This window comes from Lagopus leucura, unplaced genomic scaffold (genome assembly GCF_019238085.1).
Source record: "Lagopus leucura isolate 7727_CA_CO unplaced genomic scaffold, USGS_WTPT01 Super-Scaffold_100159, whole genome shotgun sequence".
NCBI classification, from domain to species: Eukaryota; Metazoa; Chordata; class Aves; order Galliformes; family Phasianidae; genus Lagopus; species Lagopus leucura.
The window spans coordinates 15,884,725-15,956,813 of NW_024962335.1; the positions used below are offsets into that span (position 1 = coordinate 15,884,725).

The 72,089-nt window shown below is 43.2% G+C and overlaps 1 protein-coding gene across 1 annotated transcript; it reads left to right on the forward strand.

Moving 5' to 3' along the window:
* The first annotated feature begins 445 nt into the window (after positions 1 to 445).
* NUAK1 (NUAK family kinase 1) lies at positions 446 to 47,678 on the forward strand. The gene is made up of 7 exons (XM_042889954.1): positions 446 to 757; positions 24,264 to 24,384; positions 34,888 to 35,039; positions 36,295 to 36,360; positions 42,108 to 42,227; positions 42,514 to 42,646; positions 43,687 to 47,678. Exons 1-7 carry the CDS (start codon positions 446 to 448, stop codon positions 44,838 to 44,840), a joined length of 2,058 nt encoding a protein of 685 aa, XP_042745888.1. The 3' UTR covers positions 44,841 to 47,678.
* Positions 47,679 to 72,089: the final 24,411 nt, after the last annotated feature.

Sequence of the window (72,089 nt, forward strand, 5' to 3'; positions counted from 1 at the left end):
TCTGTGCGTTCCAATTACATGGAAACCCTACAGGAAACCGTCGCCCGTTCGGCTACGGGGGAAAATTAAAGTGTTTTCTGGAAAAAAAAACCACACTTTCCAGACCCAGATTTGGCACGGCTTCGCCTCTCCACACAGCCCGTGGCCGCACACCCGCTCCACAGGTGCCCACGCCCCACCGCGGAGTTCCCGCGCACCCTCGGCCCCGCCAACGCAGCTTCTACCCCCAGCGCGGGGGGACACGGCTCTCTCCCCGCCTTCTCTCCGCCGAGGGGGCGGTGCGGCCGGCACGGGCGGGGCGGAGGGGCCGGCGGAGAAGGGGAGGGGATGTCGGGGCGCCGCCGCCCCGCCCCGCCGCGCCCCATGGTGCCGGCGCGGGCGCGGGGCTGAGGCAGAGGCTGCGAGGCCGGCGGGGCGATCACACCAGCGCCCGCCGCCGCCGGGCATGGAGGGCGCCGAGGCGGCCGCCCGCGGCAGCTGCAGCAGCAGCCCCGCGCAGCCCCGCTGCTCCTCCTGCGGTTCCGCGCCGGCCGGCGGCGGAGAGGCGGCGGCAGCGGCCATGGAGGAGCCGCTCGGGGAGGCTGCGTCCCCGGGGGTAGCGGCGGCGGCGGCGGCGGCGGGGCCGAGGAAGCAGCAGGGGGTGAAGCGGCATCACCACAAGCACAACCTGAAGCATCGCTACGAGCTGCAGGAGACCTTGGGCAAAGGCACCTACGGCAAAGTCAAGCGGGCCATCGAGCGGTTCTCCGGCAGAGTGGTGAGTGAGGCGGGCGGAGGGGCTGCCCCGGGGTTCCGCCGCTTGGCGTTCCTCGCAGCGCCGGTCGGGTCCGAGGGGCTCCGCGCAGCGAGGTTTTACGCAGGAGCTCCCCTTTTTGGGGGGTGGGGTGGCTGGGTGGCTGGCAGCTCATCGGTGCGTTTAGAAATGATGTTACTGGAAAAAGAGGGTGGCTTGCTGTGCTTGTTTGACTCTGACACACGGGTCTCCCGTGGATAGTTATTCTTTCCCAACTGGAAACCTGTCACGTTCCCCAGCCAGCCGACACCGCTTACAAAGCGCTGTCAGAATGGCAGGCATCGCTTCTGCAGCTCTAAACGCCGTCATTCGGTCATACTTTTGTGACCTGAACGTTGCTGACACCTAAAAAAAAACCGCAGCGCCATTGGCTTCCCCGATCCGTGTCACTGCTCGGCAGCGCCGGTGCTCGAGCCCCGAGTCCTGCCCGAACTCGGCGTGTCCCCGCCGGTACCGGAGCACAGAAGTGCGGCTGGAGAAGTGCACGCATTAGCCAGAGTTCGTGTCATTCTCGGTTTCAAAGGACCGGCGAGCGAGAAGCAGGCATTGGCTGCCCGGAGATGGTTTTTCAAAGAGGTCTTAGCCCAGCTCTTTTTGTGAAGCAGACTAATCGAGTTTTCACCAGGCTTCATCTAAAAGCAAGGCATCTCCCCAGTCACACTACAGGTTTTGTTTCATTTATTTTCCCGTTTCACTTGTCTGGGAGCTCAGCATGCACCCAGAGGCAACTGTAAAACAGCAAAAGAAATTGTAGATGCGCTGGCTTTAATAAGAGACATTTACTTTGCAACCAAATATCTTTGTGCCGACAGTGAAACTGAGGTTTCAGCCAAGCCGTGGAGTCAGATCATGTATGCTTTCAGTTTATTAGCTCATTTGGAGGCTGGCTGAAGAGAAACCAGAGATGGACATCTCTGCACATGCTCACTCCAAATGTAGGGTTTTTAAAGTTTGCTGTTTTGGCCGTCTCACAATTTCAGGCTAACAAAAGCTCCGGGGCTATATTATTTAGGCTGTACTATTTACTATTATTTTGTAAGAAGATTATTTTGGAGTTGCATACATGATGCAGTAAATAAGAGAATATATTGAAGACTTTTTAAAACTCTTGGATAATCAGCAAGAGAAAAATTGGACTGTGCTGTAACTGAGATTTGTATTTGGGAAGGACTCTCTGTGGAAAGGATGTAGCAAAGATGCACATCCGCATTAACAACACACCTGGTCCTTTTGCTGCTTGCATCTGTCGTACACTTCTGCTCTACCAGCAGCTCAGGATATGCAGTAATATGGCCTGAGCTGAATTTGTATGAATTTTTATATATATATAAATATATATAAATATAAATATATATTTCGTTGATCCCATCTTGAGATGGAGAGTGAAAATCAAAATACCTGTGTGATCTTAAGTGCAGTAAAATTGTTACACGGGCTCTAGCAGCTGGTATGTAGAAGCTAAACAAATCCTCACAGGGGTGTTAGTTTTATACTGCGGTAACATAAACCTCGGCGTGTGGCACTTCATAATTATTAACTAGTCTAGAGGCAAGTTGTGGTGCAGCGTGAGTGTTTGAACTTAACATCTGTGAGCATATGTAAAATACCCACGTTTTGTCTGTGCACAGAATAAAAGCAAGCTGCCAGGAGTCCAGTCCAAATAAACAGAAAGCTCACTTCTTGCTTTCTGAGGGTCTCCCCAACTGGCCGGTTGCTCTTAATGCAGGAATGGTTGCTCAGAGAGGCACAGTGCTTCCCTCCAGTTCCCCTCTTCCCATCTCTTTCTCACATCCTTGTCATATCTAGCATGTGCAGCAGGCCCAACAGTTGGCCTGGCTGTGGCCAAATGTCCAGCAGGGGATGCAGGAGAGAGGCGGCTCTGTTCCTGGCTCTGCTTCCCATGCAAATTGTCTGACAGCCAGCAGCCAGGTAGCCGAGTCCCAAGGTCGCTCCGGTCTGCTCTGTTTGCTTCCTATTCTGCTGCTGGTTTAGCTAATCGCCTTTTCTTTACTCAGTGGTTAGCAGGTATTTGAGTCTGTATGGTAACAGATTGCAAGGCTGGACCTTGGAAGTCACACTGCGTCCCCAGCCAGCTGTCCTCACTGGGCTCTTCTCCTGTTTGGCCTTTCTGCTTTTCCCATCCTTTAGCAATCTCTTTCACTCTGTGGCATTTCATGAAGATATCTTCCATGCTTTTAATGTGAAACACGAACATTGGATTTCTTGTCATCCATATGGCAACAATAAACAGCTCATGATTGAAGCAGAAATTGGCAAGTTTGAGTTAATGAAGTAAAAACAAGGTGTAAAGACGCTCAGCCTGAGGTGTGTACATCCTTGGTCTCTTGCCCTAGCAGGGTTTTTGTTGACTAAATGAAAGTAGTATTTGGCAGTTGCTAACAGGCTACAGGTTTATTCAGGTTGCTGTAGTTTCCTTGTCTTTCCTCTTAGCTCAGTGAAACGTGATCATAAGGTTTCCTGCCATAAAGCTCCAGGGTAGCTTGTGTGATGCATGTAGTTTGTTATTGGAAACAACTTAGGTGAATTTGTGTATGGGTTACCACAGTGACTGCAGGCCGTTAAATAACGCCCGCTGCGTGATGTATAGGCTGCCCAATTTTCCCAGCAAGATCTCCTTCATTAGTACTCTCTCAGCATACTCAGTGTAAGTTAAGATATTTTAAATTAATGCACCTGTTAGTGAGTGTAAGGATGAAGAGATGATATTGCGGGCCTGTGAAGTAACGCTCATGTTGACGTTTCTGTGGGTGTTTTCTCCACTTGTCATCTTGCACATGTTAGAGCAAAGAACTGAGCTTTTGTTTGTGTTATATAGTCAGTATGTGTTAGCCAAGAAATCTCCAGCTACACTTATGTCAGCAGTAGATAAGCTGTGTGCTGACCACCTCCAGCCCAGCCTGTGTGCAGTGCCTGGGGAAGGCCAAGGCGCTCGGTCCTCAGCGACTGGATGGTTCCTTACAGTGTGGGCAGGCATTTGTTCCTCTGGCTGGTTCTGCAGCTCTCATGCATTGCTCATTGTTCCTTACACTCTCGTGTGAAGGCTTCTCTGCCCTTCCTGCTGGGTGCCTCCTGTCCATAAGCCTGATTTTCCCCTTTGCAAGAGCCAGGAGCTTTTCTCCCTCGCTTCTCTTGGGGAGCAGCTGCAGAAGCCTCGTCTCTCCTTTCTGCTCAGTCAGGACCTCTGTTTTTCCTCCTCGCCAGCAGGTGGAGGAAGCAGTATTCTTCTCCAGCCTTCCTCCAGCACGCCAGTTATGTGGGGAATTGATGACAGGCTGCACTTGGCACGAAGAGCAGGCGTGCGGCACATACTTGTGCAGACGGTTTCCCGTTAGTTGCGTGTGCTGTTTCTTTTGCAAGGAAGTGCAGGTAGAAGGATGCTGCCAAATTGCATTGGTTTCCAAATTCAAAGCTTATAAAAACCCTAAATTTTAAATCAACAGAAATAGGTTCTGTTGCAGTGTGAGTGAACATCTTTGCTTTGAAACAGCTGTGCTCTGTGGAGATTGTGGAGAGTCACGCAGGGTTTTAAAACCCCAAAACAAGAGCAGATTACATAAAAGGAAGACCTCTGCTTTGCTGATTATATTTCTATGTATTACTGCAAAAACAAAATGTGAGCACCAACAACAGCCCTGCCATGTCAGTAATGAAGAACTTGCATGTTACACAGCCATCTGTGTGTTGGCAGTGTGGCTTTTAAGCGTTCTGAATACCAAGGTAGAAGCATGCTTATGGGTCACCAGGGCTGGTGAAAGCCAGGCAGAACGTTTGTCCCAGTTCTCTTTCCTGCTTTGTTGATACTGTGAGGACAGCGGCTGTCTGCTGCCCTCAGACAGCCCAGTCAGGACCCTGGGTCCAGTTAGCTGTCAGTGCTGCGGTTCAGTGGCTCCTCACTGACTGCCTGGACACATTCCCTTTGTTTTCTCAGCAAATCTTCCATACAAGGAGCTAAAAGGATTCGGGTGTCTTTCAAGAACTGGCGTTACCCAATTAATAAAACGCCTATGTTAACATCAAGGATTCCACAAGCAGAAAATGCAAGTATTCCCCTCTTAACTCTTATGTGCGTGAATTATCATGCTATCTTTATCATGACATGGTGTACTTCTATTTTATCCTGAGCACTCCTGCTTCATTCAGCACCTGTGTCACTACCTCATGCTGATTTTTATCTTGATCCTTCAGTGCTCATCCTCTGCAGAATCATGTCCAGATCTGAGGCAGAACTGTTTATTTATTCTTTTTTTTTTTTTTTTTTCTGAGATTCTTTGTTGTTCTTATGAAGATATCTTACTTTATTGCAGATACTGGTGGAAGTATCTACACAACACTGCTGTGATGTGAAGTGCTCGTACAGTACTTTGCACAGCAGGATCCTGATTCATGTATGTGGCTTCTACAGCTATGATAATACACTTGGATAATGGTATCAATGGCTTGTATCTCATGATACAAGAAAAAGAGAAAGAAAAACTTACAGATTAAAGCCAAAACCATCAGAAGTATCAGCTAGCCTTGAGTGTACAGCCTAACACCTGATTTTTTCCAGCTATACGGAGTATGTGACATCGGGGCCCTACAGATGACAGCCTCCTCCTGCAGAGCTGAATTGCGCCTTCCTTCTGGGCTGCCCAAACTTTTGTCCCAGTGTGACATTTGGTGTCAGCCTTCAATCCCGACCCTTTTGCACTCGCTTGCTGCTGCTTCTCGCTTTGTTCTGCATGCCAGCATCATGACCCGTGCTGAGAGTGCAGCCGTGCTCACTGCTTTGGAGCTGGGAGCTGCCAGCAGGATGTGTGCAGCCTGCTGCAGGCACTGTTCCAGCCGCTCTGCGCTCACTGCAAGGCAGGCTCCTTGCAAAACCTGGTGCCAGAACTCCATGGTTTTCTTCTTTCTTGAAGGTGTGCAAAACGTGTGCTGCTTGGGACTCAGAATGTGACCAAATCTGGACGTGGTTTCATGGTGCTGAAGGCATGCTAGTGAAACCCGGGTAAACATACAAACAACAAACAAAAAATAATAAGAAATTGTACCAAAGCATGGAAATTCTAGATCTGGAATGAATGCAAGTTGAAAAGAGTATATACGCAGTAAAAAGGCTTGCAAACGGTTTTGTTGTTAATTTACTTGTTCCACTCTTAGTTATTATCTGTGTTCTGAGAATGATTAAAAAGGAAAAACAAAACCCCCAAACCCACCAAATTTAATCTAATGTGATTTACTGTGGATGCTTGTGTGCTTCTCACAATAGGAACTACCACCTAGTTGTATTAAGTGACTGCAGTCTTTACATAAACACTTGTGTAACTGAGATGTCAAAGACAACTTGAACTTGAAGGGCTGCAAAGGGAAGCAACTGATCACAGCATGCAGGCTGTGGAAGGCACCTCCAGCCCTTGCTACAGAAGCAGTTTTGTTCAGAGGAGTTCAGTGAGAAGTCTGACCAGCCAGTAAGGTCAACGTTACTTTGTCGAATCTGTTACTAAATTAAAGAACATCACGTTCTTTGGGCATCCAGTAACATTCTTTGGAAGATTTTGGGCTGCCTTACAGGTGAATGAGTTACCAAGTTAAAAGAAACTGTTGCTACTTCTTTTTTTTTTCCTTCTGGCTAGGTTGCACCACTTTGCTCAGGTCAATTAGCTTTCCTGTGCCATTATATCGCACTGGGGAGGGATACTACTCAAGTTGACTACTGGGGCACATTTTGGCCTATTTTAATCCCACTAACCAAATTCTGTTGTGAAATTCGCAACAGAATTTGAGTCCATGTTTATAATGCAGACTTCAGCTCAAAACACTGTAAAATGCTTAAGCATTAGTGCAGATGATTTCAAAGCACCATATGCTGCAGAATGGAAATGGCTTGAACAAAGTCTTTCATTAGATATGGATAAAATATACTGTGTCTTTTGGTGGCATGTGTTTTAAAAATTACTATTATTTTTTAAGAACCACAATGTGGATTTGCCATGTGGAGGCAATTATTGTATATATTGTAGTTTGGGGTCATACATGTTGAATAAAACCGTGTGGAATGTGGAGTTCTTGCGAGCAATTGTTTATTCTTTGCAGTACTGTAATCGTAGTTAGTCTGTGTTTTGTCTGGTAAATAAATAACTAGAGAGAAATTCTTTTGCTGGCCAGAGGAATCAGGAGGGTGAATGTGGTGGCCACATCAATGCCAAGGAAGAGGACTGTTGTAGGTATATCAGTCTTAAGCACAGAGAGATCAGTGTGTGTAAAGCCATACTGATTGCAGTGCAGAGTATATGTGACACAGTTCCATCATGCATATGCCAGGGATTGGCTGTAACTGTGGCTTTGGTGAAGGCATGTTCCTGGCTTAGGTGTCAGGTGTACCATGCTTGGGAACCTCTCTGCCTGCATGAACCTGCATGCTGATGCCAAGCCTTCTCCTTTCTTCAGAGCTGTGTTCCATGCAATGGGACACTGCTGTTCTCTTTACTGTTGTCTTCTATGCTCTACCAATGCAAAGTGAGATCAAAAACGTCTTCTGCTTTGGTACTAGTCAGTATCACTGAAGAAGTGCCTTGGGGCTTGAGGTAGAATGGATTCCCAACGTGTGCAGGGGTTGAGGGTGCTGCTCTAACATGCAGTTTCCATACTATCATTAAGATTGGAAAAGACGTCTAAGATCATCTGGTCCAACCACCAGCCCATCCCCACCATGCCCACTGACCATGTCCTTCAGCGCCACATCCACAGGGTTCTGGAACACCTCCCTGTGCAGCCTGTTCCAATGTATCCATGCTCTTTCTGAGAGTAAATTTTTACTAACATCCAATCCGAACCTCACCTTTGGTTTGCGTGCTATTGTGATGTGTGTTAGTGTGGGGATCTCCAGCCTGCACAGTATTGGTCTTCTCTCTTGCTTGCCTTCTGCCTGAGGATTTGTTCCTAAATTGCCCAGGAGTATTTTATAGAAAATACTCCTGTTATTGGCTGTGGTGGGTCAATGTAGTTGGCATAGCTGGTATGTCAGAGGAAACCTCTCGGATGAAAAGGTCTCTTGCTAAATATGCAAATGATATTTGTCAGTGTTTCCTTCAAATATCTTCCAACAGATGTGGGTACCATGTGTGTTCGCTTAATAAACTAAACTCGAAATAATTTCCACTTTACTAGCTATATGGGGAAAAGTAGGGGGTGGGGAGCAAACTACAAAGCAAGGTAAAACTGCATATGTGTGCTGTTATATTTGATGACCAATTCATTAAAGCCATAAGTGTATCCAGGCTTTCAATAGTGTTCTCCTGCTGTTGCTTCCTGTACTCCCTGGCTACAAAATCAGTCTCTATGGCTCTCATTTGTCTTACCCACATGAAAGACTTTGAGCATCTGCAAGTTATGATTTGAGAAGTATCTGCTTTTAAACAGAATGTATTTATCACCATGTCTTCACAGGCAATGTGGTACATTGTATAAATTAGAGGATCCTAGACCTCTGAACACTAGGGGGCTGGGTGAGATATTCCATGAGCCGGCGGTGTCTGGCCATCCTGATCAAACATCCTGGACCCACACCAAAAATGCCAGATGTTCCATAGATGTGGGGGCCCTCCTGTAACCTTTGCTGTGTGCTGCAGTGGGGGATGCATGGAGGGGATGAGATCGTAGCCATCCATTGCTCTGACACTGTTTTAATGTTCTTGTAGTTTTTCTATTTTGAACCGAACACCATCAACCAACCCTGTCAAAGGAATACATAGGATTAATACTTTCAGAGTCTTAGTTCTCCCGGGGCAGGTGGGATTTGCTACTAGTTTTGGTGGTTTACAAGACATCAGCCCTTAAAACTGTCACTGGTCCACGGCTGGAGGCAAGCTCTGGATCTTGCTCAAGTGTGATTTTTGTCAGGCTCTGTTCTTGCAGACAGCGGAATATAATAAAATATTTTAATGGGTGTTTCCTTTCATTTTATTTAGAAAAAAAAAACAAATTAAAAAATGAATGAAAGAAAAGCCAGCAGCACAGCAGTTATGGGAAGGGTGGTTGGCATGGCTGGTGCATTCAGTTCTGGCCATCTGTAGGTGCATGCGGATTTGCTTAAATTAATTCAATGCTACAGAACCCACTCCAGCAGCTCTTAGCAGCGCAGCCAGAACCTTCACTCAGAAGACAGCACAGGCTGCTCTGGTTATCATACAATCCCCATAACTGTGTCTTGGTGTGCCTCCTCAACCTTCCCATCTCCCTCGCTCCATCCCCAGCTCACGTCAGCCACACCAGTAACACAGCCCTCTCCTTGTCCTCTTCTTCGCCCTGCTCTCACCATCCTCACCTTCATCCCAGCTGCTCTCTCCATCCCTCTGCACGCTCTGTCCACTCTGTCCCCATTGCCTGTGGTAAGCCTGAGATACTCTACTAAACCCAGAACCCCTAGGCTGCCCTGGCCCTGCTGCTGGCATATGGGACGACTTAAGCAGAAATGCTGGAGGAGCCAAATGTCTTTTTTCTGAGGTCTGGCTGCTTGAGGGGCTTGCAATTATGCTAATGTCTCACTGTGTCAGAGAGCTGAGTCAGCGTGTTTGGGTTTCAGCACTACTGCCTTGGAATAAAGACAGTAGTTAAGGGATATTAGACTTAAAAAAAATTAAATAAAAATTCGTTGTTCTTGTGAAAAGATACCGCTGCAGACTTGGAGACTAAATTTAGCTGCTCATGAAAAGATCAGAAAGATTTGGGCCCTGCTGTAGATGGAAATCACAGAGCCTCCATAACTCATTTCCTGTACACCAAAAGACATTTCATCTCTGTTACAATTTGTTAGACCCCTGAATGATGCCTCCCTTTATTTGAGAGGAAGGCATTATTTAAAAAGTGAATACTGCTCGTGGTATTGATCACAAGAGGCTGGATAAAAATACCTCTTTGAACCTCCTGGTACTAAACAAATTTTCCTTTTTTTTAAGAGATGAACGTTTGGCAGAGGAAACAGCATTTTGTTGTCATGAGTACAAAAAGCAATTCAATCTTTTGCACAGGTTTAGCAGGAAAATATGGCGTGTCATTTGTTGCAAATCAGCTCATGAGCTTGGATTGCCATATCCTTGCTAATTTTTGCCACTGTGCACTGCACGGACCCAACCTGGACAATGCTGATAGGGTGTTTAGCTGAGGCTGGGGCAAAGGAGCCTACTTAGGTGGTTCAGCACAGCAAAAACAAGTGTTTGGTGAAAGAGTGTGGGAGGGTGCAGCCTTTTAGGTGTTGAGCCCTCCGACACGGCACAGCCTGGAGTATGGGAGAGCTGCACAAAAGCGCCTGCAGAAATGCCTGCTGGAAGGCAATGCTGCTGAGCAAACAAGTACTTAGCATTCATTAATAAGCAGGATACTTGGGCTGATGTCTGTAGTTGACACTTGACTTGTGATACTTACAGTTGGTTAGATTTTTGGAGGAGCTTAGCTGGACTTTTTAGCATTTTTTGTAATTCTCTTGGCTCTGATACTGATAAATTTGGCTTGGGCTTAGCTGACCTACATACAGTTGAGAGGCATCCATATTGCCCTCTCATTTTCAGCCAGAGCTCTCTACATGAGTCATGCAGTGTCCTTTATGCTGAGTTTTCCTTTGATACGGTTGACCTTTCTCTCATCTCTGTTTGTTGCAGGGCTTTTGCCTGTCACTCATCACCCTGCTGTCAAAGCACCTCACAAACTGCTGTAGCCTCACAGTTATTCTGTTTAGTATATAGAGTCACTCTCTTTTTTTTCCAGAAAGGAAATGGGTCAGTATTTGCCTTTCACTGTTGTACCAGCTTATGGGACCAGGTGGAAGAGTTGGTGAGCCAGCCTAGCAATGCACTGTTGGTGCAGTTCGGCCAACCACAGGCAGTTTACTTTCCTCTGGCATTGAAATGGGGTGATATGAGGAAGTATAGCCTGATGCTTTGAGCACTGAAGGCATGGAGCGGTCTCCTTAAGGTTACCCAGCAGGTCTCTGGCAGACCCATGGAGAGAAACAAAGTACACCACAGCTTCAGTGTTGGCTGGGCCTGGCTTTTACTTCTGTACCTGCCTCATTTGGGTGGGCAGTTTGTAAATGAAGGCCCTTCTCATGGCTGCAGTAGTGCTGCAGGAGGATGGTGCCATTTTCCAAAGCCTGCCGGTCATTGGATCTTAGTGATGTTTGGTCACTGCTAGGTGCTGCAGTAAGTCCTTTAGGCCTGGGAGGATCAGAGCCTGTGACTGCAGTGTTTACATCTAGGCCAGGGACCAGTCCTCTTTTTCGCCAACACTCTTTCTGCATATAGGCTGCAAGTTTTCAGCCCAGTGAAGCGACTGTATTCTCCCAGTTCATCTAGTTTGGCATCTCCTTGGGAAAATGCAGTCTAATGGGACCCATGAAACTGCACTGTGGGTTGCGTATTGCTTGTGAGGAATTCATTGGGGAAAGGAATTTCATTCTGTACTTGAGCCTTCTTCCAGCCTTTCTCAGATGTAGAGAAAACTCTGCAGTGGTGAATGTAACTGGTTATCATTATTGGATATCGTTACTCACTCACTTTGAGCATAAAACAAAAAAATCACATCCCCTGTGATGTCCGTGGGTGTAGCTCTGCTCTCAGTTACATTAACACTGTTGTAAATCGAGGAGTAGAATTTGGCCCTTTGTTTCAATTGAAATATTTGTTTAACACAGGCGAGGGCTAAACAATACACTTGAAAGCAATTTGTGTTATTGTCTGTAGAGCAGAGCTTGTATTTTATGAACTGGCTGATCATAAAGACAGCAATAAATCATGTAAAGCATTCTCATTTACTTTTTCTTTCTTTTTTCTTTTTGCAGATGGGGCTTGTAGAGTAGTGTTGCAGTCAAATGTCTGCTCCAGGATATTTGAGTTGAACTGTGTGAGTCCATTAAACAAATGTAATGGCTTTTTGGAAAGAAGTGCTGCGTGTTTGAAACCAAATGTTTTACATAGAGAACATCTGGGAAGTGCTGGGTGTTTGTATGTAGAGCGCATCAGACAGCAGCCTTGGTGAGCTCAGCTGGGAGGCTGCCTGGGACGTAGTTGTAGGATATGACAGTTCAGTTGTTGCGGGGAATAATTCCTATGAAGTATTGCCATAAACCGAATGTTTGGCACAAATAGCTCTATCTTTGTTTTACTGTACACCCAAGTTATTCTTCTTATCTCCCCAGCAAAACTCTACATGATGTTTAAACAGCACAGTAAATGTTGGCACCTCTGAGCAAGCTGGAGCAAGCAGTTAGTGTGAAAGGGGAGCTCAGCTCGCTCTGCTTGCAGTGAAGCGCTATCGATCCCTGCCACAGATGGTGCAGTGCAAGTGAGTGATGAATGCAGCCTGTGCAAATGGTGCAGAGGGCTGAGTGGGAAATGATCGATGTCACGGTGCTGTTGCATGTCGTTGCTTTGAGGAATGGGGAAATGCAAAACCAGTAAATCCATGTGATTAGCCTGATGTTGGGGTTTGGTGGGGCTACTGGAAGAACTTGAACCAGATTAAATTAATAAGCCTGCTTTTATTTTGCAACATCAGAAGTGCTATATTTCCAGGAAATGTAGGAAATGTAGAGAAAAGTTTTATTTGGTAGTCTGTTCTTATTACTATTTCTGCAGTTCAGCTGAGGAATGCGTGGCTCAAATGAGATGAAAACTGTGATTTCCAAAGTAGCAACGCAGCTTCCCCTTTCAGGATTGTTTAAGCAAAAACTTAAACAAAGTGGGTTAGGCAGACTCTTGTTCCAGTCCCTTGTGGACAACAATTCGCATTGCGCAGCACTGCTTTAATAGTTTTGCTTGGTATGACATGATTTGTGGGATTTGCTAAGATGAGATTCTGGACCGAGCAGCATGAGAGGGAATTACTGCTCACTCGGAGGAAGGTGGTACATCCAAGTCTGTGTGAAGGTCGCTGGCAGGGTGAAGAGGAAGCCTGGGCTGCTGCTTCTGCACTACCTAACAACTTCACTTTTGGCACTGGGACTCAAGAAATCTGAGTGCTGACTCTCCTTCATTCAACCGACCCTGGCCAAAGTGCAGGCTAAGGAAGGTGTCTGTGTGTGTTGAAGAAGGGGGCAACAGTCCTGGAGATCACGCAGTCCAGGGGAGCTCTCTGCCAAAAGCTTTCCATCTCTTTCTTTAAAAAGAAGCACATAACAGTTCGCCGTTTCTCCCCTCCAAGTTGACTTTCCCCAGAACCTCTTACAACGACTGCCTGTAGTTTTGCACTTCTCTTGTAGCAAACTAGAACTGTGCTTTTTAGGCTGTAAAATTGCATGGTAGCCAGCCACTGCACTGTAGGAAAGTGTAATTCATTCCTCCCCATCATGTCCGTTCCAAGCTTGACTTGCTGTGGGGAGCAGGAGTGTTCCTGTTTCTGTGTTATTCTCTCCACTGAGCCATTAGGGTGGCCCTGGTAATTTACTTTTGATAAATAAAAGGGAACAACAGGAGGTTCCTCTACCTTCAGAGGTATAAATATTTCTTAGAAATCAGAGACGGATGGAGAATAAAGTCCTTTCCTCCCCCTGTAGCAATTCCACCACTCTCTGTCATAAATTCTAGGAGGGTCCCTTCCAGAAAAGGACCATTAAATAGGTAACATCCAGCCTAGCCAATGCAGTACTGAAGCAATGCTTTTACAAAAATAAATTTAATACTGCAACGTGATCTGCAAGTCTTGGAACAAAATAACCTGGGTGAGGCTTGATATACACAGTTGCCAATCTTTTTGTTTTCCAAGAGTATTTTTCCAGATAGGATGTGGGTCTATGGCTCCCACCAGGAAGTGCTGTTTATATTTTAGTCAATCTTTGATTTAGAAAATTGTCGTATGTATAGGTGCTTCTGAGTGGATAGTCATTAGGAAAAATGAGACATTAGGACAGTGGCATTAGGAACAACTTCTTTTCAGAAAGAGTGGTGCTGCAGTGGCACAGTGTCACCATTCAGCGTCCCTGGAGGTGTTCCAGAACCTTGTGGATATGGCACTGAGGGACATGGTCAATGGGCATGGGCTGGCAGTTGGATTAGGTGATCTTAGTGGTTTCTTCCAACCTTAATGATTCTGTGATTCTATGATTAACCCTTCTGACTATTTACAAGCCACCATGTTCTGCAATACAGCCTGAGTGGCCCACCATCCACACTCGTCCTGCTCATTAATATTAATCCAAAGCCTAAACTCTAAACTCTTGTAATGCCTCCTCATGCTTTAAAATTCTGCTGAGTTAATTAGGAGTTTGAAGTGGTCAAGCAATACGGTATTGGGTTTTCCTTAGCACTGTGGGGTCTGAAAGACATTTACTGAAGAAGGAACCTTCTCAGGTTTTTCAGGTTCTGTTCTATCTCTCGTGGTGCAGTAAGTTTCTCCTTTCAATGAACTTGTAGCCTTTGTTGAAGGACTGCAGAACTGGGAGAGTGGAATTAAAGGGTTTGCACAAAGCCAGGTGACAGCATTTGTGATGGAGGGGACACTGTAAAGATGTGCAAAGCTCTTAGCGGTTCTGAACCCACAGGCTCCGCAGGGAAAGAGAGAATAGGCTGAGTTACATTTGTTTACCCACAGCTTCCTTCAGCAGAGCTTTCCAGTGAATGAAAATGCACTGTCAGGTGGCTTCTTGGAAAAAAACCCGACGCAAGAAAGTGTTTAGACGATGTCCACCCCCCTCCATTCTTTAATGTGAATTACAGCCTTCCACTGATATAGCACCTTTCACCTAAACATATGCAGAATCACTTTGGAGACTCTGGTAGCTGCTCAGGTTACCATTATTTAGCAATTATTTAGCAGAACATCACAATACTTAGCAGCAGTTTCTTAAAGGGTGCGAATATCCCCATTTCCAACTTAAATTACTGGGAGGAATTGTAGGAGACTATCATTTGCAATCTGGAACTAGATCCAGGCACTGGGGCTTTATAATGAAGTAGCCAGGATCTTGGTTTTACATTTCATCCCCAAATCAGTGCCTTGAACAGCGTGCACTCCTGCAGTGGAGGATTACTTCAGTGTGGTTCACTGCTTATTCACAATGAAAAAAACAACACTGTATTAAAGTCCCTCTCTGCTGCCCCAGGTTAGCATTTTGCATTACATCAGCAGCTTTGGTAGCTGTGAGATCAAACCTCAAAATGAATGTGAGATCTATCTTCCAGTTTTTGGAGAGGGAATCTGTAATATCCATGTAACACTGAGAGCAGTAAACTTGGGGCTTGTGAGTTCTTTCACTCCTCTTTAACCTGACTTGCCAGTGATTTAATTAGTGCTAAACAGTCTGCACACAGACTTGCAGAAGTTAAAAGACCGACACATGATTCACTTCCAATGACTTTTCCTGTTTTACACATGTGCTGGATGAAGCTGTGCTGTATTTGGAAGTTGGTCAGTAATGATTGCACAATTCTAACCTTATTTAAACTATGATATAAACAGACATGATAGAAACGGATGCTACCAGGTTTTTTCCTACTTATAAGTGGTCAGCTTTTCTTTTTTTTCAAACAAAATCATAACCTGGAAGAAAAGCAGTCAGACTTTGTGTAATCCCAATTCAGTATAGCATTTGGCTTTTGTAAATGTGGGAGCCAAAAATAAACATCTGCTTGGCAACTCCAACAGAAGTTAACTATAAATGCAATTTTCATCTCTTCAGTGAATGTGGCATTCAGTGCTGGTTGATATCTATTAAGGAATGATCCATAGCTGAGGTTTTAAAGCATTTTTTTTCCTTTTAATTACTGCTATGAACCTCCACTGCCTAAGGGAAATCCCTTACCCCATTTACTTTCCAGATATAATTCCTCATGTGCCAAAACATGAACTTTCCTTGGAAGCCTGAAGGCAGCTGGATGGGGTATTTGTACGTTCTTAGACTTTGGAAAAGAGATGGTCTTCCATTGGTCTGGTCATGACAACTGTAGAACTTAAACTTGGCCATATTTTCCCCCACTTTTCCTCAGTCCTTCAGAATTAGATCAGAAGTCTGCTTTGTGCAGGGCAGGTTTTATGCAAGCATTTCAAAGTATTGAATATTGAATCTTTGGATATTCAGAAGGATCTTGTCAAGAAAGATTAAGCATGATGACTCTTCTCTCCAGGCAGCTGAACTCTGCATGTGGCGGAGACTTCCAACTTGCCAGTATTGGGCTCCGGTCCTGGCAGTCCCAGCTGCAAACATCTCCTATAACCTCGTCTTGTCCAACCTCCACTTTTCATCAATTCCTTTGTAACCTCTGCTGCTACTAGCACAGGCAGGACATCATTAATGCAGTATGAAATCTTTTATTTTGGGAAGGGAAAGATTTTTCAATACGTTTCTAACTTGCCTCAGTAGCCTGCCCATTTCTGAAATCTGCAGCCCTCCCTTCTCTTTGTTTTGAAAATTAATTGCTTCAAAGTGGAAAATCAATAACCACATTGTTAACCTTTGTTTTTAAACGCTATTGGAAATGATGAATGGTTTTCTTTTCACTCCTGATGGAGTATCAGTCCTGAAATGTTTCACACAGCTATAAGATCCAAGGCAGCAAGGACAGCCAAGGCCAGGCTTCTCAGCATTCAGTGAAAAATTTTTCAGAGAATTCATGGTGTAAATATGTCAGTCTTCATATACGGAGCCAAGGGCAGCAGGTACAAGGCAGGGAAGGGTTATGAATTTTGCAGTAGGGCAGTAGCTGCTCAGGAAATGTGCACACCAATCCTGTTAACAGGCACTATGCTGGGGTGAGAAAAGAAGTGGAGGAAGGGCGTTGCACATGTTCCTTCTGGCATCCACCTTCTCTATGTACAGCACAAATGTGCTAACCTGGTGCTTTCTCCTGTTCATTAAAACTTGGTTCCGTGGGCATTTTTCTGTGTGAATGATGGGGGAACTAGGAAGAGATATAACCTTTTTCCTAGTATTTGTGATTAGTTAGTTCCTCTTCACTTGCTGAATCTCCGTTTATATATAGTAAGAGCAAATATGTCCAGCAGAACTGGGAAAGAAAAATGAAAATAATGGTGAAATTACCCTGGTTCTCATGAAAGGCACTTTACAAATAACAACAGCATTTTGTCTTTGTTAACATCTATATAATGGCAGGAGAAAACATGCTGCAGAACAGAGCAATGGACAGAGGCCTTGAGAGTTGGATCACCAGTGTCCCGTTGGGTGCAGGTGCACTGTCTCCCTCTTTGAGCAGCTTCCTCAGTTATTGTCTAGTTGGCCAACCTACCAAGCAGTAGGGTTGAGCTATTAGTTAGGGTTTGGTTGTATGCTTGTCTCCCAGGCAGTATCACCACAGAGATGATCTGGCTTTTAGGATCTGAAAATTGTCAATCCCCAAAACAATGGCACTGTATCAACCTTACTCTTTTTCTCCAAAGAAAACTCTCAGAGGTGGTAAAACAAAACACACGATGCCAGCTGCTGATTTTGCTTCAGCTCCCAGTGGCCTTCTGTCCGTCTTCTCAGTTAGTGCATGAAGTGTTCTGATGGCAGTGCAGAAGCACATCCTACATGATGCTCTTCACTCCTGTGTTGGGTCTGGCATTGGATTCTCAAGATATCTCTTTTCTTGCGTATCAGGGAACACAGCAAATAAATACTTGTGGGCAAGGCAGCTTACAAGAAGTAGTCTGCACAAGGATGCCTTTGCAGAACCTGTTGAGTACTTGGCTTCCCTGCAGAGATACTCACTCCTGGCTTCTTCTCACCTGGAAGATCTGGCGGCCAGACAGTTACCCAGCCCATCCCATGCCTTTCCTTTCTCTTCCTTGCGCAAGTCCTGGAAATGCCATTTCAATGCGGCTGCGTTATCAGCATTCCCCTCCTTATCATTGGATTTCAGAGCCTTGGGGGCCACCCTATTTCATAGCTTTGTTTCTCTTCCTCTTGTGTTGGTGATGTCTGGGCCAAGAGCCATAGGCATTTTCAGATTCCCCTGGAAAAAGAGCCGTAGGCATTTCCAGACTCCCCTGGAAAAACATTGCACGGTGCCAGACTTATTCTTTCTTGCTAAGCGCCGTGGGGCTGGAGAAAGAACAATGTGCCTTTTCTCTCTCCACCCCCAGACATCCTCTGCTCTGCCTCTCTCTTCCCCGTCTCGATTCACCTATTCTTTACTTCCCCACCCTTGCTGGCACTCACCACGTTGCACTTCCCACCTAAGAGTCTCAAGGAAAGGAAGTGGAGCTGTGAAACAGGCTGGACTCACCCATTTCCCATTGCTAGCTGGGGCTGGCCTCACTTCGCAGCTTTGGGAAGATAGAGGTTTGTGGCTGCATAACCCTCCCTTCCCACTGCACCCAGAGAAAATTGTTTTTAATACTGTTTGCTAAGCTGCATTTCTGACATATCTCCCCATGACAACAAGCCATTTTCCCTTCCTCAGGAGACTGCTCTTTCTTTCCTGATGTCATTTTCCCAACTCTCTGCAAGGCTATTGCAATAGCCCATCGGAATTTGGTCCGGAGCACGGGTGGTATGCACAGAGGCTGGACCCAGCTTACAATTCACAGCCTCCCCGGTGGAGAAAAGCAGTTTGTTCATATCTTGCCACAGCCCTAAAAATAGCTGTGGTAGATAATGAGAGTGGAGGATAGTTTTCAATGGGACTGAATGTACTGCATGCAGAGGTTGCTGGGGAAGGCTCAGCCGCTCGTGTCATTCATGTGCTCAGCCTGGGTTTCAGCAGCAGCAGCAGCAACTTGAATCTGGGACTTTATGCAGTGTGGCTAATGCACCTTTGTTTGTGTTTGTGCATCTTAGCTGGAAATGAGGCAAACATGAGTGAACCAACCTCCTGAAATCAAGAGAAATATTCAATGTTCTGATAAAAACATACCTTTGTTGCTCACCCTATGAGGCAGCAGTGACTCAGCAGGTATGGAGATGTGATATGGAAATGGGCACCTACTGCCTGCTCTGTCCTTTACCAGATGTTCAAGCTTTGAGATATTTTGCTGTACACAATGGTCTGAATCTGTAAAAGAAAATTCCACCTGTTGTGTTCTGCTCAGCAGCTGAGAAGCAAATAGAGGAAGAGACATTTCTCTTACTGATAGGACTAAATGTACAGAAACTTTTGCAACCATCATATTTTTGAAGTATTTATGGCTCAGTTCAAGTTATTCATACCAAACAAAAGCAAAGAAGCATGAAGCATATTGGAAAATACTTCATAATCTCTCTGCACTGTTCAGAGAGTGAGTATAAATCCTCTTTCCAGCAAACGGAGACAGGCAATTTATTACAGCCTTGAAGAGAGCAGCTTATTTCTCCACGCTTCCTGCCCAGCAGGCTCTGCAAGCTGACTCACAGAGAGGTAGGAAGCCAAAAGCTGTGCTCCCTCTTTCTTATCTGTTTCTTGAGGACAGAGGAGCAGCCAAGCAGGAGCCATGCTCATGCAGAGCCCTTTGGAAATGTGTGACTGTGCTGGAGCTTCACAGCCCCTTGATTTCTGTCCCTTCTGCCATACGTTTTGAGGAGGATATTCCCTCTACCTGCAGGGGCTGGTACTCAAACTGGTTGTGCAGGTGAAGGTGGTTTTGGTCCATCCCTGGTGCACCCTTGTCCCATCACCCCCTGCGGCCATGGGACTTTGTTGCCATCAGGGCTGCAGAGGAGGTGCTCCTGAAGGCTGCAGAAGATGCTCCTGCTGCATACGGCCAGTGAGGGATGGTGACACGGTTGTTTTGATTTGTTGGTCAAGGATATTTATCTCACAAAGGTTCTCCTAATGGGAAATGTGTATGCGTGTACTTGCACGCATGCACATAAGCAATAAACTCCAGCAACTAGATTAAGGCCATCAAATCACTCAGTACTAATCCCCACAGGGACCATCACATGCTCTAGTTTTGAGCTCTGACCTTGATGCTTATGCACGTCTTTAGTTTTACATGTGTGAGCTCTCCCACAAAAGTCACATGTGTGAAGTTAGGTATGTGTCAAAGTGTTCTGCCAGACTGTGTGCTGTGGTTACAGGGGCTTTGGGTGCTCTTGAACCTGTTTTGTTGGGGTAAGAGGCTTTAGATTTCATTATTAAGAACCTGATATGTTTCTCTGTATGAACTCAAGGTCTTGGAGTTATCTGAAATTCTCATTAAGACAAGAAGCTAGGAAAAGTACAAATTCCTCCACTAGTAAAGTTACTAAAAATACTATAATTAAATTATCTAAGACTTAAAACCAGTAAAATGTATCGAGGAAATGTGGTAGAGGTATAAGTACAGTGCTGTGAGAGCACCAAAGGGACTAATAGCACTTTCTCTGCGGATCTGGAATATTTTGAGCAGTTAATGTAGTTGATGTGAAAATGCATATTGCATTTGTTCTGCTCTTGATTCATACACTGTGACCCTTAACAAATTTTGATGGTGCACACACTAGAGCTGTTGCAGAGAAATGAAGGCAAATAAGCAAGCAAGAAAAGGACCTAAAGAATGGACAAACAAATCCTTTCATAAGGTATTTCTCAACTGAGATTATTTCTTACTAGGCTTAAGTTGTTCGGGTTTGTCGTGTACCATATCTGGCACCAGTCCAGTGAGGTTTTAAAAAATGAAACCAGCTCTGTTGGGTGTTAAAAGCATATGCACACTTTGGAAATATATTTTTCGGAATATACATCTGAGCAAAATGCATTTCATAAAAGAAATTCTGTTATTGATATTTGCTTTACAACCAAACAACAACGAACACAGATGGAGATCTTATTTTGCTCAGAAAGATGGAAACTATGAAATATATTATAAATAAAGAAAATGTTATCATGACTTGTGGCTTTTTTATGAACTACTGAAAAATACTGTGGGCTGCATTCTCGTTTGTGTTGATGTCTTCACATCAGGGAAGGTGAGTCCGTACACCCTTGCTGGTGTGATCTGAGCAGACTGATGGAGGTGGGAGATACACTCAGTCAGCAGAGATCCCATATGTAAAAGAGAGGAGCTGGAAGCAGCACCCATGTGAATGTACACTGTCCTGCTTCACTGTTGATCCTGTTTCAGGATGCCATTTGGTCTGTGGAAGCCCGCTGACAGTGGCCATTTGCTCGCTGGTCTTTTGGGACAGGTCACTAGGTACTCTTGATAGTCCTTTGATGCCCCATCCTTGGAGATATTCAAGGCCAGGTTGGATGAGGCCCTGGGCAGCCTGACCTGGTGGGTGGCAGCCCTGCCCATGGCAGGAAGTGGAACTGGAAGGACTTTAAGGTCCCTTCCAACCCAACACATTCTGTGATTCAGTGATTCCTTGAGCCCATCCGTTGGGGAATGGCCTATGCAGGCCACCAGGCAGACAGCATGGAGTAGAAGGTGTTTATCGAGCGGCTCGCCTCCCTGGGGCTGTTTCTGAGGGGAAAAGTAGCCACTGAAACATGAGGAGAGGTATTGGAAATTAGCCTGTAATGTTCCTGTGGCTTGTTGGGACAGATGCTACCGTGGTATGCTGAAGTTTGGGAGAAGACACAAACGGCACTTCTGAGCTGCTACTGGCTTTTCCTTTCCTTTAGGAGTCACACAAGCTATCTGTTTTGATTTTCTCATCTCCTCCAAGCAAGTGTGTAGTGTAAAATCACCACTTGCCTCCCAAAGCTTAAATAATAAATGGCCACACTGCACTTTGAGCATCTTTGTGTTCTATGCCAATACCCAGTGATAGCATTGCATCAGTAGGTGTGAGTGCTTCAATCCTTGCTCAGAATGCAGTGCTCATCCTGGTATGTCCTCTCCCCCTGCAAAGGGACATCGCCTTCCTTGCAGTGCTCCTGCTGTTTGTCCAGGTGGTCAGATACGTCTGAGTGTGGGTACGTGCTAGGGGTGAGCCAACCATCCTGTGTGAGCCATTGATGTCAATGCTGTTGAGAGAGGGAACACCTGCCTCTTGTCTTTCCCCATTTCTAAATGCCAGTCACTGTCACAGATCTGAAGTGGCTGAGGGAGGGAAGAGAAAGCCCCAAACAGTAAAAGCTGAGGCATGTGTTTGGCACGCATTCTTTCCCGATGCTGGGATGAGGACTTGCAGCCTGGACGTCACTGAGAAAATCCCAAGTACTTCAGCTGGATTCAACCACTTAAAAGGTGAATGATGTTTCCAGGAGTGCTCATGTACCCTTTTCAAAATTCAGTTAAATCTTTAGGAACAACCTTTAAAAACTAAGTTTGCTAGGTGCATTAACCAGTCTTAACGAGGGCTGTGAAACTGTACATTCTCTGGTCCTATAGAATAATATATGCTCCCAGGAAACACATCTGTTTGCATTTGAAGATTAATCTATACATATATTTACTGAGTGCTGCCACTCTTTTGCATTGTATTTGCATTTCTGTATCTAAAAATATATGTTTTCACATGTGCAGTTATTCCTGAGAGGCTATTTACAGTAATTGCATGTAGACTTACAAAAGTGCTGTATGTGAAGCACAGAGTCGAGTTGGTGGGAGATTGGCAGGCCCTCTGGGGTGCCATTATTTCTCTACCAGCCATGAATGATGAAGAATTTGCTTCCCGTTGTATATTTGACAATGGAACCCTTCTTAAATTCTTCCTCAGAGCCAAGTACAAGGCTGTCTTTTAATAATAAAAAAAAAAAACAACACGTGTTTTTACCCATGTCTATATTTATTTCTTACAGGAATGCACATATTGCTCCAAGAGCCACCCACATCCTTCTTGTATACAGGGTGTATTTGCATTTGCAGCCTGTCTCACTGCAAACATGAGAAGGGGGGAAAATGCAGCCTCCTCTGTACTGTTGGTTGGCCTCTCTATCTCTAGAGTCACTAGCAGATTACCTGGGTCACTCATGCAATTGGGATCCGTCGCATTACCTTTGCTAGAAATACCCATAGCGTAGATAAGACCGTAGTTGTTTTAAATCTCTGTACCAAACATTTGGGTAATGAGGAAGAAAAGAGCTGTTTTGTTTTCTGCATGCTGATCAGTTAGTCATTTGACTTCTGCTTTCTGTTCCTCTGTCCCTAAGTAGGGTAGCACTCGAGCACGTGCTTGATTTTAAACACATGCTGAAATCTTTGGGAATTCAAAGGAATGGAGCATATGCTTATTGCTTTTGTGAACAACGTTGCTTTTCAGAGTTGGAGGCCTTATAGGAAACCTGATTCTTTAAAGTAGCTCCTGCTTATATGCATTTCCTTTTTTTTTTTTTTTAATATTGTAGGTTTTTCCCTTCTTTCTACAGCATCCTCGATGCTACATCATGTAATAAAAACAATACTGGTCAGGCTACTTGCAATTACTAAAGTAGGTAGTGAAAGTACTTTTCCAAGGGAACCAGGGAAATCACATAAATCACAGATTTACACATGTTTTTGCAGGAGAAATCCATAGCAGTTGGCAGCATTGAATGACAGAAGAGTTGTTTACCCATTAAGGGGTGGTCATCTCAGCAGGTCAGCGATGCATTTCAAAGGCTTCTTGGTTTGATTTTAAGCCAGCCGATAATTTATTCCTTGAACTCTGCCTTATGAAAATAAAACCCAGTTAAATATTGAGTGTAATAAAGGCTGTGCTGCCATTCAGGCTGCACAGTGCCCTCACCTTCCCTCACTCCAGCGTCTCTCCATTGTTGGTATGGGCATTTCTCAAAGGGCACAAGCTGACCTCTGCAATTATTTATGGAGTTGTTCAGATAAGCCCTTTTTCACAGGCAACGCTCACACACTCACAAGGGCTGTTATAATTTGAATTTATACCACAGGTTCAGCTGTCGCTTCCTCTGTTCCCACCCTGCCTTTTGGAAAGATACCCAGTCACATGATGTGCTTGTAAAAAGGTTGCTGATTGAGGAAGGATGCAGGAAGGATATGGTTTTGCAGTGATTGCATAAGTGCTTTGCAGGGTCTGAAAGCCATGGGTTTATATGAGGACGAGTTAAGATGTGAATTTCAAAGATTTATTTTTTCTGATTTTGAAATAAGTCACGAGCAGTTCAGCTGTTTTGGAGGACCATAGAACTCATGTGGATGTGGTCTACAGTGTATTAGCAAGGACTAATATCTGTTTTGTAATCAGCACCATGGATTCTCTACCTCCTTTCCATCAGAGATCTCAGTCTTGTTTCAGAGAAATTGTCTCCAAAGCTTCTGTTTGAAATTGTCAGACTTGATCGTGTCCAACTGAAAGTTGTTCCCATCAAAGGCTTTGGGGAGTTTTACTGTTTGCCTCAGACTGCTTAGACTAACACAGAGGTCCTTCCACAAAGTGCTGTGCTCCCTCTCAGAGAAGTCCTGAAGATCATGAAGCTTCATGTCATCCTTTGCCATAGTGAGAGTGTATTGCTCTCAAATGAAGGAGCTGGGATGTGGAGGTTTGTATTTTAAAACATTGTTTTGGTGATTTTGCGTTCTGCCAACATCTAACATCTGTATTTATTTTCTGAACTCTCCTTAATGGATTATATGCATCTGTTCAGTTCCAAGAATAATGCTTGATTTCCTGAATTTATAGGTTGCAATAAAATCCATTCGTAAGGACAAAATTAAGGATGAGCAAGATATGGTTCACATCAGACGGGAGATTGAGATCATGTCATCCCTCAGCCACCCTCATATCATCACCATATATGAAGGTTAGTGAACGTGATTCTCCTCTCCAACCACTCAGTTATTTTCTTGGACCTGATATTCATGCTTCTTGAGGTCGTGCCCCAAACTCTCACTCATGGCATAATCCATCTCTTAACAAAGAGACTGTTCTGAGTGCTGCTTTCCCTCTGAACAATCAGTGTTTCACACACTTGTATCCCTTTGTCCAGAGCAACTTCTTCATGTGTTACTTAAGTGTTACGCCTATGGTGGGTGGATATCATTGCATGTATCATTTATTCTCCCACTGGAAAATTCAATTTAATTTCACCCCCCCCTCACACAGCACCTCCATGTCACTTTGTGTCCCCAACCCCTCTGCCAGTCCTTACTTCCCTGGGCTGTAGAAGACTGGTTTTGTTTGCTCTGCTTATCATGGACAATGCTGTGTCTGTCTGTATGATTTTGAATACGCTCTCCATTTTATTTACAAACATGTTCTCCTTAAGTGTGGTCCTCCATTACCTACAGATTAGTCTTGCTGGTTCTGTGATTGCTGCTTTTTTACCATGAATCCCAGTATCCACTTCCGACCAACCTCTGCAGTTTCCTGTCGTTCTGGTCACTGGCCTATCACTCATGTTCTGTATTCCTGTTGTTTCTCTCTAACTCCTTTCTTCCTGGGACACAGAAGTGAAGCCTGATAATTCCTGGCTCCTAGAGCTGCTCCCTTGTCCAGAGCAAGGATCAGGAAGCTGGAGCATTCTTCCTTTTTTCGCTTATTTGTTCATATATTTATAGAGTATTACTCTGCAGGAGAATATCCTCCTCCTTCCTTCCTTCCTAAAATCTACAACATCCCAGATAGAGCTAAATAGCTTTAGGGGGAGGGGGATATGTGCAGAAAGACACCAGCTAAGAGGTTCGCTGCCAGGCCCTACAAGAAGGGCAGCATCTGTGGACCTGGTCTGTGGTCTCTGAAGGCTTAGAGGGGCTTGGATTGGGTGGACTTCTTCCAGGGGTTCACCTCTTCCATACACATAGCAGGAAGCCCAAATTTAGCCCTTTGCATTTACATACCCATGAGGTAAATGTGCAAGGTGATGATATGTGTATGGCAGGTCCACTCCAACAGTCAATACAAGTGATTAAAAGAAGGGCTGGCTTGGAGTACTGTTATGGTATCACATATTGAGTTATTCAAAAGCATGTTCTTTTACTTGAAAAGAGATGAATATCTGTCTTTTTATTGAATAAACTCATAACAGGATCTGGGAACAGAAAAGAGGAGGGATGCTGTGTCAGCATGTGGGTTGCAAATGGAATAAAACTTATTTCAAATGTGCACAGGAACTCTGAAAGAAAGAAAGATTAAGCATGCTGCAGTGCTTTGACCAACTGCCCTTCTTATCCTTAGTTTGAATAGTTTTTCCTGAGTTAAAACATTTATAGAAGTTAAAAGCATTACAGTATTTTTAAGAAGCAGATGATGAAGACCTGTGGGAGCAAACCTTTCCTCTCCGTGGAGTGAGGAGTGTCATTGCTGTAGAGAATCAGGCAGGTTCATCCCATCTCCAGGAGGACAAGTGCCTGTGGTGGGTGGTGTTACTTCCCTCTGCATCTCCCTGCTGTTGTGCTCCATCAGCCAACAGCAGCCCTTTGTGGAGACAAACCTGGAAGCAGTTTTTCTCTCATTTTTGGGAAGTTTTCCATTCTGTTGCTGGTTTGTTTCCTTTTAGTTTTCTAGAAAGCAGAGCAGCTTTTCATGGCCTCTTGTGTTTAACTCATGCCCTGGAGGGATGGACAGCAGAAGACAGCCACTTGGTTTGAATGCAGCCCATTGGACGATGGAATTTTGTAGAGCTTGTCCAGCCTTTCCAAGCAGTCAGGGTCAGTATTCAGCCTTAGCAGCCAACACTGGAACATTGGATGTCATAGTACTGGGAAGATGTGTGGGTGAGCAGCGGGGTCCAGAAGCATGGTCATGTACTGCCCAAAGATCAGGCTGTGAGTTCAGTGACCTTTAAGCTGTGCTTCATTTCAAGCCTAAGAGTATACTTGTAGTAAGCTTATGGGACTACATCTAGGACTCAAGTATTTTTGTCCTGTTGAAGTGGGATTTTAAACACATGTGTGTGTTCCTCTTGAGTGAGGCATAAAGAATGATAATATTGCCATTCACTGACTCAAAATGTTGGGCTTTGACTCACTAAATTGGAGCCATCCAGTATTTAGGCAGTTGAGCTACACCGGAAGTCTTATTTCCCTCTCTTTAGTCAGGAGAGATCAACATCTATACTTGATGGTTTGCTCTCTCCTAGGAGAACTTTTTTCAGCTAGGTGGGGTAAATGGCATGCTTTTGGTGATGGATGGAGTCTAACTGACTAACTTAAGTCAGATGCTTAACTTGTAGACTGGACCTATCTCGTGGGAACCTTTTTGAGCTCACTGTAGGTATTCAAACCACCTCTGCATATCTCATAACACTGACTCTACCTAGCATGGACAATGCTACATCTCTCTGTAGCATCTTTGAAAACTCTTTGTACAACATTGACAAACATGTGTTTTCCTTAAGTAGGATCCTTGTTTAGGTATCCTTTTGACCTGCCTGCTTGAAAGCAATTAACCTCTGAATTTGTCAACTTGACGTAAACAAGAGCTTATCTTTTTTTTTTTTTTTTTTTTTTTTTTTTTAATATCAAGCAAATCCAAATGGGTGGAAACAAAGCTTTTCAGTTTAATGGTATATTTTTTTTGTAACCTAATGAAAAGGAACGTATCTTGCCTGTTACCATGAGAGTAGCTGTACAGATCTGAGTCCGAAGAAATTCCAACCTCTCAGCAGGGCTGTAATTGGCAATCTGTTGAGCGCGGCTGCAAGGGAAGTGCTCTTTCAAGTGACTTTAAACTCCTTGAAAGGGACTGGATAAATGAAGCTAGCTTTGCTATCAGTGTTCTGATTTCAGGACATAAATTTTAATTTATAGAATAATACCTCTGTTTGTCTCCCCTTTACCCCACCTTCCCCTGCCCTATTTCTTTCTTTGCCTTGAAAACTCCAGGATTTGATAATAAAGCCTTTCAGAGCTAGCGTATTTTTTCAGGAGTAGTCTGAGTGCAAAATCGCTTCCATCTGGCAATGCTTTATAAAAGTTAAAGCTGGGGAAGAACACAGGGCCTGATTCTGTAAACATTTAAATATGCGTTAGACCAATCACAAGAATGAAGTTATGCTCGGGACAGTCAGAAGTGAGCTCTTGAGTGTCTGTAGTATGAAATACAGCACCTATGTATTTCTATGCTGGAAGAGTTGTCCTTGGTAGGCATAACCATATAGAAATGTCTATCCATTTGCAAATGACACTTGAAAATAAATAGATTATTTGCTAACAGGTTCATAGAAATAATTTAACGAAGATTCTCCCTGAAGAATGAGTAAATATTAGGATCGCAATTCAGTGCCAGTGGAACACGATGGCATTAACATGAACAAGTAGCCAAAGGAAAGCACGTGCTTAAGTGCTTTGCTGGATTGGGGCCAGGATGCTTAGAGGAGTGCTGGACCTTTTAAAGCAACAAGGCACAAAAAAAAAAAAAAAAAGAAGAATATTTCCCATGTAAGGCAGACTTCTTTCTTTGTTTTACATTGTATTTTTCGTATTGGTAAGAAAAAAAATGCAAAAAAGCAGAAAGGTGTTCCAACTATAATGACTTGAGTGAGGTAGCATGCTTTGGTTCATCAGAAAATCAGTTCAGCTTTTCTGTACTTTCAAATACCATAGACAACGGAAGGAAATCTGATGGTGTGTACTGGTGGTGGCATAGCATTTCATGGTGCTAATTTTACTTGCCAAGTACGTGTTCAACCTCACACTTGGTAACAGACTTCTGTACGAGAAAATGAAAACAAACATTAGGTGTTTCAGAAGCACAAAGGTCTGTCTTCTGTGCATGCTGCTTGAGTCGTGTCAGTCAAACCACATCAGCAAGAGCAGACACGTTGAAAAACAGCTGTCCAGTAGCAGCTGGCAAGACACAGAATCCCAGAATCATTACAATTGGAAAAGACCTCTAAGATCACTTCATCCAAACATCAGCCCCCACCATGCCTGCTAGCCATGTCCCTCAGTGCCACATCTACGTGATTCTTCAACATCTCCAGGAAACTGGCACCTTTGGAGACAGGCTGCAGCAGCACTGCTTCAGGCAGGTGCTTCCAAACTGTCCGTGTGTATCCCTGCAGGATGGAGGCCCGGCAGAACAGTGGTGGCACCCGTTGTCTGTAGATCTGTCTGTACGGAAAGCAGCCTGATGCTGTATCTCAGTCTGACAGTGCTGTGCAGGCCGTCCCAGTCTCTCATGTTTTTCAGACATAACCAAAACAAACCTCAGTGCCTAATTACTTGAACCCTTCTGTGTGCGAAACACCTAAAAATGTCAATACAAATCCCTTGAAACGTCATGGGGATGGCAGGGCTTTTAACAAGAATGATGAAAGCTGGAAAGCTGGAATGGCTTTTTTTTTAATTCTGCCAACAGAAAGTACTTCAGCTGTGACAGTATTTAAGCACATTTCTAATTGGTTTCCTCTAACTATGTAGGCTTTTGACCTTAGAGTGCTTTATTTCCATTGTTTTCAGTTGATAACATCCAAGAACACAAAGTAATATTTCTAAAGTCTGGCGATAGTAATGAAGCAAATATAAACAAACTTAACTCTTCGGTTTTCATACCCCACCTTTATGAATTTCCTCTCATTCAGGATGACTGCCCAAGCACCACTTTGTTTGACTTGACATTGACCCAAACGCATGAGATCACTGGCAAGTTCAATTTGGACATTAAAGTGATGGCGAGCAGCACTGAAATTTATTTCTATCTTTCCACTTACACAGGCCTCCCACTGCAATGTAAATGTTTGCTTGTCTGAGGTTTCTCAGCAGTTTGTAATCATAATTAAGAAGAAAAGGGAAATTAACTCTTGTATTCTTTGCTGAAACAAAAGACAATTAGTGTAATATGTAGTATTGTGGCTGAATTAGCAACTCTCATTTTTCTTCCCCTTCCTTTTTTAAATAGTATATAGTCAAAATCTGCATATCCTAAGTATCATGCTCTGAGAAACAACCTTGCCAAGGATAATGGTTCTCATTTTGATTTAATCCCCACTGGAAAGTAAACTGTAGCATGCTGTCTGATTTAAAATGATTATTGCAGGATCTTAACTACATTCCTTTAATTTAAGAAGAGATGCAATAAAGCCATAATTCAGAAAAGCAATTTAGCACATGCATATCTTTAAAATGCATACTTCTGTATTATTATCTTCCATCATAATGGAGCATATGCATAAATTTAAACACATATATATAGCGGTTTACTCAATTAAACCTTGGATTTTTTCATGGCTGCTATATGTGCTGTTCACAGCCAGCCATAAACTACTAAAATAATAAAATAAAGAATATTGTTTTCACATATCTTTACATCAAGCGGCTGTAAACCTTTCTGAGCAGTCAAGAGCACAAAAGACACACAGGGCAGAATTTCTAAGGTAAAAAATGCTTCAGTATTCGCTTATCTTTTGAAGAAAAGTTCGTGCCTTATTACATGAGTGAGGTAATTGGGTCATACATGACTTTTCTCAATGAAAAGGTTATTCTCGTCTGCATCTCTAAAATTAAAAACAAACTCGCTTGTTCTTTTGATTTGGCTGACCTTTAATAAAAGAGCATTTTGTAGCAGTGGAAAGGTACTTCTGTCTGCGGCTGTTAGGAGAGTAATAAAAATACCGCTGAATGGAAAGACACCAGATGGAAGGAATGTCAACATACTGGAACTAATTTAGGAGATTGCTCTGATAGAGAGCAAAGGCATGAGGAGAATTCAAATGGTTCCAGTGCAAAGAGATTGGCTGCCCCTCTTAAACTAACAAACTGAAATCCTTACCCCAGGGTTACATGTAAACCAAATGGAATCAGCCCACAAGGAGGTAGTCCATTAAGGGGGAAGAAATCCTCCCCCCTCAGCACTCAAACAGCCTTCAGCATCCTGGAAGCTTAAGAAAGGGCAAAAGCATTCTGCTTCGTTTTGCTTTTTATATTTAGTTTCAAATAAGTCTGAAGCAGAGAGATGTCCAGTGTACTTGTACTCTGAAATCTTTCTGACTGACGTTTGCAAAACTGGGTCTGTGTGGACTTTCAGCACCTTTGGGGCAAAGTCCATCTTTGGCGACACCTAAGTTGGACAGTATGTTCATCCAATGACAGACTTGTCCCAAGCAGTTTCAGCAGAGTTGATGGCTGTGGAGCTAAAGGCAGAACTTAGCAGTAGATTGAAAATAAAAGAAGAGTGCTTATCAGGAAGAGGTCCCTACCCTACCAGTGCTATTTAGAAGATAGAAAGCTGTAGATAGAAGCTGAGTTCATCATTTCATGGCCTCTAAATATAAATATGAAGAGATATTATATCCAAGAATTACTGCTGTAGTAGAACAGCCTGTGAAAGAGACAGATTGTTGACGTTACAAAATGTACTTTGTCTCAGATATGTCTTTGGTAGTGAGAAGTGAAATTCTTTCCCAGTTTCACATTTTTATTCTTCAATGAGTTTTGAAGCCAACAGATTTGGTTTCAATTATCAGCTGAGAAGTATAGCATTTTCTTCTTTTTTTCTTCTTCTTTTTTTCTTCTCATTAAAAAAAAAATAAACAAATAAACATATTAGAGTTAAGAGTTTAGAGAAAAGCTGTAAGAAATCTATCCTTGACCACTGGAACTTAAGCACTCTTCGCTGCTTGTGCAGAGCACTCTTCTTAGCCTCCACTAAGGCTCTCAGTGATGGGCAGAGCAAGCAATCTTGTAGCTCACTGGAAGATGCTATTTCTCCATGTTGCCATACGCCGTGCCTTCATCCATTAACACAGCTGTCTTGCTCGTCTCCTAGGGGTGCAATCATGCTGTTCCATGTACTGTGTGGCACATCTCATTACCACTCCCTGATCCCGATTCCTGCTGTGCTCTCATGGTACTGTTCTCCCTTCTACCCCACGGCCAGATGGAAGTGCAGGAGTCTCAGAAGTCAACCTTTAGTCCTTTAGGCTCTATCTACAAAGATATTGCAACCACTGCCCTGTACTGCCTGACCGCAATGGCTGAGGTGATGCAGCAGGCCTCCCACAGCACTGAGGCCTTGCTGCAGCTCTCTTGGCATCATTCAGCTTGCAGAGCAGTAGAAATAAACATAGCTGCTCAAAAATATATGACATACAAATTGTAGCAAGCGTTCCTCCTGCTGCTTTCTCCTTAAATCTGTGGAGCTCATGTCTTGTATCTGAGAAACCATGGTTTCTTGATATGTGATTGACAGGCCATCCCTCCTGCTACCACCTGTCTGAGTGCTGATACCACTGACTTTCCACTTATCTTATTTGTGCAGCTCTGTTTGTAGAGTACCAGTGCTTTGAAAGAAGAAGGAGTAGCCCCACCTCGCCCATACACAACCTCTCTCCCTCCCTTGACCTTGGTTAGGGTTGAGGGGTATTGGCTGAATGTGACATGGCTATACCTCAGTGGGAGCAATGGGATGCTCATGGAGTGTGGGATCCCACCAGAGCCCTGCTTCTCCGTTGGCAGAAGCTGCAGCCAGACTGCAGGCACACTGAGAAGAGGGGGTGAGTTTTGGAATGAATATGCAGTAGGATGGCAGATAATAAATCATACTGAGCAAAAACAAAGAGTGAACCGAGCCGTCCCAGAAGCTATATGGAGGCAATCCGTCCGTCATCAGCCTGCAGGTTACAACCCAGGTGTTAACAGGGCAGTATATTTATTACCTCATTATTATTTGCAGTAAGTCAATCCAGCCTTTAATTAATGCCCTCCTCTTTCCCCCCAGCCGTTGGCCACAATGCTTTCTTGGAGCATATGTTTATAGAACTGCAGACTATGCTCAGAAGGGAAATTTAGAAGTGTCTGTATGAAGTCTGCCTGGCATCCTAACTGCTGCTGTGAAAATTCGTGGTGTGCATGGCTGATGGGCTGAGAACTGTAAAAAAAATTCCTCCCACCTCCCTGAAACAAAAGATTCTCCATTTGCCTCTACTGCATGGTGAAGAAATAAATTGCTGTGCAATTCTGTAGTCACTCAGCTACAATCATACTGAACAAGCCTCTGCAAACTTAGGGTGGTGAGACAGTGGAACAGGTTGCCCAGTGAGGTTGCGAATGCCCTCTCGCTGGAAGCATTCAAGGCCAGGCTGGATGGGGCTCTGAGCAACCTGGTCTAGAGGGAGGTGTCCCTGCCTACAGCAGGGGAGTTGGAGCTACATGATCTTAAAGGCCCCTTCCAACGCAAACCAGTCTATGATTCTAAGTCCAAGGGTAGTGGAAAGTACCTTTAAATGCACTCCTGACTCAGTGCTCTCTGCATCATTTCTGTATAAATGTAGGAAAATATGCCTGGATAAGGGCTTTTATTAATATGGCAAATTTTGGTTCAGAAGAATTAGATTTTAGAATTTCATACTTTGGACAAGCAAGGAGGGTTCAGCCCTTAGAGCTGAGTGATGAAGGCAAAATTTTAATCAAAACTTAAGTTGATAGAGTGTCACGTCGTAGTAGGACTGTCATTGCTGTTATGCTGATGAGAGTCATTGAGTGAGATTCATGGTGCCCTGTGGCAGCTTCACCTGTGTGTGCATCGTATAATCCCGAGCACAATGAATCTGCTGTTTGATTGTTATTTTTTAAAAAGCAAACTGCTTGAATAAAAGCATTTTTATTGGTTTGTCTTGACTTGTCAAAACTACATTTCACCTTCCTGCGTAACTCTGTATAGCAACCCTTTCCAAGCTTAGAGAGGCAAGTCTGTGCATTAATGGTAACACACCACAGCACTTCCATATATGACACGGCATTTGTTCAGTTTTTCCCAAACATATCAGTCTGTCATTCTTGGAGAGGATGCCATAAACACAATCCATCTAGAGACGGCTCTTCCAGTTTCCGAAGTTTATTGTTAATGAGGATGCACATAGGATGTAATCACTGGCAGGAACCTCTGCTTCGGGGTGCAGTGAGGCCAGCAGACAAGTCAGCGGCCAATTTTATCTGGCTGCTCCCTCTGCCTTTTATCAGAGCTGTTTGGCTGGGGTTCAGGGGTGTTAGAGGGAGCTGCAGAGGTTTTGGCTTGTGGAGTTGAGTGACAAGGTGTGAGAGGATATGAGGCAAAGCCTAAGAGCAGCAAATACACATGCATTGAGAGAGGCAGCTTTGCATTTTGCTGCAAAAGCTGAAGTTTTTGTGTGTTTTTTTTCTTCTTCTTTTAAACACTAGGACTACTGGCAGGGCTTTGCTCTGATAGAAGAAGGCGTCGTTCCAGCAGGGCTGGTCAAAACTAGCATCCGCTTGCAATGACCCCTATAACCTCTTTCATCTGAAGATGTTTTGCTGCTAGTGTGACAGCAGGCTGCCACCAGAGGATAAAACAGAAAGTCACTATGTTTTAATGTGAGGCAGGTGCAGGATGTTTCCATTGAGTTGTGGAAGATTTTTGGTGTCAGAGGGGAAAAACTTGTTGGCAGCCAGGACACTGTGGCAATTCGAGACTTCTCATTGCCTGCTTTACTAGATTAAGTGTTTAGTTATCTTCAGTTCCCAGTGAAGTCCTTGACAGCACGTGGCACAAAGTATCCTGAGCTCTGAAGGAACAGCATCAATGTGACATAGGTCAGATGAATGTTCCTCTTCCTACTTACGTGGAACTTGCGTGTCCCTGCTAGCTCTGCAGAAGTGACAAAGGGCATATCTCCAGCAGGCTAGGGGTCATGAGGCAGAGGTTGGAGATAACTGAGCTTAACGACAGGCTGGGTGCATGAGATAGGCTGCAGAGGGACTGTGACAGGAGTGGTAGAGCTCTGGAGACGCTGCAGCCACTGCTCGCTCAGGTGTTTGTGCCCACCATGTTGCTGCAGAGTTGGGCTGGAAGAGGATGCATGCATCAGTTTATTTGTTGGGTTTTGATGGTAGGTAAAAGCCAACAGTCATTATAAGCCAGGCTGCTATTCTGTATCAAGCATTAATGGAAGGCACAGTCAATTGTCCATTTTTTAACCTTTCTGGTTATCATCATTCTGATGATAGCTCCTGATTCCTTCTGTCATCTGGCCCCATGAGGACTGCTGGTAAGAGGAGCCAGGATTAGAATTCAGATGGCACGGGCACAAGTTCCTACCTCACCTCATGAGGATCAAGTTGACACTGTTACCCTGTGACCCCATGTTACAGAGACAAAGGCCTTCTTTCATTGAGCCGTGTGAAAGTCAGCAGCTCCTCAAAGCCTTCCTTCTCTTGGTCTGAAATGTTGTTGCTTTTCTCTGGAAAATGTAGCTTTGGAACTTGCTTTTGGAAGTGTCACTTTCCAGGCTATAGTGATGATACCAGGTTGTGTTCAGTCATCCTAAGCCTTCTTCTCCCTTTAAAGTGTCATTTTTAAAATGTTTTCAGTAAGCGGTGGGTTTCTTTTTTTCTTTTGTCTTGTGCAGTGTTTGAAAATAAAGATAAGATTGTGATCATCATGGAGTACGCAAGTAAGGGAGAGTTGTATGATTATATCAGTGAGAGGCGACGACTGAGCGAAAGAGAAACAAGACACTTCTTCCGACAAATAGTCTCTGCTGTACATTACTGCCACAAGGTAAGCAAGGAATTTGATATTAATAAATGCTATTTGAAGGCGTAGTGATTGTATTTCAAAGCACGTCTGAGGCAACAGCATTCATTATTAAGTATGACAGCATGTGATTATATCTGTACACCGGGAGATCTTGTGTGAAAGTTCTACAGTAGTTCACTGCCTGTTCTTATAGTCTAAGGATGTTTTCCTGTGCTGCAGCATACTGCTTGTCACTCCCTTACTGTTAGCCATACCTCCCGTTTTCCCCTTGGAAATAATTCTTCTGACATAAAGAAAGTAATTAACAACATTAACTGGAAATTTTAGATTGTTTGTATTAATATATTCAAACGAATGATAGCTTGCAAGTTCAATATGCAAGTGAACAACTTTGAAATAGAAGATAGAAAATATAAAACCAAAAAAGAGCTGGAGAAAAGTATGAATGTTCAGCCTTAGCATGTACTTACTCTGGATAGTCAAAAATAACTTCTCCAGATGTTGTAGGAGCACTAGAAAGATACTCTTTGCTAATGACTTTATCCATCATGGTCCCCACTCGAATGACAATTCAAACAGTCAAACCCCGGGTGATGGACTGGCTGTCATCATAGATCTTTTATCTCTACTTGAACCAGCTGCACAGAGCCAAAACTTGCATCAAGCTAAAGGCAACAAGCACCAAACACAGTGTTTTGTTTGAATCTTGCACGTTTTGATCTCCATCTGAATTCTGATAAACAAGGCAAGTTTTCAAAGTCATCACTGCGCAGTGCTGAAAAGCTGCAGCAGCCTTCCTAGCACAGTTAATTTTCCCCAAATTTCTTTAAAGAAGGCTCTGACCCAAACCCAACTTTTTCATTTCCATCCTGAACATTTAGGGTCTTTCAGGATTTTAGCTCCCTACATCCACACGGCTGCGTATTGGAGGAATGAGGGCTTTTGTAGGGACTAACGTCATTGACAGATATTTTCTGCTGCCTGGGAAGAATATATTGCTTTCACGCAGTGGGGGCAGGATCTGGGCTGGAATTAAGTTCTGAAAAGACCCCCCTTGCCCCCTCCGCTGTTTTACAGGCTTTGTGGGAGGACAGATTCCAGTCATTCTTCCCTTAACCACACACCAAGTGACTAATACATTGCCTGTCACTAGTCACTGGGCCGTGAGTGTTATGACAGTGAAATCAGCCCTGAAATGCAGATGCAAAGACCACCCTGCCAGCTCACCTTTCATTTGCACATTTTCTTATATTCTCTTTTTCCTTCTTTATTTCAGAATGGCGTGGTCCACAGGGACCTAAAATTGGAAAACATCCTTCTTGATGACAATTTTAATATTAAGGTAAGATTCTTTCTCTCAGTTTCTCTGAATGGATTTGCATGTTTTGTAACATTTTTATCCAAGGTGTTAGAAGAGCCAGTGTTATGGCAACAGCTACTAAGCAACAGCATCTGGCAAGAGGCTCCAGGGTTTGGAGGCTGGGGAGGGAGCACCACTGGTGACGAGTCATACAAGCTAAATGAAGCTGTGCATGATACAAGGGAGAAGGCCACGTCCTTCTGCCCCAAGACCACGATTCCCAAAGCAGTATCTATTTACTGGTAGGAAACAGCAGAGCATTTTGTGCAAATGAGTTTATTTTATGAACAATATTATTGCTGGCTGCTGCTGGGGCTAGGAGAAAACCTCGCCTGGTCTGCAGGGTTCAAGTGCCTCAAACAGAACACTCTGAATGTCCTTTTGATCATGGCTGGAAAATAAGCAAATAGAGTTTCAAAATAAACCGAGTAAAGCACATGTGCTTCATTAGGAAATGGCCTTGGAACTCCAGACACAAACATATACTTTGGATAGTGATGTCATTTCCATGTCATTTCTCCCCAGTGAAAGCATGGGAATGACCTTTTTTTTCCCTTCTTCTTTCTTTCCCGAGAAGCTGCAACACAAAGGTAGATAATGCAGGGACTAATGAAGATTGTAGGTGGCTGAATCTGTTTCACTTTCAGCTTTGTTGCTGCCTGGCGAGCTGGGTGTGAGAGTGGCTGGGTGTGCCGATCTGCAAACAGACAGTGGCAGAGATGCCAAAGAGGTTCTGCTGACTCTTTGGCATCCTTCCTTAATTAGCAAGACAAGGCAATCAAGTTGCTTTCTGTGTAGCCAGCTATCCGAGTTGCTTGGGTTTTCATTTTATTTCTGCTGAACATCACAAAGCTGCACGCACTGTGTTGCGCTAGAGAGATTTTCTTTACTGTAAGCTGATGTGCAATGGAAATGGAAAGTAGCATATGGTAGCTGCCATCTGTGTAGCACTGATGACAGAAACTAACTTGAATCAACCAGTGGATTAAAGACATGTCAATATGCAGCTCCTAAAAGTAGGCTTTTCAGAGGGTCCATCTGAGGTAGCGCTCAGGCAGTGTGCTGTTAACATCCTGTGGCAGAGCAAACTTCTCATGCAGCATTGCTCCTTGCTGTAGACCTGGCTTTTTTGAAATCAAAAAGTTGCCTTTCTAGGACATTGTATACGAAACAGGCTTCCGCAGGCAGGATGACCTTTCTTTCCACAATACACGCCAAGCTATCTTCCCAGCTAATCAGGGAATTCTTGAGAGAAAAGAGGAATTTGTGGAATTTGCTAGCTGCGGTGGCCTGGATCCTGGAGCTGTAGTCCTCATATGCAAAACCAATCACTTTCCCAAGTCTCCGGGGAGCTGCACTTTGTCCAAAGGCTCAGCAGCTGCCCCGGCCTTCCTGCTGGGAGGATGGGGCTCGGAATCGCTCTCCAGACCTTGCAGGACTGCAGAACCACAGATGTATTTCAGCTGCTGTAGAGTTGGGCACTGTATGGGGAGCTGCATCTCCAAAAATTTGGCCTCATCTTTTTCGGGAAGGCTTCTCTTTCCTGAACTAAGCTGTGTTTAGGCTGCCTCGTGGGTGTTTTGTGTCCAGCCCTTCCTCAGTTCCTTCCTTTCTCTCTCTTCTGGCTCATTTTTGACACCTTTCCTACTTTGAGACCAAGATCAGCCTTGAATACGCAGTGTTAAACATATTGCTGCTATTTCCCTGATGCTGAAGCCTTGAATACATTAACTGTGGTTTCTGGGTTACTTGTGCAAAATTTAACTTCCCACTTTTTCTTTGTTTTACTAAACAGTAACCGTTGGCAAGGAAACACATATGGAGCTGTAAATTATTTATTAGGAGCAAATCTATCAGGTCCTAATTCTGAGATTATTTCTGTATGGTTTATTCAGGCGGGAAAAGAAAAATATGCAGCATTGTCTGATGGCCTCAAATGCTCAGTGGAAGGCATTTTTTGGAAGTGGGAGAGATAATCGTATCTGTACTTCCCCAGTATTTACATTTCATTCAGTGGATTACAAGGCGCTTACAAAGTTGGCAGTTTGGTTTTAAGAATGGCAAAATGAGAGGAATCCCTTTGTTTCTGGGCGCCGTGTGCCATAGGAAACACGCCTCTGAAGAAGCCAGTGATCTATACGCTGTGGTATATACAAATGTGTCACAGTGACAAGAGGATAAAATTAGCAAGATACTGCAAAAATAGATCCATGCATCACAACTCAAGCAGTTCTTGCAGAACAGGAAATAAAGAGAACAATTAATCCACTAGAAAATATTATCCGGGCTGAAAGGGCCCCGAGCTGTTTTACATGATACCGCGCTAACTTGGACTCCATTTGTAAATTTCAGTGATACAAATGAAGGTCGTGAAGTGCTGCTGTTAGGAGACATAATGAGCTTGCTTTTTTTTTTTTTTTTTTTTTTTTAAAGCTAAAATAGTGAATGAAAGTCTCTGGAAGCAATCACTTGGAAGTATAGCAACTAGGAAAGGCCAGTTTCTGAAGGCTGATAAATCTTGCAGGTCCACAAGCCAAAGCTGGAGGGTGATTTTCTCAATTCATCCTGAAGGGACTCAGATGCTAGTCTTTGAGTCAACCTGGGGGTGACTTTTACTGGAAGAATTAGCAATGGGGAGAAGGTGTAGCTGCCTCCATTAGCCCATTACTCCTGCACTTCAATGTGATGAGGACCACATGTCCATGTGCAGCATTGCAGCTCCTCCCCAGCGCCTAAAACCCCCAAATTGCATGCAGTGAGCTGGAGAGACACTGTTTCACAATGCAGCAGCCAGGGAATCAGTGCCACTTGCTATCCAAATGCTGTGCCAATGCCCTATGCCACGAGTTACCCCCAGTGTGCCTCTGTCATGCAGCCTGGCGCGATGGAGAGAGGGCTGTGATAGCTCCTGGACTGGGAATTGCACCTAAAATAGATGTCTGGTGGGCCTTGACGCAAACTGAATGATCAGCCCCAAAGTGATAGGAGACAAAAATGCAAGTCTAATAGCTACACAATTCTACTTACTACACTTTCTCTTTTGCTGATAAGGGAACACCAATCTGACTAACCACTGAGAGCCCATGGGGGTTTCATATATACAGAGTAAGTGTATGTAATTGGGATTTACCTTGCTGGGAGTCTCACCCACTGCACATATGTTTCATTTGCTTTAAGAGACGTAATTATTTCTATGTCTGCAGTACAAAGACAAGGATTCTGAAGTGGGGAGAACCTGATGATTTCCATGAGTGCAAACTTTGTGGAATTTATAGTCCACGCTTAAACAATAAATTGCATCTGGTTGGTCATAGTAACGGTAAATATGAAACATCCACCTCCTGAAGTGAAGGGAATAAAGCCCACTTCCCAGCTCCTCCCAATTTAGGAAGTTTTTTGACTTCCATTCAAGTGCCATGAACATGAAGTAACGTTGGGCTTCTATTAATCTTGTTTTGAGGGGAGGGCATGACAGTTTTAATGGGAAAAGCTGGTAAACATCAGTTGGTAAGTATGGGAGTGGACTGCAGCATAAATACTCTTTTCCTGAACGATCAGAATGGAAACATAAATGCCCAAGTTTGAGAGTTTGTTAGTGTGAGCAATGGTATGTCTATCCCTCTATGTTCATGCACATCTACATGCATTTTATACATTCCATGGTGTTAAGGGAATGTATTTTCTTAAGGAATCACACTGTGCAGTGTCTGTCCTTGTCTTAGCTGCATCCTGAGCTAAAATAAAACTCAGTGGCCAGCACGAAGCTGTAATGCTGAAATGATCCTATTCTTCCCCTGATTGACAGGGCACACTTCATAGGGCTTAAAACCAACTTCCTGCCAGTCAGGGTGACTTGATAAGAAAGTGGAATTTAGGGCAATTAAGTGCAATCTGAGCCATGAGAATATGTTTGCAGACTGCAATTGTACACCAGATGTTTTCAATGACATTCCAGCCATACAATGAAGATTTTACAAACCGCATTTATTTAAGGGTTGCATTTTCTGCTATGGGTTGATGATATGCTGTTTGGGGGACTGAGCAAATTCAAGCTATGAATGGACGTGGTGCAATGAATTAACATCAGTGAATGGGAATCAGCTGCTCTTTGAACAAGATACTCTGAGTCCAAATTGTTAGTGGAACACCTGCACAAGCAGAGCATCAAAACAGGAGAGGATGAAGTGTGAAACCTCATATTTGTTCCTTGACGTAAAACATGTTGTAAAAATGATACTTCATAAAATAAGTTTATATTTTTGTTATAAAAGTATATATCTGTCGTATATAGATAGATAGGTATTTATGGATAAAGAGAATATATATCTGTGTTTGTATATTTGGGGGTAAAGAGTGAAAATTGGGAACTTCTGTCCACACTTCACCAGCTTTGTTATTTTGGTCTCAACTGAGACATGGTAGTTAATAGGGACAAAGCCTTTATGTCTCCCAAGAGTTCACTAGACATTGCAGTTGAAACAGATATTAGCAGCAATGGTTATACATGTTTTAGAAAGCCGGGGTGAATGATGCTGCTGGTAAATCCCTTTCTTTTCTGGTCACTTTGTGTTTTCTCAAATTTTCTCTTGTAATATCAGATAATCACTGCTTCTTTCTGGGGTTTAATTCCTTTCTGGTAGAAAGGATCTGAATGAGGTAAAGATAGCCCAAAGAAAGCTTATATCTCTTAAAGCTATAAACTGATAATACCTTTTTTATGCCTGTGCTTTGTCTTTTATTTATGTCCTATGTCAATCATGGGCAGTCATAAAAATATCTCTGGGAAACGGAAACATTTAGGTTTTAAATAAGATAAAAAAAACGAGATGTGTTGCTTTCTGCTACAGAAACAAAGGAAATGCAAAGGTTGTGGGAGTATTTAGTGTTGCTGTCCTCAGCCTTTGTTTTGTAAGAACAAGAACAGAGAATTGAAGTAAACAAATTATTTGGACCTGATCCTACAATTTCTACACGGGCAAAATTCCCATTAGTCCCCAGGGGTGTTTTGTTTGTGTTGGGAAAGCCGGATTCGGGCCCATTGTTTCCACTTAGGAACCAGACTTGTGTTTATTATCTCGTGATAGACATCTCGTTTACTTAATGGCTCAGATTCCTCATCTTGAAGTCCCTGAATCTGAAGCAGTTAGTGGGTGCCTCACTTTCCCCTGTTTTCAACAAGAGACATTCCAGATGATTTCAAAAATCACTTGTATCCGACAGCTAACACTTGGTTTCTCATGATATGCCGACATCATTCCTCCTGTTGGATTAAAGGTCCTGACTTTGGGCTTGCATCTGCAAGATAAGAACAGGAGTACTTTCTGTGTGCTTTCGGTGTTAATGATTATACAAGATGAAGAGCAATCAGTGGACAATAGCCCAGTGCCTCCCAGTATGAAATTGTCTTTGCAATCACATGCAATTAATCTAGGATAGAATTACGGACTGATGGTTGTGGAGCCATGACATATCTATAAGTGGAACCAAAGCATCTTTGTTCCTCATCCAGAGAATTTATCTTGGGGTCTTATCTGCTTCTCTAGAAGGCCTTTAAAGAAATCATGAAATCACAAAATAATTGGTTGGCAGGTGAACTTGAGAAGTTATCCATGTCAAAATCTCTGCCCTATAGCAGGGTCAAGTATAGTTTAGTCCCTCCTGATAAAGAATTTTCTGGTGTGTTAAGGTATTGTTAATGCTACAGAAGCCTTGTACAATTATCTTTGCAGATTGCTGATTTTGGACTCTCCAACCTTTATCACAAAGACAAATTTTTGCAGACCTTTTGTGGAAGCCCACTGTATGCTTCCCCCGAAATTGTTAATGGACGACCTTACAGAGGCCCAGAGGTAAGAAGGGTCAGTTTTTCAGTGGTGATATGGGGATGTCTTTTATGATAATAGTCTTAAAAGTTAGTCTTAATGTCAATGCTATTGCATGTGTGGGTGTGAGTGAGTGTCTCCCATCTTGAAAGTTTGCTTCCATTTGCTTTGTCTGTGTTTGTCAAATATTAGATACCAGTTTGTCCATCAGTAGGCATAGCTGGACACGATGCCACTCTTGTGGTGGTAATGGCAGGGAGAATTATGGGGGTCAGTTTTGCAGACCTTCATGCACATTGTCTCTGTATTTCAGGTTGACAGCTGGGCCCTTGGTGTATTGCTTTACACTCTGGTTTATGGAACCATGCCCTTTGATGGCTTTGATCACAAAAATCTCATCAGGCAGATCAGCAGTGGAGAATATCGTGAACCAACGCAGACCTCAGGTATAAAAAAGGTGCAAGGGCAATGTATTGAGCTGACAGGAGTTCAGAATGGAGGATTTGCCTTTCCAGCCTGTTTTTGTGTCATATTAGAATGACAAAGAAAAAAATCTCTCATTCCTCTACTAACTTCATCTGCAGTCCATTCCTATTTGGGTACAGCATTTACCAAAAGTCCTTTTGAAATGAAAATTTTATAGCATATAGATTTTATTGCCTTGGGGAAGCTTCAGCAAGCTCTTTTAACTAAATCTATGACAGTGGAAGGTCTGTTAGCTATTGCGAGTGGAATTGTTCAGACAAGCTGTAAACCGATACAACATACTGGTAAAGATCAGTCCTCTGACTGCTGAGAGAAGATGAATGGTCTGAGTGAAGAGGTCTCTTATCTGAGAAGCAAGGCCAAAATTTGAATTAAATGTGTTTATTCCGAGGGTAACAGATTAAGCTGTCACCAGGCAGAAAAGCATCAGCTAAGTCTAGGGCTCTTTCCAGACTTAAAAAATATGTGTATATATTGTTATATTTAACTAAATATTTTTCTTTCATCATTTGTTTGCCATTCTTTCAATTTCCTGCTGCCACAATCTTCTCTTTATAAAAATACTCCTTTAAGGTACACGGAAGAATACACTTTTGTGGAAAAAGTAAATACAGGATCAGTAATAATTGTTTAAAATATCCCAATGCCCCTTTGTTTTCCTCTTAATTTTTGTAGTCATTAGAATTGACAGGTCGCTGACTTCTTTAGTAGTGTGCGACATTCAGTGATATGGGACATTGACATTCATACAATACAAATATTAATTTCTTTTATAACCCAGTGTACAGTTGCCAGGGTGAGTCATTTTCTGCTGATCAGAAGTAATCCTCAAATTCAATTTCTAACACTGACTGATGCACTAAGCCTTGCCCCCTTTCACTTCTGTTGTAAGAACCATTATTTTTGCTTATTTGATTAGCTTCACATTTCAGTTTGAAACTGAAGGAGGAAATTAGAAACGCCAGTATATTAAACTTTATGTTCTATTCTTTGTCTGTAGATGCTCGTGGTCTCATCAGATGGATGTTGATGGTGAACCCTGAACGCCGAGCAACCATTGAAGACATTGCCAACCACTGGTGGGTTAACTGGGGCTACAAGAGTAGTGTTTGTGACTGTGATGCCATGAGGGACTCTGAGTCCCCATTGCTAGCAAGGTTCATTGATTGGCATCACCGCTCTACTGGCCTCCAACCAGAGACTGATACAAAAATGAAGTGCCTTTCTAAGCCCAAAGGTCCCGAAGTCACACTAGAAAGACAAAGGTCTCTGAAAAAATCAAAAAAGGAAAATGACATTGCACAGTCCATCCAGGAAGGAGGAGCTGAAAATGCATCCAAACCCACTTCCAAAAGACCCAAAGGCATCCTGAAGAAAAGGAGCAACAGTGAACATCGATCTCACAGTGCAGGGTTCATTGAAGGTGTGGTCAGCCCAGTGTTACCTTCTGCTTTTAAGTTGGAGCAGGAGTTGTGTAGGACTGGTGTAGCCATTAAAACTGTTGTGGAGGGAGAGGTAGCTGGCAAATACGGCACTAAGCAGTCTTCACTAATGCCAAAAAAAGGAATCTTAAAGAAGACTCAGCAGAGGGAGTCCGGCTATTACTCCTCTCCAGAACGAAGCGAATCTTCGGAGCTCTTGGACAATAATGATGAAACAGTAAACAGTGACACCTCTCCAGGGGTCACAGAACCATCCAGAAATGGGTCTTACAGCCATTCCTGCAGGCGTAAGGGTATCTTGAAACATAATGGCAAGTATTCTGCCAGCAGCACTGAATCTGCTCTAATTAGCCCTGATACACCAACTCTGGAGGCCATGGAAGAAGTAGTCCTGCCTGGAGATGCATTACCTCGAAGTTACAGTCGCCCTTCCAGCGTGATTAGTGATGACAGTATTTTGTCCAGTGACTCCTTTGATTTTCTGGATTTGCAAGAGAACAGGCCAAACAGACAGAGGATACGGAGCTGTGTCTCTGCTGAAAATTTCCTACAGATCCAAGACTTCGAAGGACTTCAGAACCACCCACGGCCACAGTACCTAAAACGGTATCGCAACCGTCTGGGGGACAGCAGTTTTTCCCTTCTCACAGACATGGATGATGTGACTCAGGTCTACAAGAAAGCCCTAGAGATCTGCAACAAGCTCAACTAGCAGCAGGAAGATGGAAAGGGAGGGAAAGGAGTTGTTCTGGGTACCTTTATGGTGGAGTTAGCCAAGTTACTATTTGCTGAGAATGGTAGGTTTTCCTTCAAAGGATCTGACTGTACCTACTTAATTGAACTCCTAGCAAAGTCTTGAATAGCCCCAAAGTCACAAAGTCATCTCACACTTCTCTAATTTTGTGTCTTCAGAATATTACCCATCTGACCAGAGCAAAACCTTTGGTCTTTATATACATGATGAAAGTGCGTTAGGATCTAGCAGACAAAAGCAATGAGATTTAATGGCTTGGAGTGAAAGCTAGGCAGAATTAAAACTGGAAACAAGACACACACATTTTGAGAGGTTTCTAATTCATATTAAATTAGCTATATCAAGAGATAAGCTGAATTCTTCAAGTCAATTTTGGATGCCTTTCAGAAAGAGAACCTTTATTATCCCTTGAAGTTATTCATCAGGATACAGACATCTAATGTTTTCATTCAAGAGTTTTCATCTTGCATTATGCAGGAGGCCAGGCTGGATGGTCACCCTGTTTCCTTCCATCAGGGTGAACTGAGAGATTCCTGAACCCTTTCTGTAACAGATAATTTGTGAGTGTATAACTTCACACAGCTGTATGTATACAGGGATTGGAGTAGGCATCCAGATCTGGCCCTTTCTACATCTGTTGCTCTTCAGAGAGCAGGAGGCCCTAAAATTGTTTCCAATACCACTCCTACCAGCAAAAACAGTCAGAGAAATGAGAAAGGGAGCTGGAAGTAATTGGTGTTGTAAGCAGTGACTCTTCGAAGCGTTGTTCTACTTGTGACTTTTTGAAAGAGGTCAGCCAGATGGATGCCCAGAGATAGGTCCTAAGGGCTAACAGACCTTCTAGCCTTGAGTTCAGTCACTGTCAGCAAATGGTTCCACCTTGCTATTAGCTTGTAGTATCTGAGGGTGACAGGTAGTTTGAGACCAGAATGTTAGGGAAAAGGTTGTAGCATGTAGGAAATGGATAGAGGCCAGAAAGTTGGTGGGAATATGCCTTTCTCCAAGTGAAAATATTTCTAAGTAGGTAGGAATGGAGCAGAAAGAATTGAGCAATGAAGTGATAACGGTAGATTTGATAACAGAGTTAGCATAAAAATGCAGGCCTCTATATTGATAGCATAGCTGGTACTGCATATGCAGTGATGCCAGCTTGCATAAACGAGAAGAGTATGTGTGTGTATTCTCACATATACCTAAATATCCAGACTAAAGGCTTCAACTCCCATAAAGGTACCACATGGGTCTACTGGATTATCTGAATGTAAGCCTATGTCAGAAAGGCACTGTGTGTTTGACAGGCCTGGGCAAACTGGAATCATAAGGCCCATTTCACTCTCATTTACATGAGCACATAGCCCCTAGCTTTCTTGGAGGTGCACTGGTGTGAATACATGGCAGGTTTCAGCCTATGATATCAAAGAGCCACAGCTGTAAAATCCATGTATACAGACATACTCAGAAGAGAGAAGCATGGGGCAAACTCTGTTCTCACTTCTCCCCTGGAACTGGAACTGAAAGCAGACTTTGGCCCACTGTGTTCAAAATCCTAGAGACTATGCAGAAATGGAATAGAGATCCTCTGATTAATCTTTGAGTATCAGGGATAACCCCACAAACATTGGCATCTGGGGCAGGGAGCAGTTTCACTTGCAAATTGTTTATTCGGTGTGTCACGGTACTTCAGTCTGCTGGTTCCTCCTAAAAACCAACCAGCATGAAGATGAACGAGCTCAAATTTCCTAAGTCAGTTAATCTGTTTCTGTGGAGAACCTTTTCTTTATTATAAAACACTGGACCAAATTTGGCCCTGGAGTCAATGCCATCAACACCCACGAAGTCTAAGAGAGATGTGCTCTCAGGCGGTCAAGTGAAATGTGGCTCACTGCTCATTTGCTCAGGAACGGGAATTCCAGGGCATTTCTCTGTAGATGTAGGATGCTTTTGGTGTGATGCTTAGAGATACCGTCTTCTCACAGGCCCTGCATTTGCTCCTATAGCCCACCCGAAGCCAACACCCTGTTTTGCAGTGTATTTGATTAACAGGCAGCACAGTGGCCCTGGAGCAGAAGAGTCGGCTTCTCAGCCGGCACACCTCAGCGCTGTCGTGTTGATGTGATGGAGCAGCACTCCGGTGGGGTTGTGCTGAGTGATGCCTTCCCTATGGGTTTCCTGCTGAATCCTGAGTGGATTTACAGGGGTTTTAGGATGAAGGGAAGGGCACTCGACCAGCTGCAGCAGGGAATGAGGAGTGCCCTGAAGGCTCAAATCTACCTAGGCTTTTGCCCAGGCCTGCTTCCTTGTGTACAAATGTGAATGAGTGAGTGACTGCTTGCTGCCAAACTGGAAATGTTACATAGGGATTTACTGGCATGTTACTGGCATGTTACATGTTTACTGGCATGTTATCATTCCTAGAGAAGAAAAAAAAACCAAAACACTTGACTGCACATTGTTATTATTAGTGTTGTGATTTTTATTTAATTTTTTTGTAATACAAAGTTGACTTTTTTTATTTGAATTTGTCTCTTTTTTTTTTTTTTTATTTATTGGTCTGAAAGCCATTTCAAAGGTATAATAATATATTTGGTGTAATTTAATTGGTGCAACATTATTTTACAGCTCCGGCCAAAATCGTTTGGTGTTTTTTGTTTTGTTTTATTGTTTTTTTCTTCCTATCCTCAGTTGGTTTGAGCTCTAGGAGACACACAGGGGAAAACGCTGGATAATCACCCAAAGTGTATTTTTAATCTGATACTGTTTTTTTATTAAATAAAATGGAATTAATGTAACTGTGAAGAGTTTCCCTCTCTTTTCTTTTTCACTGAACATCAGCACAAGCCAAGACCTTGATGAACTTATCCCAGGAGTTGGACTTGGTGATCCTTATGGGTCCCTTCCAGTTTGGGTTATTCTATGATTCTTTGATTACCGTGCAGAAATACAGCAGCATCACAGCACATTGTACCAAGTTGTTTATGTAGAGCTTCTTGACTCATTTGCACATTTGAGTGTAATGTGGGTGGCCACAGAGGCTCCTGCTGTGAACGATTTTGCACCACAAAACACCCAGAGCTTTTGGCTAGAGAAGTGTAAGGTAGAGAAGGGCAGATGAGTGGGCTTTCTCTGCTGGAGGCAAGAAGGTCTGTGGGCCAGGTGTGATGCAGGTAAGGCAGAGCAGGTTGGCTCTTGAGTCACAGCATGGCTCATTTATAGCCTAAAGACACCTAATCACAGTCCCTTCCCCTCTCTGGTGGAGAGGATGGTTTGTTAGCATTTCTAGTCATTGTTGGTGTAATTTAATAGTTGTTCTGGCTGAAGACTTGTGGGCAGCTGCTGCTGATGAGTGCAAGATGGCTTTGAACAGGAAGAGCAGTCAGCTGGTGAGAAGCAGAAACTGAATCTGCTTTCAGTTTTTGGAGACTCCTCGATAACCAAAAGGCTTCAGATTGTTTTTCTTGGAAAGCAGGTGGTTGTCATAAGGGAAACTGGGTGTTAGGTATGCTGCGTGTGCTGGTGACTTACTAAAATAAAGGAAATGGTTGGCACCGTCTTGAAGCTGGCTCTGAGCGAGACATCATTAAACTGCACCCGTGATGTAGCCAGCCAAGATACCTGTGGTGTGTGTTCTTCTGCTTTTTAAATTATGGGAAGTCCGGATTTGGAACCAAGGTTTGGATCTCATGCAGAAGAGACTTGCATTTTTCTAATTCATTCTCTCTTGGGCTTTTTAAAGCAAAAAGTCATGACTGTAGGTGCAAGAGTTATTTATCATCACCACTTAATAACCAGTGGGAATAAAGGGGAAAAACCCAACGATGCAGAAAAGCAAATAGCGCTTAATATATTGCAAAGGGAATGGTAAGCTGCCGTATGCTAATTAAATCAGAAAGTGAGAGGTACATATTCAAGTCAGCACATGTTCTTGTACCTGAGGTGAATAAGGTCTCGCTGTGTGGGTGCTGGATGGTGGAAAGTGTAATGCAAGTCTCTTCTGCAATAGCAATTATGAAACTTCTTCTTTTTTTTTTTTTTTACATGGTAGGGGAAAAAAAAAAAGGAATTGAAGACAAGCCATTTGTTTTCTTTTAAAAATAATGACATTCGGAAAGAAAATTCGGAACGGCTGGGTATGGTGCGCCTCTGTGGCGAGCACTGAGGAGTAATTACACACATGTTTGTGCAGCTCTGCGAGCTAACCATGCTGGGGTGTGGTGGGGAGGTCTCATTTTCCTATTTATTAAAGGAAATAAGTGCAGAGTGATATGCCTTTGCTGAAGTTATACGGTAAGTCTGTAGCCGAACTTGGTCTTCTTTATGGCCTACTCACTTCATGGGGATTTGGGGCTTCTCAGGAATTGCTGAAGTTTTCTGGGTTGAGCAAGGAAGCGATGCAGGAGCCTCGGGAGCAAGGCTCTCAACACTCGCAGGGCAGCGTGGCACTGCTCCTCAGAGCTCACCAGCCCCAACCCACTGCTGCAGTGGGAAGGATCGGTGCCAACACCCCAGGAGGGAGCTCTCCTCCAGCAGTGTCACAGCCTTTGATGCCGTGCCCACAACCACCCATAGCGCTGGCAGGATGAGCAATACTCGGAGTGGGGTGGTAGAGCACCTTTCCCAGCCAGAGAAGCCTCTGTGTTAATGGCAGCTGTGACTTCTCACAGCTCTGTTTGGCTTTCATTCGGAGACTTCAAGGACTGCACTGAGGCAGAGGTGGCACATTCAGTTATTGTGGACAAATATGTAAGTTTGTTAATGATGCCTTAAGTGTATGTAATAATAAACTCTGCACCACCAGAGCCTCAGTTATAGCTATAGGGTAAGCCGTAACTCATCCAATGAAGGGAGAAGGCCTATACTCATGTAAATATGATGTATATGAGAGGCTTATCCATTTACTCAGGCATTTATCTTTGTGATTCACATCTCATTTTAATGAGATGCTTCTGGAGACAAAGCAGCAGAAATGCATTTGCTGAGCCAATAGAAACTTAGGGGTTTGCTAGCATCAGCCCAAGCTCTCTGGCTCCTGTTCCAGGGTTGCTGGTTTCTGGGTTTCGGCTGCAAGTTTTGCCACAGCAGAGAACAAGTCATGTTTCCCCTGGAATAATGGTATTTAGCATTCAACTAGGGCTTTTTTTTTTATTTATTGTCTGGTGGAGCAGTCTCTTCCTCCCTGCCAAACCAAGACATCTTTCTCATAAAAAAACTCAGCAATTTGGCGGAAGAAGCAACTTTTTTGGATGGCTGATCTGAGCGTCTTGTTTCTGGCTATCTCTCCGTAGCTCTTCTCCCCCACCCTGCGTTTCCTGGAATTTCATGGGCACAGAAAAGCCTTTGATTTGTACATCATCTGGTGACACAGAACTTTGTGCTTTTAAGGTCTGTATTTGTCCTAGTGCTTAATCATTCCTTGGAAAAGCATTTTATAAAAGCTACTGAGATGTGGCACAAGGCCACAGCAGGTTTAAATAGACGATTGCCATCAAAGTAAGAACATCAGCTGCAGTTGTTGGCCATTGGTGCACTGGCAGTTTGGGCCATCACTCCACACCTTTGTTGCTCAAAACAGCCCCACTGTTGGATCACACCTGGGGTGTGATCCACACTTTTGACACTGACCACTGACCATTTCTCACAATACACACCCAGATTTGAATCTACTTAGGAAACCGTGCTCCTTCCACAGGCTGGGTGATGCTGTTGCACTTTGGAATACAAGTGAGGAACAGCTGTAAAAGAACTGGCTGGAAAGACAGGGAGGAGGAGAGTGTGTCTTGTTGCTTTGCAGAGTTAGAGTTTATTAGCAAAGCCCTCCAAATTTCAGCCTCAGAGATAATGGGACAAGACGTACTTTAAATAGAACTAAAGGGAACACAAATTCAAAACAGATGTTAGGAAATATGTAAATATATGTTTATATTTACATACAAAGCCACAACTGCCTGCCAGGCAAGTTTGCTAGACCCACAGTATGTCATCGTTCTGTCTGTGCTGGGAATTATCAAAAATATTTCTTTAAATGTTTCTTCAAAATCTGTTGTTCCCTTCAGCTGCATGTCCCAGAGCTTGACAGTTTAATCAAAAGATTTCTTGAGATGAGGAATCTGCTGCCTGAGAAGAGAGGCTTGCTAAATTCTCATACAACTCTGGGCTGTGAGGAATGCTCAGCCAGCTCCAGTCCTCAGAAACCCTGAGGTAGTAAATCCCCTTGTCCTCCCAGGAAAAAAATGTGTCAGAGTGGAAAGAGGCAATGCCTACTGGTCAAGTAGTAGATCCCCAGATTGTGCAAACTGATGCTGACCCAACTTGGATGAGCACCCAGACTTAGAAAATAGATTTGCATCACTGTGAGATTCTGGTTGGACTGTGTGGGAATAACTTTGTGTCCTGTGTGATGACCGTTCTATTCTTCTGTGCAGTGAGTTCCAGATTTTCAAAATGATATTATAGAAACGTCTGTTTGAGCTGTTCACACCTGAGTTTTTGAAACTGATGGCTGTTTTCTGCTCGCTGTAACTGCAGCTTGAGCCATGATCACTGTGTGCTCACAGGATAAGGCTTACTGTACCTCAGATTGGATGCTTCAAAATGGAGAAACTCTAAGCGACAGAGCTCCTCTGAAATTATCAGCTTTGCCTGAGCAGGCAAGGGCCTTTCAAATTATGGACATGCCAGGGCGTTGTGTAGATAAGTCTCTGCTTCCAAGATTTTGGGGAAATTACACAATTCTTCAGCTGAAACGGATTGATCGTTGCTGGCTTTTTTTTTCAGGAAATCAAAATGTTGTTCATTTCTTGGGACAGGATGAGTTGTGTACAGTTCAGAGGATGGAGAACCTCAGCCTGCTGCAGATGAAACATGGGCAAAGCTCCCAACAGCTCACACCTTTTGCTGTAGTCCAAACAATCTGCCATACATTTTGTCAAGTTTCTAACCTGGTCTTAACCCAGAGCATCCCAACACATCCGTGGCAATTGCATGCAAATCAGTCTGTATCTAAATGGACGTATAAATTTACTTTCTGTTTAGTGCTGGACTTGGTAGCTAGGTGGATGATTGGACTCAGTGATCTTAAGGATCTTTTCCAGGTTAAATGATTCTACAATTATTAGAGAAGATTCGAACGGTTCAGATCGTATATAAATGATGTCACCCAATCTACAAACAAACAAACAAATAAATAGTAAAGATTGTGGTGTCCAGATCCATTATCGTAGTTCCTTTTCACCAGAAAAGTTCCAAATTGTGGCCCTAATCTGGCAATGATTTATGTAGATACCTCTGGAAGAAACAGAACTATTGGCAATTAACAACAAAAGTGAGACATAGTGGAGACTGCGTTTCATCTTGGTGCAAGAGCAGAGGGACAGTCTTTTCGTGCAGGATAGATAAATGAATAAACAATTTCCAAACATTCCATTGTAATATTGCAGCAGATCTACTGGAGACTTCCTCCTTCCTTTATCTATGGTGAACACAAGCAGCTAGGTTTGTTCACAAGAGTTGCAAGTTGGCACATTGTGACCACTTCCAATAGCACTTGGAAGATAGGTTAGCATCTTGTGTGATAAGGGCAGAGGGAGAGCTCTTAGAGCCCCTCCAGGGAGCCCTGGTACAAAGACAACAGCAGCAGGAAGGGTCAGAATCCATCACATGCCTGAATGGGGCCATCAGGGGCAGCTTTTGTTAAAATTCTGCCATGCAAAGAAAGGAAGATTTGCATATTTTCCCCTCTGACAGAAACGCGCCCCTCAACACCTGCAAAATCACCCTTGCCACAGAGGCCACGGCAAAAAAATACTTTAAAAAAGAGAGTGTTTTGAGAAAACCAGATTGCTTCAAATGGTAGAAAAGCCATTTTTATTGTCACATGCACTAAAACTTAATTTAAATGGTACCCATTCCACCAAAGAGCTCGCTCTCTCTTTCTCTCTTTCTCTCTTGCAAAGTTGATACTGCTGAGAAAGGAATTCCCTCATCTAATTTAAATGCTTTATCACCCCTTAAACCATTTCTTGTCTTGAAGACACCCTGGTTAAAAGCTGAAGCAAGGTGCTCCAGTTACAGGAAAAAATATTTTGTTGAGTCTGAGAATTGAAACAGGGTTATACATGATTTATGACACTGCTTGTCCACACAGGAGCTGGACTCAATGGTCCTTATGGGTTTCTTCCAATTTAGGATATTCTTTGGTTCTATGATGCAGTTTGCACTGAGCATTGCACAGCCAGCAGCAAATTCCTTGATGCACCATAAGGCCACATCAGCTATTGGCAGGAAATGCATTTTGCTGATCTGAACTCACAGATGCTCTGGAGGACTCTAATTTATTCCCCATATCTGTCATATATGCTGCTTACTTCAGGCAAACACTCCAAAGAAGCATTTGGTTGTCTGCTTTCTGAAAGGCCACTAAAAGCCCCAGAGATACCACAGGTTTAGCCTATCCACTGCAAAGTTCAGAAGAGAGATTTGATCTTTCACCACAAAAACATCCACACTCTCTTTCACATGCACGTGAATAGAAAGCTTTTGTTCAGATCAAGCCAAGAAGAAATAAACCATTATCGGAAGGTCATCTCAGCTTGCTTCAAGGGGTGGGGAAGAATTACAAAAAATAACCAAATGTGGTCTTCTTACCAGTGGTTACAGATATTGTCTTTCAGCAGAACAAGGAAGTTTTTGTTACAGGGATCAGTTCTGGTGGGGGACTAATGCACTGTAGGTTCAGACTAGGGTTTTCTATGATGTCTAGTGGTCTGTGGTACTGCAGTTCCTTAGTGTCCCTCTTGAGACACCTTGACAAGGGTCAATTCTTAGAGAGGAAACAACAAATGTAGGTGCTCTTGCAAGTCTTGATATTGGCTTCTTTGACCAAAAATTATAAGCCCAACTTGCTACTAGAACAGCAAAGATTTCCAGCATCTGTCCTGCAATGGTATTCAGAGGCTTTCCTTGGAATTCATACTCCAGCTTCGTGTAAGTCCACCATCAGGCTGGCACACCAAGTTCATCTTCCAGTAAACCACTGCTTTTGTAAAGAAGAGTTTTGCTATAAATTCTTTTTAGAGGTTGGGCTGGGAGGGCACACATGCGATGTTTCAAACATGACCTTGACAGGATTTCCTGTAGCTCAGTCTTTTTATGAAATCTTCCCCCTTATCTCTCTCTTATGGGGCCTGATTCAGTAAATTACTCCTATAAATAACTTTCACATGTTTAAAGGTAGGCCTGCCTGTTCCTTGCTGACTCAGGGCTATGGCTTTATATCTGATGGTGAAATGCTATCCAGGAAAATCCCCAAAGGTCAGTTTTCAGTACTATTTTTTGACATGAACTTGAAGAGGCTGGCAAAACTTCTTCAGTAGTGGTTTTCTAGAAGGAAAAAAAAAAAACGGAGGAATATTATATATCTGTCTTTCAGCAAATCTGAAGCTTTGGTACAAACCACAGCTTGCCTGACCATGTCCTGTTTTCTTTTATTTTGAGCATTTATTTCTGCAGATAAATGGTTTGCAGTAGTCCATCATACAAGTGGTCATTAAAAAATCAAAGCTGAGATTTTCAAAAACATTTGACATAAGCCCAGCTCTGTTCCTGTTCAAGCCACTGGCAAAACTCCAGTGATTTTTTTTTTTTTCTTTTTCTGCAGATAGTCCTGCAAAAGCCTTTCCTATGCCTTTGCACAAGAATAAACTTTTCACATCTCATGTGGGATCTGTATAGGAATTATTACATACAGAATGAACATTCTGTCAAGTTTATAAGGGCAATCCTGATCTTTTTACGCATACATACTGTATGTGGAAGAATTCATAAACAACTCAACAAGTATAATGGTAGAGAGAAATGCTAAAGTTTATTCCAGAGTCCCTGTCTTCTTTTTACTTTGTATCCATAAAATCTTCCCTGCTGTGGTGAATGGGGCATCATCACTTATGTCTAAAATGAATGATTTTATATGCAGACATTTCTTTCCCAAATGTCAAAGGAAATCTCCTATGGCCAAGGTTTAAACTTCTTAAAAAACCAACAAAAATAATAAAGCTGACCTTTACCGCATTTAATTTCTTCTAAAGTGCCAAAGTAAACAGTCTTTGAATGAAAAAAAGGAGGCAAAGCCAGGGCTCAAATACACGGATATTTCAGAGCTTCTCCCCAGCTTTGTCCACCATTCATTGTTGTCTGCACCCACTGTTCCAGCACAGGTCCCCACTGGCACATCTTGCCTCTATGCAAGCCCAGACCTTCTCTTTCCAAAGTGCCATCACAACCAGGAAACCTCCTGGACCCTTGTTGAGTTGACTTTCCCAGTTGTCCTCTGCTATTTTGAAGTGGGGGCTGGCATGAGCCACAGACCACAGGAGAGTCCAAATCTTAGCAGGACATCACACCTCGTGGTTTAGTCTCACTGTGTTCCCTAAGACAGAATTAATTCCTGGAGACATCCAAGGTCAGGCCAGAGGGGCTCTAAGTACCCTGATAGCTCTAAGTGTCCTTGTTCATTCCAGGGGATTGAATTAGATGGCCCTTAAGGGTCCCTTCCAACTCAAATGTTTCTATGACTCTGATTCTATAATGTATTCCTTCTGCTGGGGTGAACAATTTCCTTTAAAAACAGATCACCAAGTGCAAAGAAGGAAGGACTGGAGGGAACAAAATAGTTGGCTCTCTGCTGGCAATCCCCATCTGGCTGAAGGAAGGCCATCTTGTTTGCTGAGCTGAAAAGCAGGGATGGCAAGTCGTGGTGGGATGCTCAGCCCTGCAGCAACATGCTGAGATGGCAGCTACAACAGGTGACAATGGCAGTCTGCCCTCATCCATATGCATTTCCTTCAGTCAAGCGCCTGCTCCTGTCTGCTCATCTAGCTTTTTTCCCTATTCATAAAAATAAGTAATGATAAAACTTTTTTTTTTTTTTAATTCCCGAAGGGTAAACTAAGAAATAAAACTGTAGATGCAGAAGATGCACCCTCCTCTGTTTTTATCATTGCTGGAACAATGCAGGTTGTGAACTCCTTGTGAAGGTACAATAACACAAATCTAGCTGTGCCATATTTATGCCCGTTTTTACCTCAGCCTTTGGCTGAGTACAGTTATGCCCAGGGCCCTGACTGCTTCAGCTTTTGTTCTACTTTTCACAGTGATTGTGGGAGAGGCTCTGTGAAGATCTTGCAGAAAGTAGCTCTGATTTTGCTTCTGTCAGTGTGTGAAATCAGCTGTCCAGGGCATTTTGAGCTTTTGTAATAACAAATGCAGTTCCTTCTCTTCTGATTTTTATTTACTTCAGTATTTTTCATAGCCTTTCCACACTTGTGTTCCTTGTGAACTTTGAGCTAAACCGAAGAAGCACACCACAATTTCCTTCCAAGCAGTTTTGGGCACAGACATGTTCATAGAATCATAGAATTGAGTTGGAAGGGACCCTTGAAGGCTGGCTAGTCCAACTCTCCTGCAATGAACAGGGACACCCGTGGCTAGATCAGGGTGCTCAGAGCTCCTCCAACCTGACCTTGGGTATCTCCAGGGATGAAGCATCTACCACCTCTCTGGGCAACATGTGCCAGTGCCTCATCACCCTTATTGTTAAGAACTTCTTCCTTAGATCCAATTTAATCTCTCCTCTTGTAGCTTGAAACCATTTCCCTTTGTCCCATCAAAGCATACCCTGCTAAAGATAGAATCATAGAATAATTCCCACAGGAAGGGTTGTAAAAACAATATAATCTGCCAAAAAAAAAAAAAGAAAAAGGGGAGAAAAATTAGATATTTTTTCCAGCTTCTCTTAAAATTGTAATTAAAGCATTTAGCATGTTTCAAAATTTCCAAACCTCTAAGCAGCCATGCTGATCATTCACACTGCAGCTTATTCAGAGGGGACTGTGGAATCTGTAAGTAAGAGCCTGAAGAACAAAGACTTCTGTCCTCAGGAAGGATATTAAAGCTGAAGGAGGCATGTACTTGAGCATGCTTCTACCCTGCTTCGGGGGATTTTTTTGCAGCAGGGATTTTCCTGCTTCATTTGCTATTTTTCCTGAAGGCATTTTGACTTCTTTACACTTTTTTTTGCCATAGCTATGATATTTGAGAGAGACAAAATGAAATTCTACAGATCTGTACATACACAATGGAGGAAAGAGCTGTGAGTATATGCTTAAAGGCAAACAAAGGATTAGCTTCTAATCTGGCCTTTTTGCTAAACAGAAGTTACAGAGATTTACCAGACATTACTTGCATCTGTTTAAGTTACAGCTTATCACATAGAAACTAACAAACTCTGATACAAGCATTCCAATGGATGAAGAATCAATCGCATTCCTTAGGAAATCATTTCAGACATCTCTAATAGACGAAACTGAGATTTTTGGAGTCACTTTGAGAGTGGAGCAGCTCAAGTTCTGAAAGCAGCTCACCTTTAAAATCTCCATACAGACAAATTTCTGTAGCATGTCAGCAGTGTCCCTACGCAACGTATCTGAAATGGAAAGTGTTATTAAGTCCTGAAGTCTTTTGATCTCAAAGAGAAGTTTAAAAATGGTTGGAGAATATGAATACACAACACACCCAGTGTGTGCGCACAGGTCTCTGCTCTTTTCCCTCCAAAGATCTGGCTATATACTAAATAATGATTAAATGAGTAAATAGAATCATAGAATCATAATGATTGAAAAGACCTCTAAGATCACCTGGTCCAACCATCAGTCCATCCCCACCATGCCCATAACCACGTCCCTCAGTGCCACATCCACATGGTTCTGGAATACCTCCAGGGATGGCGACTGCACCACCTCCCTGGGCAGCCTGTGCCACTGCAGCACCGCTCTTTCTGAGAGGAATTTTTTTCCCAACATCCAATCTGCACCTCCCCTGGTGCAACCTGAGGCCATCATCTTTCATTTCATTGCTGTTACCAGGGAAAAGAGACTGACCTCTATCTGGCCGCAATCTCCTTTCAGAGCTCATAAAGGGCAATAGGTGTTGCTTGTGGCCAAAGCCAATGGGTGCACAAAACATTTCTCAGGTTAAACTTCCATCAATTCCTATAGGAAATATGCTTTGAAATGTTTCCTTCTCACTTACCTGGATCTGAAAAATGGGGTTTGGGCATTCTGTGGCCAATGTTCACCATGCCCAGAGCTGAAACATATGGGTGCTCAATTGGCTTGCGCTGAACAAAAACCAGTCTGGGATAACATTTTCTGCACCATTCGTGTAGCACACTTTTGACAAAACATCACTTTTCCTCATCAAGTTAACAAATTTTCATTATAGGTAAATTAGATTTCCCTGATGTCTACTTGTGCACATAAAATGAGCACAAAGCTCTTAATCTATCTATAACAGAAATTCACTTTGAAAATACTGAACAAGGATTGAGTTTTGTAAATGCTCACTGATATAAATATTCAAAGGAAACCCTAAATTATTTGACAGTAAAGCTAAGTTTATATTACAAAGAGCAAAAAGCAAACCTAGAATAGAAACCATTCCCAATGTACTGTCTGATTTTGTGATGTCTCTTCCTACTGGTATCAGTGATGGCGTGTGAAAAACAACCACAAAGTATGTAGCTTCATCATACCAAAAAGACACGTAAGTAGGAGAAAGGCACTGGATTTCAAGAAAGCAAGCTGGATTTATGGAGGAAGATTAGAAAAGCTAATTATGTTTAACTTGGCTGCCAGACAGCTAAAATGGGGATATGATAACTGCCTACAAATATTTGAAAGATGCAAAATACACCAAGGAAAGAGGGAAATAATTTGAGCTGAAGTCTGGTAAAGCGAAATTCAGGCTGGTTAGAAGGCTAACAATGAGACCTGTCAGACTGCGGAAAAGTTTCCCGAGGGAATTAGTCAGCACCTCATTAAAAATACCTCGGACAACATGCATCGGGAGGGACTGTGGGGAACAATCCTTCACTCAGAAAGTCAAGGATGTTGAGCTCCAGAGGTCACATTCTGCTCTCGTATCTGGGCTGCTGTCAGTAGGATGTGATGTCAAAGGTTTTCCCAACAATGTTTTTATGTCCTGAGATTTTTACCTCCACTCTGACAAGCAGGAGTTGGAGGGAAGCTCTTTTTGAGCGAAGTGACTCTCTTGATGAGAAATCTGAACTATCAAGAGAATGTCACCATATTTGGATCTGGGGCTGCAGCCCACTCCGATGGTGTCATGCCTTTTTGTTTCCCTTCCTCTGGAGAGTGATAGTGTGAGCAGTGTGACAGGGTGCTCTGGTAGAAGTGCCAGGGCAATGGGGACAGTCTGGGTTTTGAATCACATCCTCAGCTCCAACTCAACGTGGTGAACTCGTGGTTGGGCAGCTATCCTGTGTCTGAAGCCAAGCAGCTAATTTGATTTTGTCAATGTAGCTCCAAAGCACATCGTTGTTTTGCAGTCTAGACCTCCCTTCACTATGAAGGGGTGCAAGTTATATGCCAGAAATACCAGCCTATATTTTTTTCCTGGGACTGGCTCCCCTGCATGATCTGACACTTATAGTTTGTGCAGAGCTACTGTGAATCTACTTAGTGTCGGTCTTACGAAAGTCACTGGAAACAGCTGATCCCTTTAAAAGAGAACAGAACCAGTGTTTCACCACACATTTCTGCTGATGAAACTCCTCTGCCTCGTAGTAGGATAAACCAAAGTTAGGCAGCAGTGAATCAGACCTAATAAGTTTAATACTCGTATGCTAAATTTATGAGACAACCAGTGACATTTGCCTTCTGTATAATGGTAGCACTCCCAGCAGGATGATCTAATCATTCATGTGGAATTACGGTACCATGTTGGAGTTTATTTAATGCTTGGTGTTCACAACAACCTCCAGCACTGATTTTAATCTGCTTACTGCACACATTGCGAAGCAGATCTCAGCGGAGCAGCAGCAGCAGTAGAGATGAACCACATCCTGAGCAGGGTGGCACGATGTAGCAACGCAAGGTTGCACCGTTTTTCTGGTGAGCAGAGGAAGCCAGCCTGATTCACACAGCAGAATGACTCCTCTCCCCAAGACACTTAGGAATGCATCAAAGGAAACCAAGCTTTCTCTGCAGGCTTCCTCTGAGCAACAGGCTTACCGTAAAGCCCAAGCAAAATGAATACCATTTTTAAAAAATGGTGCCCTTGACAAAATGAGCAGGAAAACCTGTGGAAATTTGGATCCAGCCGAATGGATATGCAAGGAGTGCATGACAAGGTGCTAATTTAGCAGCGTGTGCTAGGAGCAGCACATTTTTCAGCTTCTAACATTTATTTCCTCCAGAAGGGAGACAGGCAGAAAAAGTTCTCTGCCTCCAGGAGCTATGGTGTGCCTTAAAAAGACCCAAGAGTGGAAAAAAGGAGGGCAGAGGATGTTCTTGCAAGTTCAGTGCATGAAGAATTCAAGGTAAAAGATTTTTAATCAGTGAATGAGCTTTTCATAAGCATCCCCTTCTCCTGGGGTCCCTACAGTTTTGGACTGGAACACACTTGGTTCGTGTTTCCTTCGAGTCATTTTAACAGCAAATATTTCCTGAGCAAGAAAGGCAAATTGTCCTGCTGGTGGAATCGAGTCACAAGCTTTTAGGGAAAATTTACTATTCACAACTTGTGTCACTGCCACAGAGAAGAAGCAGCTTCAGGAGGATGACTGATTTGTATCCCATCCAAGGCTGGCAAGCTCATTTTGCTGACTTTCCCTCAGAGAGACGGCTGCTTGATCCCCTCAGCAATTTCTTGAGCAACTTGCTCAAGACATTTATCTACAAGGCATCTGGTTATGTGATTGATTTCTTTTATGTCTTGTTGCCCAGCAGCCACTTAAATATTACATTTAAAAAATCAGTAAAAAATATCCTTCATGGTAAGTTAAAGCTACATGAAGGAGGTTCTCACATTTAACAGCCCTCCTGTGACCACATGTGACAACGTGCTGAGAAACAGGACCCATCCAATTTGTTTGCCTTGAGCTGTCAGAGAAACAAATGACCGTATACTTTCCCTAAAGAAGCTTATAACACCATTTCAAATGTCACAGAGCAACAGCCAAGGCTCATGTATTCTCCAAATGAGAATACTGTCTGCGTTTGTACACTACTGACACTGATCCTGAGTCCTGGCTAGGAGGAGAAACAAGCACATTACTTCTACCACAGCTGTGGAAACAGCCAGCAGATTCTAATGGCAAAACTTAAATACTGAGCAAACCTCTCCTCTGAGCTCCTCTGCAGCAGTGGCTTGTCCTCTTCTTTGAAAAATAGAATCATTAAGACTGGAAAGACTAATAAGATCAGCTAGTCCAACTGTCAACCCATGCCCATGACCATTCTAGACCATGTCACTTTTCTTGTACACCTCCAGGAAAAGGGACTCCACCACCTCCCTGGGCAGCCTGTTCCAGAGCAGCACCACTCTTTCTGAGACCAAATTTTTCCTAATACTGAACCTGAACCTCCCCTGGTGCATATTAAAGCTGTTACCTCTTATCCTATCACTGTTACTTGGGAAAAGATGCCCATTTTCCTTTCAGGTCACTGTAGAGAGCAAGGAAGTCTCCCCTAAGTCTCCTCCAGACTAAATAATCCCTGTTGCTTCAGACCCTTCTCATAAGACTTGTAGGAAGGCAAGTATCTTTGTGAGGATGCTTTGAGGTAGGAGCTGGACTTGATGATCCTTATGGATCCCTTATGGAAGTAGTGCCCATCATGAGATTCCCTCAGCAAGAAGGCCAAATTGCAGCTGTGTCCAGGGCTGCATCATGGAGAAATAGGATTGTTCATGTGTAAAATGGAGGTGAAAGTAAGGTAAGTCATAGGAAAAACTCAAGAAATTAAGGAGGGTCATGTCCTTCCCCTATATCGTTGAGTTTTGTTAAGTTTGTGGTACAGGACATTATTGGGTACTTACCCTCCTGGATAGTCCTGGAGGGCTTGAACTTTCCATTGGTAGTGGCTCTGGGAACGGCAGTAGGGACACAACGGCAAGCCGGGCAGCCAGTGCTAACAATCAGTTGCTGTGCAGATATTTCGCATGGCTCCTGTGCCTCTGAGCTGGCACTGGTGCGAGCAATCTGCTGAGAAACAGTGTGATTATTGGGTAAGATGTCTGGTTGCTTTATAGACCCAGTTAACAAGAAAAGGGGGGGAAAATTCCTCCATTCTGCAAAGGACACTTTTCTGCTCCCCCCATCGTTTGGACCTTTGCCACTGTTTAAATTTAAGCAGATTTGCTATCCCAACATCTGCAGTTTGATTATTTGACTATTGCCTGGCTCTTGGTCAAACCACAGCAGAACACACCAGTCTGTGATTTACAGCCTGGCCTGTGATTATAATGGTTTTATTTTAGTTGGACCCCTATTTACAAGCTCATTTGTATTAGTGCACAGTGTTATAATAACAATGGCAGAATTATTAGGTCTCGCAGAAACAATCGCACATAGTAAATGGCTGCAGCTCGCAGTGCGCTGCTTAAGTGCTCTAGCAGCCCAGCAATGCCTGTAACACAGGGGTTTCCATTTTAATAGCAAGCTAGGGGGGAGCGAGGAGAGGGCCGGGGAGGGGGAAGGAGCCGAGCAGAAACATGGTTATTATTCATTCTTTTGTAAGTAAATAGAAAGGACGTGTGTTTCCTGGATTAGCAACTGAAAACAAATGCTGAGAGGGAAAAGCGCTGGTGTTTCCCTCACCAAGGTTAAATGAGGTACTCTGCCGCAGCGCTGATGGCTGCCGGGTGCCCTGCACAAGGCCTTGGCTTTTGGCTCAAGGGGGTGTGCCATCCAGTCCAGGGTGACAGTGCCAGGGAGGCAAAAGCACAGCCCCGGGACTTATTATTTATTGCTGGTTCCTCCATCAGGCGCTTGGTGTGGTGTGAGATGTCTATGGGGTGCCCCAATGCAATGCAGAGTTGAGCTGTTGCAGTGCTGGCATTTATGGAGTTTGACTTGTGATCTGTATCTCATGAAAAACCTCCCCTTTTCAAAATCAGACTGCTCAGGGCTTCATCGAGCACCTCATGAATGCCCATCAGCTGGACCACACCAAGCCAGAGGCTGATAGCTCTGCCAAAATGTGGGTCAGCACTGCAGGCCTGTGTTTTCCGTATCTTTCCATGCAGAAAACTCTCTGTTTGTTTGCTCTCATCATGTGGTGTTTTAGGTCCTCTTTTACCTCTGTGTAAACAGACATGCAGAGGACTCCATAATTAAGTAGAAAAATTGGAAAAAGAGTGGGTTCAGGAGTGGGTTCTTTGTGAAGAATGGAAGACAGGGAAACAACCTTGACTTAACAGCCTCAAGCCTAACAGCCCCTTCACCAATGGGACTCCCTTACCCACCACCCAAGGCTTTGCATGGAGAAGATATGAACTGAATCATAGAGCAACGGAACACTTCATATGGATGTTTCAGAAAACTGATTCAACATACCTGGGATTAGTTTTGAGATGAATTCTAGCTAAGAGGATGGGTATAGAATTGGTACGTCCTTGATGGCGGTTCTGTGTTAAGCCACCTTTCCCCTTAGAGGTGTTTTTTTGGTACTCTTGATTAGATCTGCTCAAGGGTAAAACTCTTTAAAGCAAAGAGTAAAAGCTGTATCTCTCTGTGGCTGATTTCTGTCTGTATATATCTCTATCCATATAAACGATTCTTGTTGCCAGGATATCTTGGTCTTTCCTAAAAGAACCTGCTGACAACAATTTGGTATCCTGAGATTTTCAGGGCTTTCTGCAGTCCCTTTGTACTAATTGATTCTCTAGCGAATTAGCATCACCAAAGCTAGATTAATCTTCTTTTCATTTTGTTACTGAGACCGATGTTTCTGTCAGCATAGTTTATTGAACCCAGTAGAGTTTTACCACTTGTCTTTACATCCCATAGGATGGCCTTTCTCTTAAGTAAGCCCTGAGAAAGGATACCTCTTTAAAACTCCCTCTGGCCAAGCTGCAGGGTGAAATTGCTCTCCTGTGGGGCATGGTCCAGTGCCAAAATCCCTCCTGCTTCATCACAGTTGCCAGATTTTCTGGCAGCTGGCACATCATCCTACAGCTTTAGGAATCAAGCTGTGCCTTTTTGTCAGGAAGAAATTAGTATAGAGTCCTCCACTAAGGGGAAAGACTCCTGGAGATGCTTTCACACACAGGCTGTGCAGCCTGGACCACATACATAACACAACAGTTTTGCAATTAAAAAAAAAAAACTTGTTTTCTGACAGAGCCAAACTTCTTCCTTGTATTATTCAGGTGCTATTGTATTAATACATTCAAAATTTGGCAATAACAGCCTTTCTCTGTTCCCGTTCCTTTTGTTATCTCTTCTCTTCAGGCCAATTGAAATTTTATGACTCCTTTCTTTTCCAGAAGAAAATGCAGGGATCGAGCTGGCACTGAGAACAAAGCCCTGAGTCAGTCCGTGTAGCCACCGGCCAGCACAGTGAGAACATGATACACGGCGAGATTTACAGCAAGCCACCCCGGCTCCACCATCTTCTGCTGTCTCCAGGAACCTTTTCCCCATAGAGTCCATCTGTAAGGACTTTGCAGATTAACAAGAGAGCTGTAACTCCTAATAACTGCTCATTCAAAGTCAGCTTTATTGTTCTCTACCATGCCTACGTTCCTTGTCTTATATGAGAAAATTCAGGCTGAGAACTAGTTCCCATATAATTATCCAGCCTTATAGAAAAGATTGCAGAGGAGAGGATTTGTAGATGGCCTTGCCCAAGCTCATTTGTTTCATGTGACAGTAGTCTGAGAAAAGCAATCTTTCTGCTTGCTAATACGCACTGCAGAGAGAACAGAGGTCCTGCTCTGGCACCACGTCTGCTTCTTATGAAACCAGATGGAAATCGACATTGATTTCAGTGGCAGATGGACGTGATCTCTTTTTGATTGGGTTTCCACTGCTTATGCTTCTTATATAATGATCCGTGCCTGCAGACTTTCTGCAGTTACTTCCACAGACAAAAAAGATATATTTGAGTGGATGAAGAGTATTTGTTGATGTATTGCTAGCGAGATTAGAGCCAAAGATAAATGACTAGATGCAAGAATCTTACCCAAGAACACTGAAACAGAGCTTAGCTTACTCATCTGCTTCTGTCACATGCAGTGAATCTGATTCGTAGCCATATTTAACTTCAGTGTTGTGCTAAATCCTTTGCAGCTCCACACTTCCCAAAAGGGCCTGGAACCCCCACATCTGCAGAGAAAACCAAAGAAACAGAACCGAGAATTTGATTGTAGAGCTCCCCCACACAGCTCTGAATTTAAAACTAATACAAACAAATAGATCTACAAGCTGGGCTACTTGGAAAGAAGCTAGCAAAGTAAACCAAATTGCTTTGATGATATTTTCATTCTGTATACTCTCATTAAACAATGCTTTTAAGTAGATCTTATGCTTCAGTGAAGTTGAAGGGATGGAAGTGTACGCTCAAAATTCTGTAGGTGGTTGAAAGTATTGGCTAATAAGAAGACAGGTTCTCAGAGTGCTTGGGCTCAGTTTGTGCTTTAGCGTTTTGCTGAATCAGATCTGTGGTGTCACAGAGCCTTGAAGTGATAAAGACAGGCAGTGTTAACAGAAAACTCCCAGGGTTTTCCAGAGTCTAGTGGATAATTAGATTAAAAATGCAAATCCATTTTGGGATTATGAACTAGTTTTAGTGTTTTGCTTCATCAAAAACAGAAAGAGACCTCTTTTGCAGGCATATACATTATCTACCAGATATCTTTCTCTGTGCTTGCAATTTCCCAGTATGTGGCATTTCAAAGTTAATGACAGTGACAGTTCAGCCTCGGGAACAAAAAATATCCATCTCAGGAGGGCAAACCCTTCCCCTGCATTCATCTGGATAGCACTAAATTCCTACTTAAGTCTCCCTTGGGCAACTACATGGGTTGTAATGATATTGCAAGCACAGCATAACATGGATCACAGCTATTGCATCTAAGCTGTGCTAACCGTACATTTCAGCAAATACTTTTCTTGATTATACGCCTTACGATATATATGCATACCTATCTTAATATACATTTTACATCTTTAAAATGTTTGTCTTACCTCTGATGTGTCAGCTACATCCATTGACTGCAGAAATGTATGAAGCAGAGCAGACTGAATAACTTCTTACCCCTGCTTTGTGTCTCCATCCCCTGTAAAATGAGATCCTACCATTCATCCGCAGCCCAATCATGCCCTCTAACACTGCTGTATTTCAAAGGGATGTTTACCACTTTGAAAGTGATGGAAAGAGCCATACAGAAGGCTAAAGGCATAAAAAATGCCTGTTACCTCTGAAGTGACTTTGTCTGCATCTGCCACTTCATTCCTTTCAACCTTTCCTTTTAATTTAATGTTTGAAGGTATTCAGTCATCCAAGCACAGGTCCTGAAACTGTGCAGTTTGCCAAGCAAAATTTCTTTGACTTTAATACAGACATAGCACCTCTCAGGAGAACTAGACCCTCTCCTATGCTTTCATTGATATCACACTTAATGCAAGGCATTTGCTGTATTGTGCAACTGCCCTGGGCGAGGACCCTCTGGGCAGGCACTTGTTATTCAGGCTCAGATGGCCCCAAATGTGAATGACCTGTCAGAAGCCAAGGCTGACTTCTTGCAAAGACACTGGGGTGCCTATGTGCTGCACTGCTTGGATGACAGCTTTTCACTTTTCTGTGATATCCCAGCTGTAGCCCCGCCATCTTCATCTCTCCTATGAGAACTGGGGTGAGATCATGCTGCAGAGTGATGCCTGCCCTGGGGCATCTCCAGGTGGCCCAATGCTCAGAACTGCAGTCATATGGTGCAGGGACAGGCCTGAGACAGCAGGATGGAGTTATAACAAAAATGAAGGCAATTCAACATTTGTGAAAGTAGTCTAGTTTGCCAAAGTGTTGTTGGTCTCCTTTGCCTTTCATGCACCCTATATATCTGGCTTTACAGTGTTTTAGCAGTGAGACTTTGGATCCAGCTGAAATGTACATGCAATAACAGTGATCAAAATTGTGTAGGCACATCAGGGTTTAATTCTCTGAGATGCCTTCCTCCCTACTGGAATTCCATAGAGACATCAGCACATCTCCATGTGATGTAGTCAGGCATCAGGATGGACCATGCTGAAGACATACCTAGGGCTCTCCCTTGGGGTTATGAGCTGCACCTCTGTCCCCAGGTCTGGGGCCAACACCAAGACACCAGCTTCAGCATCCTCACCTCACCCTGTGCACCATTGTGGAGGTCCACATATCCACATTCTAAAGGCTTGAGATTCACGATGCAATGGCTAAATGCAGGGAGGGTCATAAGCTGTGGCCTTCTGCTGGCAGCAGATAACTACACTGATGAGTCTAAGAGAAAGCATAGCATGCCACTCACATGCTACTCGATGCTGCTAAAATGAGGACAAAATCAGGCATTGACTTTCTCTGGATATATCTTTAAAGTCATGATATGTCTTTAATTACTTTTAAAAATGACCCTTTCTCCTCCATCATATCTCCATACATAGTATCCTGCCATATTAATCTTAAAATCTACTGAAAGCAGTTGGGATCTAGACCTTCTGTGAATGACAGAGACCTCAGTAATGAGGAAATCAGCATCTGGAAGATAAAGATGCCGTTGAAAAATGCAGCAAAGAGACCTTTCAAAAGCACTTGGGAAAATATCGTTTAGAATGCTCAATTAAATATGAATGCTGTTTAAAATGCAAGGGCGGAGGCAACAACAGGCAAGGAACAGCTGTGCTTGTTGAATCCCATCCCTTTGTTTGAGCAACAGCACAAATCCCCACAGACGTGGGATCTTTTTTATTAGTTTGCCCCCCACCCTGCATATACTTATCTTTATTTATAGCATCTCTAACAGCATTTCAGGTTGTATCCTTGATTTATATTATTGGAAATGCTGGCATACTGTTTTGTTTGCCTAAAAGCTAGCTAGGTGAATTGCATTAGCTGAGCTGTAATGCTGCCGTGAAGAATAGCAGATGTTTTCATTTCCACTCCTCAGCGGACAATCAACAACGTCTGATAACTTCTCTTGCTCGCTATGAGGTGGCCCAGAATCTAAGTGGGGGGTCTGGCCAGAACACCATAGGCTCCTGAATCAGCAGAATACCTCCATCAGTATTTATGCTGCTAATGACAGTGGATAGCTCAGTAATTTGGGTATTGTTTAGAGCTTTTTATGTGCTTCTAATTGCCCTGGGTCTGTTTGCCAAACTTTTTAGAGTTTTTTTGCATATGCTATATAGTCCTCTCCTGGGACTTCCCACAGGACCTCAGGCACCTTCCTTTTCTCTTTCTGAGAACTGAAAGCATGAAGTACAGATGGCTGAGAAATGTTTTTTTCCCCTAGTGAATTTTTCCACTAAAATGGAAACATCTTTATTATAATTGAATTTCCCATAAATTCTTAATGAGAAACCTTCCACTTTTCTTAGGAAAACAAATAAGTACACAAAACCCTCTCCCCATCCTGTGCTCAGCAAGTCCCCACCAACTCTTACCCTAGTAAAAGTTGTGTTGTCTAACGGCAAGGAAGTATAAGCAATACAAGAAATCACTTGCTCATTCCCTGGTCAGTCTCTCTTCCTACTCTAAACTACCTGATTTAAGCAGATATCCTTTCACTGCAGGGGTCTTCTTTCTGAGACAGTCTGCATTACGTCGAGTCAGTGTGGCCCTAATCATGGCACCAATTGTCACCACTACCCTTCTGCTCAGTTGAACTCATTACTCTTAATTGATTTGGAGGCATTGGAGCTGCACACTGAGTTGTAAGCCAGCTGATTCGATCCAGTATCAAAGCTGAATCATGCCGACCAATGTTGGCTGAAGTAAGATTGCTCAAGAAGTGTGGCTACTTAAAAGGGTGTGAAATTCACCAGTTTCAAGGGAGTTGCTCTTGTTTGGTGCCACTATAAACAAAAGCTGGGCTGAGCCATGAGTCATCGCCTGTTTCTTTCTTGCAGCTTCTATTTTCAGAGCAGATCTGCTGGCTTTGCTGCCAGCCACGCTCTCAGTGATGCTTTCTGGAGCTTCTCATTCGTTAACAAGAGGTAGACTTTGATCTCAGTGGGAGAGCAAAAAGAATCACGATGTTATGATCAGGGAAAGGATGAAACTTAATGCTCACAGTGTTTTTAGCAATATTAAAACATATGAGTGCCCAAAAGCCTAGGTCTTGTCTCAGCTGTTAACAAACATATGAGAGCAGTCATTCAGTGGTTGCACTGGGTTTCCAAGAAAAGTGCTTTTCCTGAGTGATCAAAAAGCAGATTCCAGAGCAAATAGTTTATGGGATTACATGGTCAATAAGACAGGCAAAATGTACCCGTTTCAAAAGAAAGGCAATGTGGCAATCCATCAACTGAAAAACATCTGAAAATGGGTGGTTTTCCTCAAAAGGAGAATGTCTGAAGAAAGCATGCTGCTTTCAGAGGAGAAACACTTTATTGTTACTGAAGAATCCAGTCCACAAAATATTTCTAGTCAGACATTTATCATTTGAACTATCACATGTGGTCCAGCATTGTAGCTATTAAAATCACTCGTTTGCACCCACCAATCAGCAAGTCATTCTGTGGTTAAGGTACTATGTTCATATCTTCTTTTTCCACCCAAGCTGCTCATTAGCTTTTTGGGTTTTGCTTTCAAGAGCTACTCATTGTTTTCACCAGGCCTTTTCAGGCAAGATGTGGTGGGAGCCATTAGATTCTGTTTGCAGGCTTAGGGATGCCCAAGGGGAACTAAGGACAGTTGTGTCTTCTACACACACGCTGCTGTTTGGTACACTTTGTCCTGAGGATTGTCATGCTGGCAAAGACCTGTGAAAGAATGGGATAAAATTCTCACCCATGTAGGCAGCCCAGCATGAGGTCCATCCATTCCCATGGTCTAACCACAAACCTGATTTGGATAATGCAGTATCGTACAGCTATTCAGTTATCTTCTGAAAATGAGTGAATTCCAGTCTTACAACTGAACTGGTGTCACATTATTATGAATCACCATGAAAATGTTTTCATTGATCCTTGAAATAAAAAGAAAACTCAAGCAAAAGCAGAAGAGCAAAGTAGGAATTCAGTACTTGTAGTAGGAGCCATAACAGTACTCTGGTTAAACCCCTATATGCCTTGATATGAAGTATGCTGAATAAAGCTGCCTCTTTGTTTCTTTCAGGCCACTTTTTTCTTTAATTTGCACTCATGCCAGGTCAGGCTGTTACATGTTTCTGTGCCAGAGTCCAGCAATCAAACAAAATAATGTGCTGATGAAGCTAAAGAGAGTTCAAGGTCTGTGAGCTTTGCTCTGGCGTACATGCATGCATGTGTAGGCATGATCAGGTCTGCAGAAGTTGGAAGAGATCTTCCTCCTACTGGGATGGATTCTGCTGCTGTTGTGCCCAAGCATTTCTTCTGCAACACTGTTGATTTCAGTGGAGTTACACTATCTGCGCAGCAAGGATCCTTAAAACAGAACTTGGTTTCATGAAGATTTGGAATATTGTTGGCTTAAAATCACAATCAGCTTTCAGTTATTATTTCTGGCCTGGGAGGGAAAGACTCAGAGAAGAAAATGAATGGAGAGAAACGGTGATTAAAACCAGGAGAAAGAGTTTTAAAGTAGCATCATTATGCTTGCTCAGATCAACAGGGACACAAAACATCTCCAGAAAAATGTAGACAAGAATTGCACTGCAAGACTTGTTTATTTTCCACTAGAAAAAACAATACGGTGCAAAATGGTAATGTTTTCTAGATAGTGCTTTATTTTGCAGGGAAAAATTTTCCAAGCATGCTTTGCATTCAAAGCAATTGCTGAACATTTAGTGACATGGTAAGAATCAAATACTGTCAGAGAGTGAACGTGGTAAGGACCATATAATCACAAAGCAAATTCATGATTATTTTTGCCTTAAAAACCAGCACACGTGTCAAATGATATTTTTGGGTCTGCTGTATATAATTACCAAGTATTGTACACTTGAGGAGCACATAATTACTGTGTATATTCCTTGCACTAGGAGTATACAATTACTCCCTTAGGTCCAAATTCTTCCTTTGGATGCTATGATTGACCTGTCTAGAGGGCCAAGTGTGAGCTCAAATATAGGACCTTACTGACCAGATTTTAGGGCACTTCACATAAATAGCAAAGGCATCATCTTCCCTTGTTTTGGCTTCCTTAAGAAAGTTCTGGGTGAGGCCAAGACATAAAACTAATGTCACAAGGAAACTTCAGATTATCTTAGCTGCTTTAGCTTCACAAAGATAAAGCTACTTCATCTTCCTTAATCTTTCTCTTGCCATTCCATCACTGCACTGGGCTGTACCATGTTGGTCTCCAAAAAAAATCTTGAATATTTCAAAGTAGGTGCAAGAAATAGAATGACACAGTGGCTGGAAAGCCTGTCAGACAGGCAGATGCTTAAGTTGTTCATCATCAGTCCATCAATAGAAAGCTCAAGAACGGGAAAACACTAGGTATAAAGTCAAATAAAGGCACAAGAAAATGTGTGCCTGGAAACTAATGTCAGGCAAGTTCAGTTAAAAAATTAAGGTTAGTGGCTTAATAGTCAAGATAATCAGCCACTGAAGCAGACTGTTCTGAAAGCTATGAAGCCCTCACTTTTGAAGTTTCCCTCATAAAACACTGGATGTCTTTCTGGAAGGAAGATAATTATAAGTTATGGGGCTCAAGAGAAACCAGGAAAATGAAGAGAAGATAACCTTCTGGGCAGAATAGTTGGGTGAGTCCCTCAAGAATGCTGCCGAGTGATGTGAATTCCATGGTCAGGGTCAGTGTTGAACACAGCAGAGCTATTATCAGATGGCATAGCTGCATCCTACCAATTTCTATCAAATGCACAGAACTCTTAACTGAAATAAAATATTTTGCTAGAAGGCTGCCAGTTCTATAAAGTTATTTTCTACTGAAAAACACCTAAAGGCCTGCTAAATCTGTTTAGTGAGGAAGGAGAATCCTTTTAGCTATGAGAGAGAGAGTTGGTTGGTTTCCATCTGGTAAATAAGAGCCCTGGGACTAGATGGTGCCTTTTCTTTGAAAGCATGTTGTCAAAACCTCCCTTCAAGAAGGATAAGCAGAAAGGAAGGTAAATATTCTTTCTTCTTTCTGGGTTCCCCCTTTGAGATATTATTATCCCTGATGTCAGTGTCTGGAAAGTGGTCACTTGCATCTGAGGAAAGGTAAAACATCA

What these genes read in the sequence shown, in the direction of transcription:
- NUAK1 (XM_042889954.1), top strand. Translation starts at nt 446, where the DNA reads ATGGAGGGCGCCGAGGCGGCCGCCCGCGGCAGCTGCAGCAGCAGCCCC. An exon ending in AGCGGTTCTCCGGCAGAGTG is followed by an intron (nt 758 to 24,263) that starts GTGAGTGAGGCG and finishes CTGAATTTATAG; the next exon opens with GTTGCAATAAAATCCATTCG. An exon ending in TATCATCACCATATATGAAG is followed by an intron (nt 24,385 to 34,887) that starts GTTAGTGAACGT and finishes TGTCTTGTGCAG; the next exon opens with TGTTTGAAAATAAAGATAAG.